This window comes from Protopterus annectens, chromosome 8.part1 (genome assembly GCF_019279795.1).
Source record: "Protopterus annectens isolate FY-2018-M chromosome 8.part1, PAN1.0, whole genome shotgun sequence".
Classification (NCBI taxonomy): Eukaryota; Metazoa; Chordata; order Ceratodontiformes; family Protopteridae; genus Protopterus; species Protopterus annectens.
In genome coordinates this window covers 158,282,993-158,355,081 of record NC_056742.1, presented here as the reverse complement: position 1 = coordinate 158,355,081, position 72,089 = coordinate 158,282,993, and positions in this window count along the sequence as shown.

Sequence of the window (72,089 nt, the reverse complement as noted above, 5' to 3'; positions counted from 1 at the left end):
ACCACAAGGCAATGACCATACTAGCAACTCAAGAGGTAGCCTCCGCAGTGTTAAAGATTAGCCTCATCAAGGAATTCACCAGAGAGGTTAGAATGACAAGCTTGGGAGACACCTGCTTGAGGTTCTCCACAGGTAATAACTCTGCAAGAGAGATGGAAAGCTCTTGAATCAAATCCCTTTGGAGGCGGATAAAATGTGCCAAATAGTTAGTCACCCTCAGCCCAAAGGTAGCTGAGGTGTACACCCGCTTCCCAAAATGGTCTATTACCCTGGACTCCCTGTTTGGGGGATGGACTGTGGAGCTCTGCTCTACTAGCTCCTTCATTGTGGCTGCAGCAACCACAATGGCATCAACTGGTATGCCCTTGCTCCAGAATAAACGGTTCATAGGGGGACTAAGAATTTATTGTCTCTCTTTGGAATAGGCTCCACTGTTTCTGGTTACTTCCAGGCCCTGCCGGCAATCAGATCCACTAACCTGTCAGCAGGGAGGACACCCAGGAGGTAGACGGACCCGCCCTGAAGGCCTTCAGAAATATGGACTCTTCTGAAGATGGGGGTAGGGGAGACCATCTGCTTTTTTGTTTTAAGAGCTCAAGGATATCTCCAAAGGAGACATCATTGGGTGGAGATCTAGAGTCCCATCTCCTTCCCAGACCTCCATATCCTCAGTGAGGGACTCAGCAGGGGAGTCCAAGTTCCTCCCCTTGTACTTTCTCTTACAATGAACCTCCTGTCTTGGGGATTCCGGGGAGGACTTGGAAGAGACAGGGACTTCCAGTGGGGAGGAAACTCCCCTGAAGGCTCAGTCGGGAGGGCTGACCTGGGACAGGATGAGAGGCCTCACCAGCTGAGGTAGAGAGAGGTGCAGCAGAGGAAACTTCAGACCTGCAGAAGGTCCTCCCTACCACTTGGAAGGCAGAGAGGCTGGAAGTGGGCCATCCCTCATGTCTGAGGGCAAAGTCCCCTGGAGGAGAGGAATGCATCTGGAAACTGCCCCCTGACCTTACAATGATACCAATCTGGAGCTATCAAAGGCCAAAGTGCCGAGAGGAACAGATCAGTCCAAAATGTTGGTAGCAACCCCACTGTGGAGCCAGTGTTGACCTCTCTGGCATGGGGCTCAACCTGTTAAATGGGTGGATGAACAGGATAAGCCAGGAACCCTGGCCGGTCAAGATAGGAGGAATACATGGCCTCGTCAGAATCTGGGCACAAACTTCCTGGTCCCTGGAATCCAAACCCAAATGTGTTGAATGAGGAGAATGAGAAGCTGGTGGGTAGGAGGTCTCCCTGGCCAAATGGGCAGGAGAAGCCAGGAGACCAAACTCTATCTGTGCCTTGAGAAAACTCCTCATGCAGGAGAAGCCAGGAGACCCAATTCTACTTGGGCATTGAGAAAACTCCTCATCATCCTGCCCATGTCTGAGAGCAGAAGGCTCCTAGACAGCCTAGAGGAGGAAGAGGTGTGGGTGGACTTGGAAGGAGACCTCCCCAACCTACTGCCAGGCTCTGGGGGAAAGGATATGATGCCTTGGGGCCGGCAGTGGTCTCTGCTTAATGGTGAAAGGGACTGCAGGCTCCTCCAAAATAATGATTGGATCCAGCAATCCTGTCAGATCTGAAGACCTACTTGGCTTAGAGGTCGGATCTGACAAGCCAGTCAGATCTGGGGCTGGCCTCACCTTGGTCGGATCTGAGGGCCTCTGATCAGGAGAGGGCCTGGATCTGACTGAAAGCTCTGAAGACCTCGGATCAAAGGTAGACCGGGTTGGGATCAGATCTGTAGACTTAGAATCTGATAGCCACTTTTTTTGGCAGGAACTGGCACAGAAAAGGGGTCTTCCTCTTTGGGTCAGAAGGGGAAGCCTTCAAGGGAGAAATAAAAGGACCCCTTACACCAGCCCCTTAAGGAGCAACTTGTTGCAGTGCTCCACTAAAGCCCTGGGGTTAAATGTGGCACAAAGGTTAAATTCAACCTCCAGGTGTGGAGTGCCCATGCAATAAACACACTCCTCGTGTGCATTGGAATAAAGCATTTTCCAACTGCATGAGGAGCACTTCTTAAATCCAGCAGTTCTATCAGACATTGAGGACTAACTAAAACTTTCCTAACACCATGAAACTACAAACCAAGCCCTAACAGCTAACAGAAGAAAAAGGGCTCCAAAGCCTACTCATAAACACACACACACAACTACACTAACTAACTAACTAACTAATGGTAGCGGAGGTTCTACTGTATAAAAATAGCAATCTAGTCTACTTTACACCAAACTATTACAAAACTATAAAAAAATTACAAAAAAAGTTGAAAGGTTTTACTTAACCAGCCAGAGCCAGAGGAATGCATATGCACCACGAACATGGCAAATGAGATCTAGGTATTAGACAGCAGCAGGGCATTATGGTAGAGGGAGAAGCCAGAGCCTTGGATCCATCTGTTGTATATTGCTGGCTCAGATCTGATGTCAGATCCAAGACCCTGTGGTGATGAATGAAGACATGGATAACATCAGATGTAATATTAAAATATCTGTGGTTTTACTGAGAAATATAAGTGAAATATTTAAATATATCAACTAGCGACATTGTTTCTGTGGGATGCTCCCTGATATACTCTACTGCACTAGTAAAATTTATTGGTTGGTTTATAGCTAATACTTAAGTCCGGTGTTTTCTTCTTAAGTGTTGTACAATAGAATGATTTCTACATAAAAGCAAATAAGATATAACATAATATCTGCTACACACAGAAGGCAAATAATATATGTATCTTATAATGGCAAAAGAAAAATGTATGTTTCTGTACTACAAATGTTGCTGCCTAAATATACCATACAGAAGCTGCATTACAATGGTGAAGCAATGATTAATACTTCTCCGGTAAAGCAGTAGTCCATAGATGTTGGATAACATTTACTTATGCCCAGTTTAGGCAGTATTTTTTTTTGCAAACTTGCACATTATAGCCTGGGTAACAAATTTTAAGTGTTCTAAATGGATGCATCTAATTGGACCTCTAAGCTCTGAAATGCCTAACCTTGAAAAACATTATGGGGTTGATAGGCAAAGACACTGGTTCTGTGTTATGCAATCTTACTTTACATACATAACTTTCTTAAGGTAATGTTTTACATTGTCTGTTGACTTGCATGTAATTGTATATACCAGCCTGTCATTATATTAAACATAAATGCATTTGTATGGAAATTTTTTACCTTACTTTTTTTCTTAACCTATAGTGATAAAAATGGTAAATTAGTTTCTATTCTGATTTCGGCACTGAATATTTAAAATTTACTAGTAAGATTATATTTCTTTAACAAGTTTATAGTTTTTCAAAACCTACAGAAATAATACTGCTGCTACTTCATATAATGCTGGCATTAAAGTCATCAGAGAGAGAGAGATGTGCGTTTGTTTCCAAGCCATCTTTTCTACCAGTATTAGCTAATCTTTTATTACTGGAGCTACTTGTTCTTTAAACAATGGCAATAAACAGTAATAAGCTTGATATGGACTTTGACACAGAACAGTGATAGCTCAAGTTAGTAGATAAAATATAATTTAATCTTCCAGTGAATGTAATTATAATTAATGACTGTTTAGTTTTGTAGCTGTTAGAATTTTTCAAGTATTCAATAGAACATGTTTGTATAATAAAGCTGAAGTAATCCTTTTCAGATATGTGCCTTTAGTATACAGGCAAATAAGTTGGAAAATCAAAGGTATTTCATATCCATGATTAAACTTCAACCCACTATAATTGATAAGGAATAGAGAAACAGAGAAATCCCATGGCAAGATTCCAAACAACGAAACTAGAAAATTACTGAAAGGAATCTAAATGGTACATGACTGCGCATTCAGATGTGGTCAAGAAACAAATCGCTTCAGCATTAAACAAGCATTAATTCAATATGCAAGTTTATAATGCTCTACAGCAGAACAAATCAGTGCTACATTGTCTTGCTATATGGAGTTACATAAAGTAGCTCATGTGAACAGAAAACAAATGTGGCCCATTTTATCTACTGTATTACCATGATTGAATCTCATCTTCAATTCTGCAAATGTAGAATAAAAGTAGCAAATATGCATATTTAGTTTTAATGCTGGAAGCCCATTTATTGAATTATGCTTTTCTGATCAAAAGTTTCTGACAGAACAGAAGCGCCAACAGGTTTCAAAATTCAATATCTAAAGCAAAGAATGGATCAGCTGAAAGCTCAGGAGAATTTAGAAGTCTGTGTTCATTATACATGAGTAGCTTTTTGAAAATGACTATACCGTTCTCTCAAGCCTAGACAAGTAGTATTTGAATAACAAGCATGCGGTAGATTAATTATCTTTACTACAAGTTTTGGATCTTAAAATGTTATTAGGCAATCCCACTTAATCTGTTTGTTACTTTAAATCTGGTATTTTGAACTTGACAAGTAAAACAAGGTAATGCTGTCACAGTATAGAACCACGTCCTTCGAAAAGGTTAGTTTATTATTATCTTGTGAAAACACCTTGCATAGCAAAAAGATAATGACAGTGACTCCAGCACACAATAGGTTACTGCACTAGAACTTCTATATACTGCAGATGCACACTCCTCTATGGGGTGGGGGGGGGGGGCATGGAAGCTGTCTAAGGAAGTATGATTCCAACACCCAGCTCCAGAAGAAATGACAGAATCACTATGCTAAATTCCAATGTAAATTAAAATTGTTCTACAGTTATAGGGGCATGTATGCCCATTTTGGATCTCCCAGTGCCACATGTACTTCTGGCCACCCACATTAATGAGTGTTCTTATACGGACTTGGTTCCTGAAATAGTGAAAACAGTTTCCTCATTCTGTGGTGTGATGGGGTAGAGTCCACCCTGTGGACTCCAATGAACAGTGGCACCTATTGATGTTTTTATTTTCTAACACCAGTTACTGTATATGTTCCCTATATCCAAAGATAGAGCTGCATCTGTTGCTCACAGTTATTCGTGTGTCAGATGCCACAGCAGCTCTCTGTATGTCCTGCTTGCCTTCAACAGGCAGAATGAGATTCTAGTAAAGTTATCATAGCCCTCATTACATATAATTTCTATACTAAATAATATAATTACTAAAATGAGAATGTCACAATCCCTTGTAACTGCCACTGAATCACCAATGAGTGTACGACCACCTTTGATTTCGTAAAATAATATATTTATTCCACAACAGCAATTAAAATCACGAGCTGTATACACACTGAAACATTAAGCGCTTTCACCCATACCACAGTGGGCTTCATCTGAACATAGTAATTACATTGAATATAACTTATATTTGAGAATTGGTGCCAAATTACAACTGATGTTTATCTAGCTCAAATCTGCCATATCCATGAAAGGCACCACACAAAGTAAAACAAAAAGCATATTAATATATGTTTCTCCGAAAATGTAACATTTCAAATGTGTAAAATCAAAAACATCAAAAACGTGTTAAGTGTTCCAAGACCCCGGATGAGTGTAAATACAAATACATATACGGTGATAGAGTCCTGTCCATAATACTTAAAAACGTGATAAGGATAATACAAATACATTGTGTAACATTCTGATAAAATGTATAGATGTATGTTGTGCACAAATGTAATAAGTGTATGTATAGGATGTTATGTACACAGTCCCATTAAATAATGTACGACTGAAATATGTAACATTGCTACTAAATTCACTTCCTATACTGCTGAAATTGTGCAATTTAATATATTGTGATATAATTTGATGTTAATTGAATATTGTATAATATCAATTTAATTTAATGTAGAATTAATTAATATAATGATAAAATTTCTGTCAGCATCTTTCTTTGTAACCAAATTATACAATGACATATACGATATAAAATATAAAATATGTAATATAATATGAAAGTGAACTATAATGTAAAATATAGAATATAAAACATACCTGAGATGTTATTTCATCAATGATCACATCCCATGTAAGCCCATTCTGGAGATGCAATAACATCTCAGGTATATTTTATATTGTATATTTTATATATTATATATATTGTTGTCTTTCGGCTTTTCCCAGTTAGGGGTCACCACAGCGGAACTCTGGTCCGCTAATGACTGGCAGTAGATTTTCACGAACGCCGAGGTGCCAGCTCGACATTCAACCTTCAACGAAGGCACGCTGTGAGGTAACAATTATATATAATATATTTTATATTTTACATTATATTTCACTTTCATATTATATTTCATATTTTATATTGTATATGTTATTGTATAATTTGGTTACATAGAAAGATGTTGATAGGAATTTTACATTACTTCTTGCACACCCTGCTGAGTAGGTAGCTTTAATGCACTAAGCATGAGCCAAATAAAGTCAAGCAATGGAAAGTCCTTAAAATATGTTTAAATCATGTGGACTTTTGTTCTTTACAAACTTCCACATCTCTGCACATGTTTTAAATAAAGGACTTGAACAGTGTACAGTGTACAAGGTTTTCATGTCATAGTGAATATTTCTACAGGTATGCCTGTTGTTTTCATAATGTTGCAAACTGCCTTGCCAGACTACACTGTGCATGCTTTATCTTTTAATGCACTGCTGTGTGTCTTCCATATTGTATGTATTGTATGTAATTAATGTGGAGCTTTTCTCCCCGGGCCTCCACTGAAAATGGGCTCTTTCTAGGCCCAGTAGACTTTCCCAGTTAACAAATCCAATAAATAAATAAATAAATATACTAGTATATGAACTATAATACCCATTTTTACATGTTTTACCTTCCTGGCCAGTGAGTTTGTGCATATCTGCTGAGACTGAATTACGATGCCTTCATGCAAAAATATTAGTCGCATCTTAGTTTTTTCTCAACGTAATGACACTGCATTGTGTTCTTAGACTGTGTACCATAACTTTCACCTAAATGCTCTAGTTCACCAAATTTGACCTTTACTCTTCTCCCTACCACCAAAACTATGTGCTTGCTATTCTGGTTTCTGCCATTCCTCTGCTGATACATGCTTGCCATGTACCACATATTTGTGTGAGCATATCTCATGGACTTGCTGCACATTAATGTTTAGCTAATACCATTTCTACATGCAGTATATGTATGGTGCTATGTGTCTTCCATATTGTTTTTAACTCTATTCCTACCTGACCCTAAGCAGAGAAATGCCTGTGTGTGTGTGTGTGTGTGTGTGTGTGTGTGTGTGTGTGTGTGTGTGTGTGTGTGTGTGTGTGTGAGTGTGTGTGTGTGTGTGTGTGTGTGTGTGTGTGTGTGTGTGTGTGTGTGTGTGTGTGTGTGTGTGTGTGCGCGCGCGTGTTTTGGTGAGTGGATGTACCTCTGTGTTGTGACTTGTGATGTCTCTGTCCTTATTTTCTGCACTGTCAGCATACTGCTATTTTGTGTATGTATTTATGTTATTTTTATTGATTTCCTTTTTTCTAACAGTGTACAAAAATGAGGGAGATGGTCTTCCACAGAGCTCTGCTATAAAACTGGATAGTATGCTGTATATACTCATTGTATCATGTTTATTATTAATCTGTCCCTACATGACTTACTGATGTTTGCATGTTGGCATTAAGTGGTGTACATATTCGAATGTTGAGAGTCTAAAACATAAACAAAAGCCATGCATCAATGTTGTCTTCATATAAGGCTAACACAAACCTCTCTTGCTTCTTTATTTCTTGTTTAAAGACTACTGTCACTTTTGTTACTTTTCAGGATAATCAAATGGGAAATAAATTAAGATTAAAGAAATGAAGAAAGAGGAAGGCATACTTTACAATGGTAATAAAAGAGCTGATTAGGTTGTGGGATAAATGGTAGACTAGGGGCAGTTGTTATGGATATAGGATAAGTGTACTCTGGCTAAGTGATACCCAAGCAAACCAGGTATACTAGTGCATTCCATCAATACACCCTGATTTGGCAGGCTTTGGTACATTTATGTCAAGCCTTGCATAAAGATACCCTGCTTAAGTACAATATAAAATAAAAACTGTTAAACAGAAGTACATTTATTAGGGTGCAACTAAAAAAATATAGTTTTGACACTGATACCACCAAGAATCCACAAACAAAAACTTGGGATTGAGTACAAAAGAACAGGCCTTATATAAAAATGCTGCAGAATGCATTTGTTCATTGAAGTTTCATAGTTTTCATTTTAAACAAACAGAATTATTATTTTAATATGCCAATATCTATTGTCTCATTCGTTTTCAATTCTAAATCATAAACGCTCAGTACTTGATACAACAAAGTTAATCATTAGAAGGTCAAGAAATTAAAATGCTTCTAACAAAACAAAATCCATTTTGTTGACAAAAAGAAAAATAAGCTTTTATATTAGGTTAAAGGACAAATTAATGATTGGAATACTGCTTTACAAGCCAAGTCTAGATTCTCTATTTATTCAAATATCTCTCAAAGTAACACAGTGTTAACTTTGGTTACTTCCCCAGGGACAAGAACATTCTGTAATGATAAGATTCATCTATTTTTTAGACAAACTTTCCACTGAATGAATGCCATCTTTTGTAAAATACATGTTATCAGCTTTCAAATCATTAAATATAGAAACTATACAAAATGTCAGTAAATGTGAAAGTCATTTAACTCTTGACAACATATTTCCATCCCCACCACAATGTGAGTATACCAGTTCATTCATAGTGTTCTCTGGCATCATATAAGATTCATTGTACTGAGACATGTTGTTAAATGGGATACTTGTATATGTGGGGTGCCATGTCAGGTGACTTGAAAGTAAATGGATAACCATACAGAGTATACAGTAAAAAAGATGGATAGTAGAATCCTGGGATGCAGAGGGGAAAGTGTTAGCAGTAGAAACTGCTATCCTGTTTACACAGACAGTTGGTAAGACATCTCTGAGGAATACTGTGTGAAGTTCTGTTGAACTCACCTAAATAACATGTTGGTAGGCTAGAGGTATTTCAGAGGGGAGTAACCAAAGTTGTACACAGCCTGCACCAGCAGTCTAGAAATACTTATAGGCCTGAAGAAATGAGACAGTAGTGGATGTGACAGGAATATAAGGAATTAGGAAAATGTAAATGGATAACATTTTTTAAAGGAGAGTCAGAGAGACAGAGCTGAGAATAAGATTATCAGTTCTGACATTAGAAATCTGACATATCAGGACAGCTATGGGAAGTGTTGATTCCCAAAGGACAATTGATGAACAGCTTTAATGATTAACTAATTGGAGCAAGCTTGGACACAATGACAGAAATGGCAGTGTCAGTGGCTCAACACGTAACATACTTAGCTTTGGTACTGGGGAGACCAGAAGGTTTGGGTTCTACTCCCACTCCAGGTGAATAGATTGCCGACACTGCTGTGGAGCATTGAGGGCTGCTGTACTTCTGAGTGTGTCATCCTTCAGATGACATGTTAAACCAAGATCCCACCTTCTTTAATTGGTGGTAGCTCATGGTGATCCCATGACACCTACTGAAAAGAGTAGGTGGATATGCCCCGAGCCAAATTTCCCCTAATATAAATACCACTATTGTCCTCCATGGAAAAGAGATCACCGGTCTAGCAGTGCAAAAGCAGATAGCAAAGGATAAGCAAATAAATATCTAACAATGGAGTTAAAGATGAAAATCTAATGAAAAAATAAGTTGCCAAATAGCAGCTGTAGTTTATTACATTGGTAGTAAAGTGGTCTCTATCTACCAGCATAATGTATATCTATTGCTGATTTCATGCACTATTATTACCAGGGAATGAATGAAGAATGCATGTGGTATTTCCTGATTCTACCGTGCACCAGGTTTTGTAAGTGACTTTCAATGCAACCAGTATGCATCAATCTTCACTAATAGCTGGTATGTGCTACTTGTTCCTTAGGAAAGTAGAGTATGGGCCATTCATTGGGCTGCATAATTAGCTGCTGGACTACTAATATGCACATCAGCTGGCTAGGATGCTCTGACGTCTGTATCTCCATCTACAAAAAATTGCTTGCATGTACTTGTCTGTAGTGTATTAATCACAAATATGTTTTTCTGATGCATACTCTGATGTTCAGGATACAAAGTGACAGTCCCAAGTATGATGTGTCTTGGTGTATTATCTGTTACCTCATGTAACATAGTTTGCAATCTAGGAAAGAAGGAAATAATTTAATAACAGCTTAAAATAGATGTAACTGCACATTTAGCATATATGTACTGTTTTGTCTTCAAACTAATAAGTAACACACAGATGCAATGCAAGTGAAGGTATCTATGTGAGATGATTTAAACAGTGAGCTATGTATTTACAAACAGCAACAGCATACATGACACTGTGATCAGGCAATGCACCTGAATGGGAATTATTCTGGAGAGTAACATGTTGTACACAACATATATAGCAAGAGCACACTGATGAACACTGACATTGTTTTTCTGATATGGTGTCCTGCTTCCCAGATACTGGTCTGACATTGCTTATATAACAAAATTAAGCTATAGCATTCAGCAAAGGTAAGAGCTGCATTTCTGAAACAAATAGGAGTCTCATGATTATTTACTGATATTTATTTGTTGGCCTGTACTGTGTAGCACCTGTATTTTGCATTCTCAAAATATCTTTACCACCACTGGGGTGGCATGCTGAATGCTGTAACCAGTTAACTGTTTTAAGAAGATTGTTGTTGCTGTTTGTCTTTCGGCTTTTTCCCAGTAAGGGGTCGCCACAGCAGAACTCCGGTTCACTAATGATTGGCAGTAGATTTTTACGAAATGCCAAGGTGCCAGCTCGATGCCCAACCTTCAACGAAGGCACGCCCATTTACGCACGCATGTCTTTCGAACGCTACCCAACCGCAGGGAGGACATGCAAGCTTGTAACTGTCTACAAATTTTGCTTTTCTTCTTGCTGTTACCATGTTACTGTCTACAAATTTGATGCAGTAGTCATTGCAGTTTACCTTTATAATGTCAATCGTATATTACCGAACGCCCACATCACCAAACCATTTCTGCGAAAACTTTCAAATGTCAAAAAAACTTAGAATTTTGACATTTCCGACCATGCCACACCTACAAACAACTGCTAACATGGATCAAAAAGGGGGCGAGCTTTTGCAGTTCGGAAAATCATTTTTTGAAGTTTTGTGAAGTTGCAGTTCGGTGTTCATGAAAGCGGGTTTGTCGTTCCGGACACCAGCATTATAAAGCTAAACCAGTTATTGCTGTTACCTTGCTACTGTTTACAGATTTGATTCTGTACTTCTTCTTGTTACCTTATTACTGTCTACAGATTTTATACTTTACTTCTTGCAGTTACTTTACTTTCTACAGATTTGATGCTGTAGTTCTTGCTTTGTTACTTTCTACAGATTTTATACTGTAGTTGTTGCTGTTACCGTCAATAAATGTTATGCTTTTCTTTTTGCACTTACCTTGTTACTGTTCACAGATTTGATTCTGTACTTCTTGCTGTTCATTTGTTACTATCTACAGATTTTTTGTTTTACTTCTTGCTGTTACCTTGTTATTGTCTACAGATTTGATGCTGTAGTTCTTGCTGTTACCTTGTTACTATCTATAGACTTTATGCTTTACTTTTTGTAGTTACCTTGTTACTGTCTACAGATTTTGTGTTTTACTTATTGCTGTTACCTTGTTACCATCTAAAGATTTTGTGTTTACTTCGTGCTGTTACCTTGTTACTGTCTACAGATCTGATGCTGTAGTTCTTGCTGTTGTTACCTTGTTATGTCTATAGATTTTATGCTTTACTTTTTGTAGTTACCACTCTTCAGCTGTCAGACAGATCAAGAGACCAAATCAAATTATGCATTTTCCTGCATTGCTGTGCCTTTGGTTTATCACACCTTGTTAATTCTGTTTGAAAAATGTCTTCCAGTTATACTTTTTGGCCTGTTTTGATAAGTACAAGCTTTTGATATCCTTTATTGACCAATATATAGACCTTGTCTATTAGAATTGAGAATTTAGGACATGCTTTTTCACTTGACACACCTTGTGGCTAAATTCCATGCAAATGTTTAGACGTGAAAGAAGATGTAAAGTAACTAAAAAACAAAGCATACAACTTTGTTAGCATACAAGGATAAAGCCCTGTAAATTGTCAGATGACCCAAGATGATCAACAACTTTGGTGCCTAAGCTGATGCAGGGAGAGAGATGGTTCATGTATGCCTGGGCATGCATTCAGTGTTAGAATTCCTAGTGGACAAGATTGCACTAATGGTGTAGTCATGAGGCTGGGGTAGGGTCTAGAACAGGAGATGTGGAGATACCGTGTAGGGTTCCACTGAATATACTTCCCCTCAGGCACTGCCAGCACACATGCGCTGTGAATGCAGGGCCTAAGCACAAACTCAGATCATTCAGCACAGATAATGACACCATGTTCCAGTACAAATGGCTCTCACCTTCAGGGAATAAATTAGTGTTTTAGGTGGAAGGAGGGAGGGCTCATTGGTCCAGGGGACCCATTAATAAAGAGTTTAAAAAAATGAAAGTCAATCAGGCTTCAAATACACAAAGAGAAATATGAGTTTGTGTTTAATGCAGAATGTGTTCAAAATCAGGCTGGAGTTACAGAGAACATAAATGTCAGATTTAAACATAGACACTTCCTGATCTGTAAAATTATCTGTAGTTTGCTTCATGCTGAATGAGCATAAAGCCATGACTGTGACTTCAATGATCTGAGATCAGTTATTGATCTAGGCACTAAAGAATCCAGTGAGAGAGGGAAGGAGTAAACAATAACACTGGCCCACTCACCCTGCCTTGTTCTTCACACAAGTGGGAGTATCAGCATGTAGAACAGCTGACAGACACAGTAGTGCCCATCAAGCTGTGTCAGGTACACCACCCATACATTCAGCAAGTTTAAATATACATATATGTGTCCCATCAAAGCGATATTGTGGGAAGGTCAGTGATGTCAGGTCACTGCTGGGACACATGTATAGAACAAAGAAACAAAAATATTACATTTTTATAGTAGCCAGTACATCCAGTGCTTAGTTACTGCTTCAGCAGTAAACATGAATAGGTGAGTAGTATGAAAAGGGGCCTAATGGCTGGCACACAAAGTAGCAAAAACAAATGCTAAAAAATTCATGTAGAAACAAGAAATCCATTATAAGGGAATGAAGAATGTTACCTGTAGAAGATGCTACACTTAAATTAAAGCTGTGATCTCCATTAAGATACAAAAGAAAGCAAGGAAAATAGAACTAGATTGAGGGCTAAACAAAAAGCAAGATATGGACCAGTCCAGCTCATCCTCATTCATCCAGGACAGAAGACTCAGAGGCTAGAAAAACAGCAATGTTTGTACCAGTCCAGCTCATTCGCATTCATCCAGGACAGAAGGCACAGAAGTAATCAGCTGTGAAGGTAGCTGGACCCACTTGGAGATGATCATGCAACAGAAAAACATGGAAAGAAAGGAGGTCCGTATTGGTTGACCATTACAGTGCACAAGTATTCTTTGAATACTTGTTGCACTTGGAAGACCATATAATAGGAATGACAAGGAAAATCTGGTAACTCAAAACTAAAAAACATCAAAACACCCAGTAATGAGCTCGAGAAAGGGATGTCAAACATCTGCCAGAACGGAATCTGCCTTAGTCTTAGTGACTTTTTTTAAATTGTGCTTTGTTAACTGTGTAAACCCAATAGACACAAATCTCTTTGGTAGACCATCAGAGGAATTCAGTAAGCCTTATATGATTTTTTTTATCTGTGTACTCATTGTGGCGCGATGGGTACACATGCCTGAATGGTTTTAGATTCAGTAAATGCTGCTTAGTGGTGTGCAAGCAACTGCAAACAAGGAAAGTTCTGTGTAATGCAAATTACCTCATAAACAGGTGAATCTTATGCAAATGACCCAGGTGGAGTGATCCAACAAGGAGAAAGGCATCTGTGTAGACACTGTGTCCGTAGTGTATGCAGAAATTTTCCATGTACAGGAGTGTACACGGAAAGAAAGGGATGAAAAGTCCGCAAATATGGACATAACTCCCCTGAAATTATTAGATCACATACAGTGACATTTGAGAAATGCATTGTTGATGTCTGAAAATACAAGGGAATATGTAAAAATATTTTTTTTTTAATGATTTCGGCATGTTTGCACTATGTGCCAAAGTACGCAAACATGCCTAACTGAAAAATAAAAAAAAATTTTTAAAAAGGAATAAAAAAGTATTTTCTAATATGTCAGAAATGTATTAATGTTGCATTTGGTATGTACAATGGTGCATTGGTGCTGCTGCCTATAACCATGTAGGTACCAGGCTGTCAGTATGGATATGTATGCAAACGAGGTGAATTTGTTGAATTGCTAAAAGGAGCAACTGTGTCATCAGATCCCTTTCATGTAGGCTCCTACACCATGTTGATATTCCCAATGGATGTGGATGTCAGCAATGGGGTGTATCCAGTTACTTTTAGGAATTTTTTAATTCCCGGTGCACTTGTTTGCACAATGCACCACATAGCTGAGTGTGTTGATGCAAAAAAGACCACCCATTTCACAGTGATGACGTAGACAGCAAGTAATGAAAAGCAGAAACATTCAATTATTGATTGTGACTTTTGTATAAACTATGCTGTGCGGAGTGGTGCATAGCTTAACATGTACATGCTGCACACTACTTGACAGTGATGATTATTTAGGAGTGAATAAGCTATGCTAAGAAGTGCACCACTCACCAAAGTAAGGCCATTAAATGATTTAATTACAATTTAGGCTGGTGAAATTCATAATAAGTAATCAATCACACATGGTGGACCTACAGCAGACTTGTATTAAGTATGCATACATCCTACAATCTGTTTTTCCCACAATACTCTGAAACATCGGAGTACTGACTTGGAAATTTTAACTGATAAGCTAATGCTAGGGACTACTGCAGCTATACTACATCTGCATGTACTAGAGGCTAAAGTCAATGCTGCTGGTGCTGCTGACAATAGGCCTAGGCTTAGAAGGAGAAGAGTGTTCAGATCAAGGGTAACCTTCCAGGAACTACATGAGCTGGAGATTGTACAGTGCTATAGGGTGGACAGGGACATATTACAAGAACTCACTGAGCTCTGCCCCCTTCAACTCAAAGCCAGAGCCAACAGAGGGGAACCCATCCCAGTGTAAACAAAGGTATGTATATTCTTAGGATACTAGCTAAAGGTAAAGTTCAAAGACCAACTGGGGGCATGATGGGGGTGTCACAGGCATCTGCATCTAGGATACTCGACCAGTACCACATGCCAGTGAGCAGATATCTTTTCCCCTCACCCCTGAGATGAGTGTCAACAATATGCAACAGTTCTACCATGTAGCACACTACTCTGAGATAGTGGGTGACATAGATTGCACCCATGTACACATCAAGGCTCCACCTGGTGAGTAGGGTAGAATCTCCATTAACCGCAAGGTGTACCACTCCATCAACTGCCAGGTCATGTGCAATGTCCAGGGGATTATCCTGAATATGTGTGCAGGCAGCATTGGCAGTTATCACGATTGCCATATCTAGCACACATCACAGCTGTACCACATGTTTGCTAGAGGAGGTATCCCACACAGCCATTTATTGGTTGATGCTGGCTATGCCATGGAGCCATGGATGATGATACCCATCAGAAATACACACACACACCCACAGAAGAGCGCCATAATGAGGCACATGCACAAACTAGAAACATCATAGAGCTTGTGCTTGGGCTGCTGAAGTCACGGTTCCAGTATCTAGATATATCTGGCGGATCCCTGCAGTATTCTCCAGCCAGATGTTCACATATATTCACAGTATGTGCTATGCTACACAATATGATCCTATGGAAACAGCTGCAACAGGAGCAGCAAAGGGAAAAGAAACACAGCCCCCCACCACCAGTGTCTTGGTCACCACAGACACAGTCACAGGAGGAATCAGAGGAGGAACCACCTGCTGATGATCCTGTAGGCAGAGGTAGGCATGCTCAATACACCCTGGCTTTGGCTAAGAGGCAACGTATAGCACATTCACTGACAACATAAGGCCCTAGGGACTGACACCTTACTCCTACTCACATACAGAAACTCAAAATGATGGCAAGAAACCCACACATCCTGTACCTACTCATGTATTGGCTGTGTACTGTTTGCACCAGACAGAGTCAGCCATGAACTACAGTTGTGTCAGCTGCTGCATTTGCAAGGGAAGTCCGTAAAGTCCACAGTACTCATAAGGATTATTATGATATGGCATTGTATGTATGTATGGATCTGGTACATTATGCAACTAAATATAGTGGCCTGCTTGCACAGAAACTACATCCCATTCCACTACCTTGTTTCCAGGAGTATCCACTAGGCCCCATGCATGGAATACTCATGCAGACCTTCTGCAACAGATTACTGGTACATCTATCAAGACAGATTTTAGTGGGCTGACATGATAGTCAGAATAGTGTGTATCCCAGCAGAACAAGTGGTGGTGTTCCAACACCCCCAATGCAGCGGTGTTCCTTGTAACTGCTGTAACACAAACTCAGCAGTGGTATAGCAGCATGTTAGGCAGTCTCAGGACAGTAACAAAGAAGTTGATAATACATTCTTCATCTTACTTAACAGAGGAATAACTATATATGTATATCTGCAGTTGAATGTGTGATGAATGCTTGCTGTCTGCCAAGCAGCTTGTGTGGTTCAAAGGACTAGGGCAATCAGCTTGTGTAGTGACATTCAGGGTTGTAATCTAGATGTAACCACTTATTTTGGATGTCAGGTAGTATTACATTTTGTTTTATAGATCGTCAGTCTTGTATGTGGTGCAATATTATTAACATTTGTGACATATTAATTACATCACACAACTGAAGAAAGTTGTAGCCAAGTTCATTTATGTGCAGTAGTGCAGACACAGGGACAGATGTCATATATTGTGTGTAACACACAAATACTGGACTGGAATACAGGTAGGTGTGGGCTGAAGTCAAGTTATAACTAGCAAAATCCCCACTAGGCATGCTCATACACGTAGGTAAGCAGAGTGAAAGTCTGTTGCTCCCCACTCAAAATGACTTGTTATATATAGATATGTCTACATATATAGATTTTATATATATATATATATATATCTATATGGGTTCACTACATAATCTCGAACTTTTGAAATACCGAATTTGAAAATTTCTAGACTATAAACCTGAAGCCCCTAAATACCGAAACTACACAAGTGCGAAATTTAAAATCCCAAACATCTAACACACATACAGCACACACATACACACAGCTTCCCCCCACAATCAAACTTATCACACTGCATTGCAGATAAGCAGGGAGGCAAGCCCCCCTGCAGCCCCCCACACCCCCCTACTTAAATATTCTAACTCCAAGATCACACAAACAGACACACAAGCCAAACTCACACCCACACGTTACAGTCCCTCACACACACACATCACAGTCACAGCATACACTTACACACACTAAATCCCCTTACAAACACACTTACACACACTAAATCCCCTCACAGTCACACTTACACACACATACTTACCTGAACCACAACACCAGAAGCTCTAATTCAATATCTCCGAACATGAATTTCAGTCTTCTGGTCTTTCTGTATTCTGGGGTTTCGGCTACATGGTCTCGAGCTTTTGAAATTCGGTATTTCAAAAGTTTGAAATTATGTAGTGAACCTATATATATATATATATATATATATATATATATATATATATATATATATATATATATATATATATATATATATATATATATTATCTATATATACATATATATATATATATATATATATATATATATATATATATATATATATATATATATATATATATATATATATATATATATATATATGGTTCTACTTCATAAGATCGACAGACCATTTGATCGACATTCATTTGGTTGACAGCTCCTTTGGTCAACAACCAGTATTCAAGGCAAAAACCTGGGATTTACCCTCCTACCCAATGTCGTGCTACCCTGGAGTTGATATATATAGTTGGGGGGGGCAAATTTTCTTCTGGTCAAGTCATTATTTTGTTGATTTGGATGTATGCTTGGGGTCATTGCTGTGTTGAAAGGTGAAATTCCTCTTAATCTTCAGCTTTCTAGCAGATGACTGAAGGTTTTGGGCCAAAAGTGACTGGTATTTGGAACTGTTCATAATTCCCTCCACCTTGACTAAAGCCCCAGTTCCAGCTGAAGAAAATCAACCCTAAAGCATGATACTGCCACCACCATGCTTCACCATGGGATGGTGTTCTTTTGGTGATGGGAAGCATTGTTTCTGTGCCAAACGTACCTTTTGGAATAGTGGCCAACAAGTTCAACTTTGGTCTCATCAGATTCTCATCAGACAATAACACATTTTTCCACATGCTTTTGGGAGACTTGATGTATTGTTTTGCATATTTTAGCTGTGCATGGATGTTTTTCTGTGTAAAAAAAGGCTTCTGTCTCACAACCCTACCTCATAGGCCAGACGTATGGAGATATGGAAGATTGTTGTCAAATGTAGTACACAACCAGTACTTGCCAGAAATTCCTGCAGCCCTTTCAGTGTTGCTGTAGGTCTCTTGGTAGCCCCCCTGACTCATTTTCGTTGTGTCTTTTCATCAATTTTTTGAGGGATGTCCAGTTCTTTGCAACGTCACTGTTGTCCCATATTTTCTCCATTTTTTGATGACTGTCTTCACTGTGTTCCATGGTATAGCCAATGCTGTGGAAACTTTTTTGTACCCTTCTCCTGACTGATACCTTTCAACAATAAAATCTCTTTGATGCTTTGTAAGTTTGCTGCAAACCATGGCTTTTGCTGTAGCAGGCAACTGAGTAAATGTGAGGAAAATCCTACTAGGACAGCTGAACTTTATTTGGGGTTAATTAGAGTCTCTTTAATTGATGGCAATTGTATACCCAAGAAGACTGAATGCTGTAATGAAAGCAAAAGGTGCTTCCGTTAAGTATTAGTTTAAGGGTGTGCACACTTATGCAACCAGCTTATTGTACGTTTTTATTTTTTTATATTTTTTCCCTAACAGATTTGTTTGTTTTCAATTGAGTTGTATGGGTTATAGGTTACATTAAAGGTGGGAAAAGTTTTGAAATGATTTATTGTGGTATCACAACAAAACTGGCATTTTAACAGGGGTGTGTACACCTTTTATATCCAATGTATATCATACACACACACTTCCAAGTATATTTACATTCCTGTTATCTACAGATATATGTTTATATGTCTGTGTATGTCTGTATTGTCCTACATACTCTGATACTGGTCATTAAAGTTGCAGTAGAACACATATATAATGGTGCTCAAAGGAACAAATGTAAGGGCACGACAGTACATAATGCACTTTCCTACAGCCCACTGTGCCTGCTGGATGTCACAACACATACACCAACAGGTGAACAGATGGTGTCATGAATCATGTTGTGTATGCACACATTGACAGAGCACATTGTTGTTTCCCACATGCTTGCCCATCCAAATGCAAACAGCCACATATGGCCAAAATGGCTACTGCATACACATATCTAGGATAAACAACAGTTACCTGACAACAAGGCTACTAGATGCAGAGAACAGTTGAGAAGCGATGTCACTCTGCAGCCCACACACGCTGTTTAACACAAGCCTGGTTTATGTACTCCACTAGTATTTGCCTGCAGTCACATAAAAAATAGACTCAAGCCATGGCGCATGTTGTAAATGTTGTGATCGGTAGTGTGTAACACAAGATAGCTAGGGGTTCTAATTTCACTCCAGCCCACTTGGTGTGTGTGTGTGTGTGTGTGTGTGTGTGTGTGTGTGTGTGTGTGTGTGTGTGTGTGTGTGTGTGTGTGTGTGTGTGTGCGTGAGTGTGTGTGCATCCCCCTGCAAAATAAATATAAACACCATATTGACTTAGAAGGAGATGGGGTTTTACAGTATTTTGGCTGTCATAGGTGATGTGTGCCTACAATGCCCTGACAAGAACAAGGCCTGCTGATGTCATCTACCATAACATTACCTAAAGAGATGTTAATAGCACACTTGAGGTATAGCACGTGTGTTAAGTACTGTGATCTGTAGTATGTACCATTAGATAGGTAGGTGTTCTCATCTAACTGCAGCCTACTTGAACTGTGTATGCTGTGCACTGTACTGTATACATCAATTGAAAGTGGTACTATTCTCACTGTAGCTAGGTGTATGTGTGTGGATGTTAGAGCATTTTACATCAGTGTATGGGATCATAGGATAATTGGACAGTAGTAGTCTAATGGGCTTAGGTCTCACAAAATTCTAGTCACATTCTAACCCTTATTTACGCAATCAGCACATATTGCCCCTGTCCACAAAAGACATACGCAGAAGCCCTGTGGTGACATGACAGTCATTCAGGCAATCATACAGATTGCATCTGAGGAGGGCCAATGAGTTGCACTGTTTGCCATTAGGTGGGGGTCTGTTTCAACAGTTTATGACAGTGTGGTGCACATATCTCCCCCACCAGCATGTATTATTAACATCACATACCAGATACTGGGACCTCATAACATCCCAGACTACATCTACATGAATACAGGCAGGGACTTGCAGCACCTTTAGGCACCGTATTCAATCTAACCTTGAGTACCGCCTTTGTCCCAGCCAAGTAGAAGACAGCCACTGTCAGCCCTTTGCACAAAGGTGGAGCATCCAGCAATCGAGGAAATTATAGAGCCATCAGAGTAACTAGGCTGATCTGCAAAGCCGTGGGACAGATTATCATGGAACTCATTAACAAGGACATTTGCAACCCCTAAACACTCAATCACACACAGTTTGATTTCATCAAGGGGAGGTCATGCCTGTAAAATTTGGTCAACTTCTTTGAGACAGTCTCCAAGGTCATGGACGAGGGGAAGACATGGCACACGCCTACCTTGACCTGGCCAAAGCCTTCGATACTATTCCTCACTCAGGTATAATAGATAAACTCTCTCAACTAGGCATCATTCTCTATGTTACCAAATGGGTAGCAAACTAATTCACTGATAGAACCCACATAGTCAAAACAGGGGAGGCCACCTCAAGCAGTAGACCCATAATGAATGGTGCACTCAAGGGATCCATCTTGGGTGCTCTATCATTTGGGATATACTTTACTGAGGTGCAGGCCAAAACAAGTGGGCTAAAGCTGTGGCTAACCAAGTTTGCAGATGATGCAAGCTGGGTGCTGTCGTCAATTCCCCTAGTAATGTGGACATCCTCCAAGAAGGTCTCAACCAAACAAATACCTGGTGCCAGAAACATGGCCTCAAACTGAATGCTAAAAAATGCTTCAGCATCCCCTTTGGGGAGAGTAATGTCCCCCAAATTATTACAATAATAACAAGCACCTAATCACCCAATCAGTCATGAGGAACTCGGGTGCCCAGGTTGATAGAAAACTGACTTTTGACCATAATATTGAATTTGTTGTACGGAAAGCTTTCTACATGGCCTACCTCATTAGGAAGGGTATCTCATCCAGGGACAAGGTCAAAACATCCCTGTAGTCTTGCCTTATAATACTCATTATTGAGTACAATGCCCCTTTCAGCATGTACCTCACAAAACACATGCAGCAGCCGGACAGACCACAGAGGATCCTCACCAGGAGAATCCAACATCTAACCTACACAGATAGGCTAAAAGTCCTGTCCCGCTACTCAGTCTCATACTGAATCCTCAGATGTGGCCTCCATCTGGCATACATAGCAATCTCAGATCTTGCCTTGATGGGACTGCTGCATATCTGCAAGTCAAGCTTCATTCGAGTAACCCACACATATGACCTCAACCTGGTCTATGACATAAGTAGGACTTGTTGGTAAGACAGATTTCTGTTCCAGAGACTCCCCCCTTCTGTGGAATAGACTCCCTCTCAACGTCAAGCCAAGTACCTCATTAACCCATTGTAAGCGCAACCTGAATAACTGGGTGGGGAACAGAAAATACACCCCTGGGATTCCACCTGTGTCCCTGCTGTACAGGGACATCAGGTGCTGATGTCTTGGAACACAGGCTAAATTCTTGGCCAGGCTTGTAAGGGCTTCATGATCAATAGCCTAGTAACTTCCTATGATTCCATGATCCTATGTCCTTACAGTGGGTAATATATGTACCATTCCACTCATAGAGTTGCAGCATGTCCAATACAGCAGGGTCACACATTTCCCTGTATGCAAGGAAGAGATCACTTCTGAGTGGTCTAGATGAATCAAGCTACAATGACAGTAATTGCACACAATCCCTTAAGGTCAGATACTGGAGACATGAAGTTCCCTTGTGAGGAAAGTTTGTGCTGTGTCCAATTGCCAGCAGTGTTTGCAAAGGTACATGAGAAAATTACCATTGCAGTGAAATATTGGCATGCTGAGGGAAGAGCACATGGGAGGTTATAAACACAGCATTATCAAGTGACAGTGCCCTCACTAATGACGTGAACATAATATACTACCCGTGTTACCCCTGTGGAGACATGGCGATCTATGGTAAAGTAGGTGTAAACCTATGTGGCCAAGCCTGTGTGCCCATGTCTATCACCCCTGAGTATGTACATCAGGTACGGCTAATGAAGTGCTACTTACCAAGAACATTACTGTTACTGATGGAAATATTACATACACATTTGCATGGAGTTGCAGCCATGTGTATGTGAACAAGACCCTCCTGTGGGAGAGTGACATAACTGGGAGATTGTATGACTGTACCCAGTTTGCTGTGCTATGAGGTGCTTCATGTCCTTCTGTCAGCTACTGGCAAGTTTATGCAGTTGTACAGGTGGCACACCTTGCAGTGAAGATGTGGCTGTCCGTGCATGCACAGAGAACTTGTTCAACTCTGTGGTCATTACTCTGGCCTTGCTAGTCTGCATTGGCTGTCAGGCAACCAGACAGCATACTGAATGTTATGTTGTGTGCCATGTTGTGGGAACACAGACATGTTTTTCGGTTACATAAATATACAGTATGACATACACAGGGCAAGTGTGGATGCACACACTTTGGCCAAAGGTGGCCACCCCTCTGCAGTACACCTCAGATCCATGGCATACAGGCATGCACCATGATGCTGATGATGGTCAGACTACATGAACTGCTGTGACTTTGTGATCTAACAGGGATCACTGCTACTCAGGTGCTTGTCTGAGCAACCCTGCATGTGTATGCTACTGGACATTGTACATCATACCGTGACACTGCAGCTGTGATCCAACTCACCATCTGCCCATTACCCTACTGAAATCCTAAGAACCCAGGAATACTAGGCATAATACATGCCACACTGTAATGATTGCTCTGATTGCTACTCAAGGCATCTACCTGGAAAAGGGTATGTCAAGGCTACACAGCCTTGTATGAAGTGGGACAACTATGTGAATGAACAAACAGGCTGTGGCTTGCTCTTCATGTGAAGTTTGGTAGTAATGTTTTGCTTTTAGTGGAAGACAAAGTGTAGGGGCATGTTATCCCAGGAGAGGGTGGTTCTGCTGAGGCCAGCAGTTGTAGTAGCCAGGTGCCAGTAATTCAGGGGACTCCCCTCAAGGTAATTGTGTCAGTGCAGTACACACTGCTTGAGTGGTGTGCAGCTGCAGGATAACTGTGTGAGCAGTGCCTCCTTACCTTCCCCCAGGGTATATGTATGAATCCTCCTCACTGGTTGCCTATGGTCTCTACAGACATCGACATTTTGGCAGACTACCTTCTTATAAACCATGCTGGAATTAAAGTCAATACATAGTTACACACAGGGCAAGTAGCATGCAGTGACAACTGGTGTCCACAGATGTCTCAGTAGTGTTACATTTACAGCTATGAAAAGACTTATCATGGAAATAATCAATGACAATGTAGTACACCTGCAGAACTGGCCCAAACTCAGTTTGAGTTGTACAAGGTCAGATCATTCCTACCCTAAGCTTTGGAATGAATTAATTGTTATAGACTGTGATGGATGAGGGGAAAATGACTCACCCACCTACCTTGGCCTGATAACCCATTCGTCAAGATTAGGGTATCACACATTGGGGACACATTGTAGAGGTGCTTTACAAACTTGTATGTCAGCCACTAGATAGCCAAGTGTCTGACCGTCATTATCTGAGAAGACAGGATTTTGTAGGCCAGCGCTACAATGAGCCCAGTCATCAGTGGACTACCCACACACACACATCATTCCTGGGACTACCCCTCCTAACCATTCCCTTCTCTGCAGTCATGGCCACTGTCAGTGAGCGCAGACTGGTTACATTTGCAGATGATTGCAAATAAGCAACTGTCAATGTTTCACACACAGAACTAACAGTTACCCATGATGGTCTGAAGCATGCATTCAGTTGCTGTCAGAGCAATTAACAAATACTATATGCCAAGGAATGCACAATACTATACTTTTGCCAGTCAGCCACCCCCCTGAACAATATCATATTGTCTGTACACCTCCAGCAGTTGACCCATTAGGCAGGGACTTATGGACACAGACAGTGATGTAGCCTCTGATTTTCACTGGTTAGTAAGATGTGGGACTTCATGCACTGTTGTTCAACCTATAGATAAAGGCATGGCATGTAAATCCCAGAATGTCATTGTTACTCACAATGACACTAATCACACCTATCACTGAATGCAATGACACTTGTGGCATGTATGTACACAGGCATATCTGACACCTGTAACAGCCCAGAGAGGTCCCACAGTAACCCAATACACAGTGCAGATAACCTGTCCAATGCAGACTGTGTCAAGGCTGAAACTGTGTATTCTGTCCCCTACATGCTTTGGAGGGTAGGTGTATGACTGTCATACAGGGAGCTGTCAGGTTCCACTGTGTGCCACCTGCACATCCAAGAAAGGACTAGTACAGGACATATCTGTTGTACACAGTTGCACTTTGAGTGTGGTATAAATAGGCCATGTGGGGGAGACAGGGATGTGACTGTGACACTACACTTACAAAGCTCCCCATCCGTGTGAACCACACTTCTACTGTAACATACATCATGTGCAAGTAACACAATGGGATGTGGAACAAGGCAATCATAACTTCATGAGAACAAATTTCTGTAGATGTGTCAGCTCCCAGAACCCTGCTTACGTTTATCAAGGGAAGCACATCATGTCAGAGATTATGGATGCAGGAGTAGGCTGCATGATGTCATTGTCCCTGTTAGCCTATGATACACATATGAAGCTAAGGAGCCATGCACAAAGACTGCTTTACCTTGGTAAAGACATTTTGCTTCTGTGCTGACATTCCTTCCTGTGCTCTGACAGTTACAGATTTATTGTCACACTGTAGCCATAGTTGCATCCCAGAAATTTCAGAATCTGAAACATAAACAGTTTTATGAAGCACCTTTCATTTTGTAATTATACAGCCATTGCAACATCATCCATCTTAATCTACACAACATAATATGGTTTACTCATTATAACTGCCAGCAGACAATATCTGTCAGTGACCAGTACAAGTAGCATGAAAAAGGCAACAAAGGACTTAAGGAATACATAGCAATTTAGGTAGTCACCCTCTGCATCAGACACACAGCTTCATTTCCTTGCAATGATGACAAGGATGACAGGGATATGGCACAGGGATCATCACTTGCACAGGGTGTTGTGTGGTGGTGCAGGTGGCCTAGGCTGACCCAATAGGTTGGCATGTGTGTGTGTGTGAGTTAGGAAGGGAAGCAGGCAAGATGGACCATGGAATGTGCCTTGTATGTCTACAGGTGACCTAATTGTGACAATGCTGTGTGAATGTCTGTGTGAATACAGTCAAGCTCAGCCCTATGTGGCTGTATGTTGGACAGCTTTGTGCCCTGCATGCCAGAGCTGACAGGTCACCATCTCTGCCCCCAAACATGGTAACTGCCTCTGCCAGGAGTTGCACTGGCACCTAGATGTACTGCCACTATGGGAGCGTGAGTGAGCATGGCCATGTGGATTCTCAGCTGATGTAGTTGCAGAACTGCATTCACAGGTCTGATGCTCAACTCCAACTAGACATTCCATCACAGACAATGACTATTCCAAGACAGATAATCTGCAATCTCTCTCAGACGACTGTCTTTCCACTGTATCAATCAACTGATCCAGGGTATCAGCAACACAGTGGCGGCAGTCATGGTTGTCAGACTGTGCTGCATTTTTCTGGAGTACCTTTCAGAATGTGCTTGTTCTGCCATGATGGCCCTAAACATATGCCAAATGACACATGACAGGACACCTGCAGCAGGTTGTGGAAGGATAGCAGGCCTCCTATGTACACCCCTATCATTCCACCTATGTGGAACCTCACCATCTCTTTGACTATGGCCAGTATCAACACTCACTGCAGCCATAGTACCCACACTTTCCTGTTCAATGTCCCCACCCTCCGACTGTCCAATATCTGCAGCCTCAGGGCACTTGGTATAAGTAGGCATACTGACTGTGCACGGTGATTAATGAGGGCAGAAGAGGGATGTTAACCTCTGTGACAGATCCCCTGCAACCCCCCTGTGTCTCACTTTGGCCACCATCATCATCAGAGTCTGAAGAGACACTGACATCAGGTTGTAAAGGGGACAGAAACCAACCCCCAGTCACCTGTAATAAAAAGGGAAAAGCGGTACATTAGTATATGCAGTACTATGCTCTGCAGTACTGTCTTGCAAAATACATCAAGCTGTATACAATGTTGTCAGCATTACAGACATTTTTAACCCCCAACCTTATATACCAGGACCTGAGGACATTACTTTATAAAAAAAACTTCTGCAGTTGCTTGTAAGTAATAAGGTCCTTATTCAAGAATCTCATGAGCAATAGTGATGTACACTGCTGACATTTGTCAACACTCTGCACTGTTGACACATAAAGCAATCTGAAGTGTCCTACAAATACTGCAAATACTGCAAATCTATCAGTGTGATCACAACTACAAGGCATAGGTATGACTGTAAACCTTGCTCCACTGGTAAAACTCTGTGAGGTTGGCAAGTATGCCAACTAGTCACGAGTGGAGTCCCAAAGGGTTTGGTTCTGGGTCCTCTCCTGTTTGGTATCTACTTCTCTGAAGTCCAGGCCAACACTAAGGGATGCTGGCTGACAAGGTTTGCAGACAATTGCAAGTTGGGAGCTATTATTAACTCCCCAAGTGAAGTTGACATCCTACAGAATGGCCTCACTGAGATCAACGACTGGTGTCAGAACCATGGCCTTAAGCTCAATGCCCAAAAATGTGTTGTCATCCCCTTTGGGAAAAACCCAGTTCCCATGAATTATCACATTGATGGTAGTCCACTGAACACAGAAGGTGTTATAAAAGATCTGGAAACCTCTCTTTTGATCACCACATAGCCACTGTGGTCAGAAAGTCCTTCTATGTGGCACATCTTATTACTAAGGGTTTTGCATCCAGGAAAAAAGAGGTCATTGTCTCCCTCTACTCTTCCCTTATTAGGCCAGTCATCGAGTACAATGCCCTATTTGGCATATGCCTCACTAGACACCTTCAACAACTGGAGAGGCCAGAAAAGTACTTCACAAAGAGGATCCTAGGCCTTAAACAGTTGTCCTATATGGACAGACTCAAAAAACTCCAACTATTCTCTGTCTCATATCACCTACTTAGAGGTGACCTGTGCTTGACTTACAAAGCCATGTCTGACCATGCTCTGTTAGAAATGCTGCATCTAAAGAAATCCCTCTGCACCACATGCTCCAAAGACCTCAACCTCATTACTACAATCAACAGAGCATACTGGAGGGACAGGCTCATAACCCAGAGACTGCCAATGCTATGGAATAGACTTCCCATACATGTTTAGCAGAGCATCCCGCTGACCCTCTTCACAAGAAATCTTGATGAGTAGATGGGAAATAGAAAATTCACCCCAGGGATAATTCCAGTGGCTCTACTTGACAGAGGCACTGGGAACTAAGGTTGGGTGGCATGATGCCAGGGTTATCCTATGGCTAGGCTTGTAAAGACCCCAGGGCCATTAGCCTAGTACACACCTATGAACCTATGAATCTATGCAGACAATACATCAATCCAGCCAGCATGGGCATACCTGGGATGATGCTTTATCAAGTACAATGCATTCAATCTACATCTGTATCACAACAGTGTTGTCCTTACCAAGAGCAGGATCATGGCCGGGTCTGATTCCTGATGGTCCTGTGAACATTTGAGGGAGAGGTAATGTAAACAGCAACCCATGTTGCACTATGACAGGTTAATACATCCGCAGATCTCACATTTACAGTACATGCTATGTTACTTGGTATGTAAGTCACAATCTGGGCATGAAATTTATGCTGGAACTAACTCCCCTCCAAAATAAAATATCTGACACCCACATAAAATTATGTACACTATGAAACACTGACTGCTACAGTATTCCAAATTTAACCAACTAAGCATACTTGGATGCTTCTCTTGTGTGGAAACCGTGGCACCCACATCCATGACATACTATGTGATGGATGCCTGAGAACTGTCCTGTGTTCCTAGGTTCACCAGGAATTCCTCTGTGGCTGACAGTGGTTGTTCCACTGCAGGCCCTCCACTGGTGAAACTATGATCCCTGGCTACATCTGCTGCTCTTCTGCAGGTGGAATTTATCATATCTGTGGTAAAGCGTCACATCTGCTCATATGTCCTGCTCTAGTGTCCAATGGCATTCACATTGCAAACCAGGTCATTCCACAATGCTGACCACTCTGCCCTGTTTGTCCTCCCCCTGGACAGCAGGAGTTGGTGATGCTGATGCAGGGTGTCCAGGATAGCTTTATTTTCTGCCTCTGTAAAAGGGTCCCAGCATCTGGGATACATATCTCCTGAAAGACAACAAAATGGGAACATATGGATAGTACAGTGAAGCAGTATATCTTCACATATACTACTATGATACCACTTTAGCATTGTAGAGAGAAGCTGCATGGGTTTGCACTTTCTACGCACTGCAGAACTACAACAATTAAAAACATCCTGTTTCTATTTTTAGATGCTGGACGTAGTTGCTAAGCATTGTGCAGCTCTGCACAAACAGGGAGAGATAGACAAAAAAATATTCAATTAAATACATCAGTTTTCTATTTTTAGATATATAGCAGATGTCAGGTGCATATGTATAAGTGGAGCTTGGCATCACCATGCATCAGGCTGCACCATGCAAACAGGACACAAAATTAAAAAAAAGTATTATTGTCCTGTGCTTAACACCTGCCCAGACATTTTCTGGACAGAATACAACTACAGAATAGCCTCTACACTGCTGCTTGCATGGATTCAATATCGATGTACTCTGATCTCCCTAAGCAGTGCACCACAATTAATATGTATGGCTTGCTGCCGGTAAGGAATCATGTGCATGCAGGTACATTCCATGTAGGCTTCACACTGAGCCTACACGGATTTTATTGAATCCTGGGGCATATGTTTTTATTGTTGTTTTTTTCACAGAACTGCCTAGAGGCATGAAACAGAAGACTGACAAAGAGACAACAATAGAGACAAAAATTCAGCTGGTCATAATGATAATCTGTAGCTCTACCTTTACAGATCTGAAACCAAATTATGAGGTCTGAACTCATTTTATTTTTTCTTTAATAACTGTTTTAGATCCTCTGAAGCAGGTCTTCAGGATACTAGTTTTGGGTTTCTTCAACAGGTATAGTAGGTGCTTCTAAATGGAAAGCACCAAGAGATCTAAAGTGGAGAAAACATTTAAATTGGTTGAAGAAACAAGCTTAAGACTTTTTTGCATTGATACCTTAGGTAGGATTTATTGATCCACTCGATGGAAAAACGTTCAAACTTACTAAGAATGAATTAACTTGGGGGAAACTTTTCTCTCCCGATACAGAAAGATTATTAACTCTTCCTGTAAACATTGTTTGACCATTTGCATTCGACTAACTTCTAACTTTTGCCTTAGCCAACCTACATTCTTACATATGACTTTGCAAATTTTGTAGATATTTCATAGCTGTGTTTAACTGTTGACTGCATTCTTTGTTTTACTGTTATGATACCCTTTCTCCTTTTAACCGTTGTTTGGTGACAAATATTGTAAAAACAAAAACTAAACTAAGACATGAGCAAATTCTGAAGAATTGTTTCACTCATCCTTTATGTAAAGATAGAACAAAGGCTGAACATAAGTACCATCATGAATGCATATGAGCATGATGTTTTGTACAGATCAGAAAGGAGTAGAAATTAAAAAGGGAACAAGAAAATGCACTAGCAGTGATGCTGAGACAAGGAAGAATACACAGAGCAACTGATGTCTTAAATTCTCTTATTAAACTAATGTGGCCCTACACAAAACTTGACCTTAAATGGTTAAAATGTTACACATGAAAACACTGGTCTGGATATGTGAAACCCCTGGACCTGGTATATGCCCTTTAACCTACAGAGAAACCATATTTAATTGCTGAAACACAGGATCATGCTTTATTTAAAGCACCCACCCTGTCACATCTCTACATGCCTGCTGCTGTGAAACTGAGGATATGCAAACCACACTTAAGTATATTCAGTTTACACAGCAGTATTTTACTGGTGGAGAGTTTGGTGGAACATTTATAAAAATCCAGCTATGGACCCTCTGCCAAAAGTAATATGTCTTAGCAGCCTGATGTGCCCAGATACACCTACCCCCCAAATGCATGTTGATAAAGGCCAACCTGCCCTCCTCAACTACTAAACAATACTAGGCAAGCAGTCACAGGAGCCATAAGATGTCCAGTCATGGGCACCTTTAAGTGGACACACTTAAAAGGGCTTTCCACTCTTTGCAAACACTTCATAGTGCTTACCTCCCAATTTAAGCAGGGCTGGCATACATAATAACCCTGGTGTACCTTTGTGTCCATCCATCCATCCAGTCATGGAGACCAGCCTTAAAGATAGATAAAGTAGTACTTCACCTGTAGTGATACCTTGTTCCACAGAATGGGAATACATTCATGTAGGAGTTTATCCCACCAGCACGTCTTGCAATAGTGCTTGACAGACTTACATTTCTGGTATGGATATTTGTAAAACCACTGGTTTTGCAAAGAAATACGAGAGTTAATAGGACCGGATATTTCATTGCTATAAAGGCAAGGCACAGGTTACTTTGAAGCAGCCAATAGGATAGTATAAGAAAAGTTGTGCTAACCTATCATGATAGTTGAAGGATTTAGTGCCATTAATTTTCTTGATTAAAATTTGTTGGGGGCCTTTCCAGTGGAGTGATATGCTTTGATTTGTATATAATAAAGGAGCACTATGCTCGAAGATGGGTCTAATAAGGGAAGAGTACAGTTAGTAAGATGACAGTTTGCATCTTGAAGATATCCCCCATATAAATTAACTGGGACAAATAAAATGTTTTTCTGACTTTAGTGGAAATATTAGTATCAAATGAGACAAAGCTATCGAAGTACCCACCCAGATATCTTACTTACACTAACTCTGAAACAACACACTTATGGGGAAAAAGATGCAGTTCTACTATAATGCAGTGTCACTCATTTCCTGTTCTGTTCTTCACTGAACTTACCATTTGACTAAAATATACAAGTTGTCCTTTAGTCAACATAAAAGACCTACAACCACATAACCTGACTGAACCTATTATGTGACAAAAAAACATAGGTTGTTCTTAAGGCAGCATAAATGACCTTGGATGACATGGCCAGTTGCTATATGTACATATGATTACTGGACACTTATAACAGTGAATGAAGAAAGAACAATCATGTTAGGTTAAATCTAAAATTATCAAAAACAAAAATTAAATCTTTTTTTTTTTTTTTTTGCAGTGGCAAGCCCCCCCCTGCACCACCACCCCCGCCCCCACAGCCCTTCAGATTATATATACCAACTCTGTGATTGCACAACAACAAGGTAAGGGCAAATTCCCTTACCTTGCTGCACCACAATCCCATACAAAAGGCTGCCATCAAAAACTCAATTGAAAACATTTGCTCATATGAATGTTCAATGTTATTCATAGCCTAAAAAATTATCTCACATATAACTGCTTGATGTTTTAACCTGCAACCAGATATATATCTCTCTTTCTCTCTCTATGTATGTGTGTATATGTATGTGTGTGTGTGTATATATATATATATATATATATATATATATATATATATATATATATATATATATACCACGGCGGTGGTGCTGCGGTAGCGTTGTCGCCTCACAGTAAGATGCTGTCTGGTTCGATTCTCAGCTAGAGCGTCTTCTACGTGGAGACATGCGTGAATAGGCGTACCTTCGTTGAAGGTTGTGCATCAGGGCTGGTAACTTGGCACGTAAAAATCAACTACCAATCATTAGCGGATCAGAGTTTCGCTGTGGTGACCCCTAACTGGGAAAAGCCGAAAGACGCAAACAAACAATATATATATACTGCGGTGGTGGTGCTGCAGTAGCGTTGTCGCCTCATAGCAAGACATTGTCCCATTCAATTCTCAGCTAGAGCGTCTTCTGTGTGGAGGCATACGTGAATGGGGCGTGCCTTCGTTGAAGGTTGTGTGTCAGGGCTGGTAACCCAGTACGTAAAAATCCACTACCAATCATTAGCAGACCAGAGTTCCGCAGTGGTGACCCCTAACCGGGAAAAGCCGAAAGAAACAAACAATATATATATATATATATATATATATATATATATATATATATATAAAATACACACACACAAATATATATGTATATGCACGTAGTACAGATAACATAAACAATGTATACTCCGCATCAGATTTTTCCATGCAATATGATAAGACAGAAAAATTCATACTTTATTAAATTTGATGTGATTGTATACATTTTACCTATTAATTTATGAGAGCAATTAATGAACTGCCACTAAATAATCATTTGCAGTCAATTTGCCTTATGTAAAAATGACCTAGCTATGAAAAAAGTACATTATGCAGACCTGGCTTCACCTACACAACTGCTTCTTGAATATGCAATGACTTGAGGCAATTCATTTAACAAGTAGAGAGTTACTGTGGTGGTCAGAGTGAAAAGCATCCTCAACTACATATTTTAAGTTAAGATAAACATCAGTTAGTAATAGCTATTGCAAAGCTTAAACCTGGAAATTCATTCAGATGAATAAAGAATATATTAAATCTTAGCATTATAGTATGCCTTTCAAGCATAGCTCATCTGCAAAATGAGGAGACTACACCTCATAATGTGGAATAAATGGGCAAAATGTGAAATACCTACTTAAAGCATACTAACAACTACAAGCAGGTAAACTACACTACATAACACTAACAATAAGCTCTTTTGATGAATTAACATAATTTAGTATTATTTATTGGAGATATCATGTAAAAGTCCCCTAACAACGAATGTGTCACAGGCCCTTTCAATGAGGAACTGTGAGGAATGTGGACTTTTAGAGAGTCAAAATGAGTAATGTTCCTCATAATGAGGTACACCTGAAATTAATTCTTTCAAATCACAAATCTTAAGTTGTTTACAGTCTTTATAGTGTAATGACTTCAGGTAGGCAAAGATGAGAACAATCATATGTATTCACATCCTGAGATATCCACAAAAGTTCCAGTAACAACTCAATTGAATTTGTCAGTTTAGGCAAATTATTTTAAAAGAGACAGTTTTTATTCTTTTCACTAAAAATGTAAAGGTAAAGAACTAAATACTAATCCAAAATTATTACAACAAAATACTGAATTACTCATCTGGAGAGGTCTGAATATTATGCCATGTGCACGAGAAGGTCTTAATTATGAAAAATTCTGTCCACGAAGCAAAGTAATCATGTACTGCTAACACTGGCCAGGAGCTGTATTTCTTGAAAAATTTCAAAAATGAAATGTTAGAAAAAAATAAGAAAATAAGAAAACTTAAATGTCATTTTAAAACAAACATAAGCTGTTTTATATGCTTAGACTACCAAATGTTGTCCTCGCGGATATATCTATACTGTCTGTCTCTCTCTCTCTCTCTCTCTTCAACAGAAACCTGAATTAAAACATGTCCTTTTTTCTCTCACCTACATGTCTTTATTCTGCCATTTTTCTTAAATTAAACCTAGGCAAAATTACTGAAGCATGAATGTGCTACATACAAGAGCTTTTTATGTACTACAGTATGTTTACTGTCATGCATAATACTGCCTGTTAAAACAATGTACATTGTAAAATAAAATGTGTATCACTCCAATTAAGTCTCATACATAATATAAGAACAGAATTAGCCTTCAAAGAAACTAAAGAATGGTCAGCCACAAGGATATTTGATATAAAAGTATAAGTAATATCTATTTCCAAAAGTTAAACAGATGGATACAGGAGAACTCAGAAATAGTAAATTGTTTGTTATAAAGTTAAGAGGAAGCAGGGCACTGCCCACGTTAAAAGTAAGAGATCCATTTTAAGAGTGCTAGCATACCAATGTAACACACTTATGTACTCAGTTTTGTCATGTAGATGATGTAAGAGATGCATTAACAGTTTAGAACCATGGCAGTTGTATTGCTCTTTTAAAAGTTACATGGGAATTCGGACTTGTTCTGTCAGTAACATAATTAGTTTTGAGCTGCATAATTCAAAACTGAGCATCCAGGTTGTTGCCCTTTACAAGAGTCAGTAGAATACGTTGTGCCATTCATTAAAAGACTTAGCATTACAATCATGCCCAAGTGCAGATGGAACAAAGGATGAGAGCCATGACGCAATACTAAGCATAAAACCTAGGCCTCAGCAGTGTTAAAAGGGTAAAACCATGCAGCAGCATTTCCCTAACAGTACTTCTCATATGTGCCTCTGCCTCTTCTCAAGTTCTACCTTCTGCTGCTCATGCTAAATATTTAGTACTACACCTTGACCTATTTTTCATTTTTTATATTTTGGAAGTTAAACAAAGGAAGTTTCCATATTCAGTATTAAACTTTTTTTAATATCTAGCTGAACACCATATTTCTTTCCCCATCTGTATCAAACAACCTTGACAAACATTCTCCCTTGCTGGTTCCTGGGAAAGGTACTTAATTATCTTTTAGACAAACTCTTAAATGTAGCAGTCAGTTCAGACTCCATGTCATAGTCTGAAAGCAGAAACCAGATTAATAGAAGAAAATACACTGACCACCAATCCAAATAAAAAATAAATTCACAGGCAAAAAGACCAGAAAGAATTCCTTTACAAGTATCTGCCAGCCTTGACTACTTTATAATACAGAAATCATTAACAGCATTTTCCCCAGCTAAACAGAACTCATCCAATCTACTAGGTCTTCTTTATGCAGTTTATAAAGGCTCTAATACTTTAGATGGATGGATGGCATGATGCCTATGACATAGTTCTAAACTGTGAAAGTTGCCTTCCATAATTTTTAAGTCTGCTTTTTTTTTCTTTTTATATAAAAGATCAGCAGAACAGTTGGTTTGAAATATATGCACTAATTTAGGACCTATTTTAACATTTTATGCTGTTTTTCATTCATGAAACAGAAATTTTTTACTTTCTGCTGATTGTACATATAAATCTTGCTGAATACTATTAAAAAAAAGCAAAAAAAAAATCAAAGTGGAGAACATCTGCTCTAAAACTGTTTTCTGGAAATTAACAATTTAGATGATTGATGAAAGAGTGAAATAAAAAAAAAACTCTGAAATGTTTCCACAATATATCAACATTTTCTTTCATGGTATGGCCTATAGTTCGAAGATGTAACTTATTTCTCCAAATGTCTGGGAAGCATGTATTATATTTTCCATACTGCATAGGTTTCCAGTAACATTGCAAACATGCTTTTAAATAAATGATTATCTTCATTAATCAGGCAAATTTACATTGTCATATATATATATATACTTAATTTGTTTGAAACTGTCTGACTGGACAAATAGGCAATCTAATCCTTGAACTTGAAACTCTCTGCAGAAAGACTAAAACAGTATTGCTCTTCACTGCATACTTTCTCAGATTACATAAGCTATTTTACTTTATTTATTTATTTTTTTTTATGAAAACACTGTTAAAGTAGTTAAGGCCCACTAAATATAAATGACAATTCCTAGGGCTGACTTAGTGATATGCATTGAGCAAACAGCATGCAAGAAAACATTGTGGGAACTGAACTCAGTTCTACAGGATACTGATAATTATCAATTGTTTGGTTTACTCTGGCATATTATATGTATAACCATTACTACCTAGAAAAAAACTTTTAACAGAACCACATTTAAATTATTATTCATGGCTGGTTATGCTGAATAAAGAAAAGGGAGTCTAGGATAAGAGCCGACTTGACTGCATTGCTTTGGTATAAAATTCTAGTAATGTCTATACAGTTAGAAACATATCAGGTTTATATGAATACTTCCATCTTTCACTTGAATTAAGGTTCAACTCTCCCACATACTTTTCTTGCTGACAACCTACATTTTCCTTCAGTGTCGCCTTAAGCATTGTTTGTATTTTCTCTTTTCTTCTTTGCCTTTGCATTTTTAGTTTCCATTGTATTCTTTTGTGCATCATTTATAAAGTCCATTATTGCATTACTTAGGTATCTGTTATTTCTGGTGCCTTTTTTTTTATTGTTTTATCACTACTGTTAACAGATGTTGTATATTTCCATTTCATCTCTTAGATTATGCTTATTCACAGATGTTTTGTTCAATTGCCTCTAAATATTTGAATGTGTAATTCTCTTACTTAGCAGGCATGCAGCTGTGTCCTACATCTGGCACAGTGCTTCACATATGTTTGTGTGATACCCTTTCTCACACATTCATTTGCATCAGTTTCGTTGTTGACATTACATTTCAACTGAATTCATTGATCCACAACACCACAAATGCCACAAACACACATATTTGGTGCTGTGCTTTCAGCTCTTGTTGAAAATGCTGTAGTTATACAAGTGCGCATGTCTCAGTTGTGACAAAAAATGGATGAAGGCAAAGAATTTCACAAATGGATACACAAGTGAGAACATGGGATTCTCTGGAATTGTCTCAGTAGATGTTTGCCAGATGATTTGCTTGAAATAATGTTGCCACTACACAATAAGTAGAAGGAATTCAGTGAAACACAACACAGTATGTCAGAGAAAAAGAATACAGGAGGCAACAAATTGGTTACTGTTCTGATAGTGTAACAGCTTATCTTTAGACCTGAGTGTTACATTCAGTATAGATCTCCGAGGACGACAATTTACAGTTGTTGGTGCATCATGATCTCTCCTGAAATGTTTTAGCAAAACAAATATGAAGGAATATTACTCATGGTTCTCCCTTTTGGCTTATTTTCATTTCTACACACTATTTGGGAACATTTAATGTCTTCAAATGCATTTCACAGTTTTGATAGCAGAATCTAAAATGTCATACAGTCTAAATATTGATAATTATTGGCAAAGGTAAAATAACCTACTGATCAGAGTGATTAATATGTCCTACTGTTTTGATTCTAGCATTCCGACAACCCCTTGACAGGTGTGATGGAATTATTGTTGATTCTTTTAACGCTTCAGCACTTCTAAATAAAAAATAAATATACCTGGATTCAAGCAAAAGTAAACACACACACCATACACACAGATGTATCTATCCTTCCAAAAGTGTTTATTTTTTGTCCCTATATCTTGAACATTTAACACAACAAAACTAAGAGCAGAACTGTATTAGCTGTGCTTCTGCTCCAGGGAACTTGGTCATAGATTATTCTTTGCATAGGAGATATTGATATGCACAATCTGCTCGATGCAAATGTTCCAAAATCAATTGAGCCAGGTGGATCTTAGAAGCTCAGTGCTTGGCCATATCCAATGAAAGTGCAATGTGACTTGCATGAGCTACAATACAAAGAAAATCTATTTCTTTGGCTATGCCTTGCAAATTATTTCATTTACAGCTGAACTTTTCCCTTATATGCAAAAGGACTTTCTTTTTACTGTGCTATGATGCACTGCACTGATATTACATCTTTTAGAAGATAAATATTTCTTAACATACACAAGGACTTTGCACTCGTTTGCAGAGGTAGTGTCATTATATGACCTGCTCAGCACAGTCTGACAATGATCCAGGACTAAAAAAAAAAAAAAATACATATTGCAAAGTAAATGCTGCCACCTCGTGGCTATCTTACACAACTCTCAATATCAGAACTATATTCTTTACTTTTTGTACCATGCATGAGGGAAGAATGCATTTTTAAACAATACAAATACAGACATTAGTCACATTTGGAGAATATAAATAATAGCAGTAATCAACAGTATTACTATCAGCAGCTACAAATACACAGACGTGTGCGTACAAACACACACACATACACACTTTCAAGTTGTGTGTGATTACTAATTTATTACACTAATGTAGAATATCACCATTACCAAAAATGTAATTGCAAGAAGGTAAAACTCTTTTATTTACTGAGTAAAAGAGGACGTGTCAAAATAACTTTGTATAAAGAAATGAAAATATTGCTTTCACTGCAATCAAGCAGTTGTATGTATTATTTCCAGGATGATAACTGAAGATTATGGCAGAAAATCCATTAACATTTAGCCAGGTGGCAGTGACGAAGTTCTATTTGATTTAAGTCAAACGACTGAAATTACCTTTGCCATAACTGAATTCCATGGTATATTTTGGAAACAGGAGTACATAATGTAGTTTTCTCCTCTGAATATGAATCACTAGGCAAACCAGTACCTACTACGTCACCTTGACAGGTTGATTTGCATTTTTATAAAACAGCCTAATTGTTATTATAGTGTGTAAAGTAACACTGTACAAAGCAAATTAATAGCTTGTTGTCTTATTAAGTGAACAGCACGTCTGTCATTGAAAAGTACTGTAATATGATTTCAACCTGTCAGTAATAAATATGAATAAGTACAAAAACCCGTGAGTTTCAACTACCGTGAACAAATATACTTCACATGTGGTGATCTGCCAGTAAAGTCTGAAATGTCCCACTGCAACCATCACTTTGAATATCTCATATTTTAAACTTTGCCATAAGAAACAGAAGAAAAAGTACTCATTAGATTACTCCCTTTAGCCAAGAGTACTCAATACCTTGGAATAACAATATGAAATGCTTGGTAAGTTTGCAAGACAGGATGGTGCAAATTACATTAACTGCATGTCTGCTTAGTTGCTGGTGTGTATCTCATTTATTTATTTTGGGTGTGGGTATTAATAGTTCTTAGAAGTTAAGCCTCAACAGTTTCATAATCTTGACAGTGACACAATGAAAGAAAGATTAATGTATCCCAAGAATCTTTAGTGCTAAAAAAGTTATGTTTTTTTTTTAATTTACATTTCAGAATTAAAGATGCAAATATCATATTACCCAAGCAGTACTAAAATACTACTTTTAAGATGATACCATAATGTATCTTTTTATTGTTTTGCTCAGCATCTGAATTTAAATTGAATGCCACTGATGTCAGCATTTGAAAAGGTATTTCTGTATGCTATTGTTATATTATAAAACAATGATTAAAAAGGTCACACAGAAAAAAACAATTGGTTAAAAAACACAAAAAGAAAAATCTAGCAAACCTAGACTTTCCACTGTGTGATACCTTAAACTTCTTGTATCAGAGGCAACATGGGATATATGCAAATTGCCCTTTAAGGATATCAGGTGTTTCAGCTAAATGGCAATTCTGAATGTCCATGACTTTTTCTTTTACTTTTAAGTCTATTTATGGACAATTTCAGGCCAATAAAGCCAAACCCCTCTAGCTGTAGACTTGCATGTTTCTGCCTTCTTATGGCATCATCAGCACAGCATAAGAGGAATGCTTGACTTTTGGAATCACAATGCACAATAATCGATTAACTACTTTTAAAATGAGAAAAAGACTTATAAAAATGTCTCTTCTGGTAAAGTACCATTACTAAAATAGCACTGTATAGTTCAAAATATTTAAGTTGATGGATTTGTGGGTGCATGTAAAATCACTTTGCTGCTTTATGAGGAATGTCCAACACTTGCATGCATGTACCATTTAATATGTGAAAAGACATTTTTCAACAAGGACTTTTCTGAAATTATATTATAATACCTAGTTTGAATACAGTGTATCCATTCAGGCAGCTTGAACATACTCTGTGGAACTCTGTATGCTGAGAAACTTTTTTAATCTGGCAATGCCAGGAGTTGTTTAACGCATTATAATATTATGTGCCCATATACAAAGACATGGTTGTGCTCAACTGGCAAATACCAGAATTTGTATTTGCATCCAGTACTGTGATTTTATTTCCATAATAATAGAGTTTTGCACTGACAAACTCAAATTCTTTCTCAGCCCCTCATTTAATATTCCAGGACATGGATGTTCTGATGAGACAGTTAGGAAAAGGGATTTCTCTCTTTAACCAGCCTTCATATTACACAGTTAGAAAGGATGCTTCCGCATCCAAACAAGCATGCACATAAACGTGCATATACATAGGAATCTCAACACATGCGAATATAAGTCTCTATAGATGAGTGTGCATTTAATAATAGCATAAAATAAATGAATAAAAACCATATGATAGCACTGACCAACATTTCATGTTTAATGTTATCAGCTCAATTTCATTCATTTAGATAGGATTAAATGCAGAAAAGTGACCTGAATAATACTACATCACTCAGAAAAAAAAACCACTAGATAACACATTAATTTATGTCTGCATGTTAGAATATATCCCTTTAATGTATATTTAATATAGCTTTAAATGAGACTTATTTTGTTCTTATATAACCTGCAAAATGCATACCAGTGATGATCTGTTAGTTTCAGTTCCTGTTCCAAGAACCGTATGTGATGATTTGCACCTTACACTTCTTGCCTAATTGAATTGGTTTATTAATGTTCAACATTCATCTGATAGCATGTGAAGTTTCCTGCCACAAAAATGAATTCTAACTCTACATGTAATTTATAACATGCAGTATGTACTCTCAAGTTCTTCAGCTGTTAGCTCGGAAGCACAGAACTATCTGTAATGAGGAACCAGCCACCGCAGAATAAGGTCATGCACAGCTTTGGTTCAAGGATTCTCATGTGCTTTTTTGTGTACCTAGGTAGATTTTTTTTTTCTGAATGTGAATTGCTGTTGAACTATACATTTCTAGAAAGTGTCACTCAAGATAGAAAGGTGCAGCAGATAGTGTATGCATGTGTGGAGAGGAAGGGATGGTTAATGACACATTTTATTCTAGTTCATTTTATCAGTAGCAATGTTTAGAGACATTTGCAATCAAAGCATACAATGCACTTTTAGACAATAACAATATATTTCTGCTCTCTCTGTCACATGATATTAAAGAAGAAAAGTTGTATCTACCACAGAAATCTTACTACACTCATAAAAAGTAACTATGTTAACTCTATATTTTTTAAGCCAGCAAGAAAGACAATGCCTGGACAGTATGATCCTCCACTGAAATCATGAAAACAAGCTTAAATCCAAACACAACACAGCTACCTATCCAGAAAAAAGGGGGAACACACAACACAGCTACTGATCCAGAAAAAAGGGAGAACACACAACCCAAACACAACACTGCTACCTATCCAGTAAAAAGGGGGAACACACAGCACAGCTACCTATCCAGAAAAAGGGGGCGCACACAACACAGCTGCCTATCCAGAAAAAGGGGGAACACACAACACACCTACCTATCCAGAAAAGGGGGGAACACACAACACACCTGCATATCCAGAAAAAAGGGGGAAGATCAAGGCAAGGTGTACTGAGTTTAAATGTCATTTTTCCTGTCATACTCACAATAAAGATCTACAAATACAAGCTGTGCTCTGTGGTCAAGTATTGCAATGGACAAATTCTCTGATCTATATTTAGTGCCTGCCATTTTCCTTGAGGGAGTTTTATGTGCATGGAAGCCTGCTAGGAGCTACTGTTTAACAAGATATACAATTATGGAAGGGGAAGTACCACCAGCAGCATGGTGGTTCATCGGTACACCCTGATCTGGGGTTCAATCACAATAGCTGGTCACTGTCTATGCCAAGTTTGAACATTCTCCCCACAACTGTGTTAGTTCTGTCTGAGTACTCTGGCTTCCTCCCACCTTCCAAAAACATACTGCTTAACTTGATATACTAACTTGTCCATATATATATATATATATATATATATATATATATATATATATATATATATATACATACACACACACACACACGTGTGTGTGTATGTATGTGTGTGTGTGTGTGTGTGTGTGTGTGTGTGTGTGTGTATGTTACTTAGTCAAAAAAGCAACATGTCAAATCTAATCCAACAGAGCACAAATGACCGCCGCAAGGATTTAAAAAAAATACTATTTAAACAATTTTTTTAGAGGGGCAAACCCTCCTGTACACCACCCCACACACCCTACTAGTCATATATACCAACTAGGAGATCACTAGACAATGGAGAAAGGACAAGTGCCTTGATCCATCCTGTACCACTATCTCACATATGCACAGATGCCATTGTGTATTATCAGCTTATTTTTTGATAACATGTACCATTCCATCCAACCAAAACTCAGATATATAGGTAGTAGAAAATCTGATAACATGACCCACATATGACTACGCAAAATGTCAGTGCCTAAGTATACAACATAGATATTAGTATGTAGTCCATCTACTATAGCACGTTCAGCCATTAGCCTTAACTTCACTAGTCAATATTTACTACATCAAGCCTCTGTTAGCCTTAAGTATTTTCTGGCTCATGTGCCAGTGTTTGCCCCATACCTCTCAGATGTTCAGATTTTTCCTCATATTTTTGATCTGTTCCTCATATAATTTGTGGTTTTCTGGCAAATCACTGAGGACTGAAATCACTAAATAATGACATACATTTGAGTTTCAGACTTCAAATCCTCCAGAAAATGCATGCTAACACAGATAATTTTATTCTGGTAATTTCTAAGTTTATATAGGTAATTTTTAAAATCTTTCCCTATGTTTGGTCCTTTGTTCAGCCACCACTCCACCCCTATTATTTTAGGCTTTGAGTCATATTATTTGGGCTCATATTAATGACTATTGTGTTACGCATGTACCGCTGATGCTCAAGTTTCAGCTTTTAAATTGTCACATTAAAAGCAAGATCCTGAAAGTATGCAGACATTATTTTACCAACAGTTTACAAGAAGCAGCATTACATTTACAAGAAATCTGAGTATTCAGAATTTCTGCATATGTGAACTCTCACAAATAAGTTACTACCCATATGTGAGGTTATTCTTGATTTACATGCCAGTCACGAAACAGATCTATAATAACACAGTTTAAGTATTTGAAGTAATTAATAGCCAATTGATCCCACTGTGACCTGTACTTGGCCTTGAGAGAACAGTGGAGCTCTTGAACAGCTGATCAGAACTAAGCAGCAGATCACATATCACAAAAGTGAAAGTGTCGAGAGTGCGTCTCGTACCAAAGGAATCAGGTGTAAGCAAAAGTGGAAAGCTACCACAGAAGCTGTATGATATATGTAAGGCTGACAAAGAAAACTGAGGAATGAACCCATTGTAAACATATTGCGAATTATGGGTTAGGATAAAGAACATGCCCACAGATTGATATATCTACACTTCCCAGAGCCTCACGTCCCTAACATTCAATTCACAGATAACTGTTTTTCATAGGACATCAGGGCAAGTGCAATTTATATTTGTGCACTAGTGTGACGTCCTTTACTTTCAAGAAATTTCTCCCTTCTTCATATTTGTGTGACTTGGAGTTGGTAGATATATATATATATATATATATATATATATATATATATATATATATATATATATATATATACTCATGGGGTATGGGGGATTGACACCCTCCACAAAAATGCTTACAGTTTAATTTGTTTATCAGGTTGAGTTTTTTTTTTTTTTTTTGGCCTTCTGTGCTCAGCAAGTTGATTCCGTGCTGGTTTGTAACTTGACCATGCATATCAGAACAATGCTTACCAAAGGTCACCATAAAGACATTGAAATTCCCTATTAAGAAATGTGAACCCTCTGACTCCCATCAAAAGCATGCAGCTTTTTATGATAATAATTTATACATCAGCTTCATCTATGTATTTGTATTTGATCTCTCTTTCTCTCTCCATGGTATTATAACATCTTGTCTATCAGCCTAAACCAATAACGTATTGTTGTGATGGCAAAAAGCATCTACTGTGATGGCATTTGCCATTAATAGGACTAGTATTCTACAGAGGGGATTTTTACACTAGTATTGGCATGGAAAGATGTTATTCATCATTAAATTTGCTGCGATGACTGATATAGCTATGGTATAGTGACATGTTGCAGCGAACAATGCAATAGCAAACAACAGATGCTAATAGGTAAGGTCTGTTCGATCAGTTCTTCTGGATGCATAGCAAAGGCTGTGCTTTGTTCAAGATACTTAAATTTATAACAGTAACATTTCTGTTGCCAAATGGTGCTGTAACTGATGTCAGTCACTATGCAGAGGTTTCACTGTATTATACTTTATGACTCCTGTGATTATTTACAAAATAAAACATAATTTAAATGTGCAGCAAATAGTAAGAAGGTGCTCCTAATGAAAACACTGATCACAGTGAAAGTCTTGATGATCAGCTATTTGAAAAAAAAAGACCGTTGTTCAGGAGGTTTTTTTTCTTGTCAGATTTCTTTTTAATAAATTTGTGCAACAAAGTAACAAAAACAAAACAAACTGAAAGACAAGCAAATGGTCCACGATGAAATACAGAACTGTAACAAGTGTAGGATGAAGGGGTGGCTGCCCAGAATAAGCTGTTAAGGGGTACAAATGTCAGATGCTGATGGGGTGTGAGTGCAGTACTGCCATTCATTTGTGGAGTGGTGAGGATACCAACGACTTCATAAATGTATGTTGCTATCGCATTCATGGTTGCAAGCTCAGCATGCCATAGTAAGTGTAGAAAGATACTTGTTAAGTTGCAACAAGCATCTTGCTACATTTACAAAAGAGCGTATTTATTTATTTATTTTTGGTCCTAAACTATGGAAAACCTTTTTTATTGTTTTTTTAGTACACAAGTTTGGATTGAAAAGAGGTCTACATGAACAAGGTACATTTCTGCTGAAAAGTATATATATAAGGAAAATTTACTTTTTTACCTCAGTTAATTAGACGAAGACATTTGTAGGGTATTTAATACACAAAGCAACACGTTTCTCAAGTACAATAATTACATGTAAGGAAAACTTACTTTTTTACCTCAGTTAATTAGACAAAGACATTTGTAGGGTATTTAATACACAAAGCAACACGTTTTTCAAGTACAATAATTGCATGTAACATGAAAATTCAGGTCCATTTTAGGACAGGACTATGATAATTTGCTTTATACTTCACCATGAGGCCATCTAGTATGCATTTTGTTTTCTTGAACTTGGAAGACAGTTTGCATGCATTGAAATGATTATATAGGAAGATAACCTTGTTGTTATACAAAACTTTACTAATGCAGATAGTGCCATAAACAGTAATGATTTATCTTTTCTTGTAAAGTCCAGCCTAAAATTTAGGATGCACAGATGCAAAGATAAATAGTATATTAATAGTACTATTTAGCATCAGTTATACAATAAGTGAAAAAGGGTTTCCTTTCATAAGGGATTTGAATACCTATGATTTTCAAAATCAAAATCTTGACCATGATCCAAAAAATGTAAACTGCAAATAAACGTGGCTAAACTACAACAGAAAGTATAATACACATGCAAGGAAAACACCTGTATAAATAAAACTGCATGGTGCAACATCTCTCTGATGGACCAGCAAAAAATAATGTCAGCCCCACTACAGCACCACTAAAGCTGGTCTGACCCAAACCTGTATTTCCTATTTCCTCCCACACTAAACCTAACCTATGTCTCCTATGTCCAAATGTGGTTCAAAACAGAATTATTACACCTATAACAGAGTACAAAATTGTGATTAAAACCAACCAACATAAGCAAGAGGAGTAGGGACACAATTCCTCAATGATACATACACAAATTATTCTCCATACAAGGCAACAAGCTGACTCAGAATATTGGATCTGGTCCCATAAACAAAATTAAAACACTGAAAATTTAAGGCATGATATCAGAATAGTGATACTAAAATTAGATATCGGAAAGGGATAATAAGGCTAAAGATCTAATGAATAGAATACTAATATTATAAGTAGGCCACACAGAGAGAGAGAAAATGTTTCATTTCCTCTTTACTATCATACGGTGAGGAATAACAAAATTGTCTTTTCAAGATAATTCATTAAGGAACAACAAATGGGATATTAAATGTGTGTAAAAATATAAACGTACAAAACATGTTTCAATATGTATACAACAACCTAGGGCATCATACAAGGCCATTACATGTCAATTTTCATGTGGACAATGTCCAGAAAACCCTATCCCTATACCAAATATATGCTTTTTAAACATATCATACTCTCCAATTATCTAATATTAGCAGACAGCATATTCAACCTAAACCCAACTTTTCACTGAAAAGTTCTTACCTATTTTTTCAGTATTGCTTCATGATTTACCAAAGCACAATTACTCCTAGTACCAATTTTGTTTCTTAAAAAAATATATATTTAATATGTACTCAGATGCCTAGGCAGTGAGACATTTCCCTGTTGTGCATTTGGTTGGGGACACATGGCTGAAGTGACATTCAGCTGCAGAGATATGGCTGTTGTGAATTCCCTGTGGGCAATCTGAAGCACACACTGCCATGCCCACAGCTTTAATAACCAAGTGCATGGGGGTAGAATAAGCAATGAGGGTTGTGCTCAGTGTACAGTACATGCTTATGTACCTGCAATATGTGCTCAGTGTACAGTACATGCTTATGTACCTGCAATATGTGCTCAGTGTACAGTACATGCTTATGTACCTGCAATATGTGCTCAGTGTACAGTACATGCTTATGTACCTGCAATATGTGCTCAGTGTACAGTACATGCTTATGTACCTGCAATATGTGCTCAGTGTACAGTACATGCTTATGTACCTGCAATATGTGCTCAGTGTACAGTACATGCTTATGTACCTGCAATATGTGCTCAGTGTACAGTACATGCTTATGTACCTGCAATATGTGCTCAGTGTACAGTACATGCTTATGTACCTGCAATATGTGCTCAGTGTACAGTACATGCTTATGTACCTGCAATATGTGCTCAGTGTACAGTACATGCTTATGTACCTGCAATATGTGCTCAGTGTACAGTACATGCTTATGTACCTGCAATATGTGCTCAGTGTACAGTACATGCTTATGTACCTGCAATATGTGCTCAGTGTACAGTACATGCTTATGTACCTGCAACATCTAGAAGTGTGCTACAGCATGAATGAAATCTTGAATGCTGCTGTACTCACATTTATGTACCCATTTCAAACAGGATGGCTAGAGAAGTTGTAGGGAAGTGCTGGCCCATTAAACTGATAGGAATGACTCTGGAGACAGGGGTAATTATAGCTTCTTGAAGTTCGGTTTTAAAATAATATTTGGGTGGACTTGCTACCAAGTATTTCAAATTCAGTACAAAACAACCAGCCTGGAAAACTTCTTCTGCCACCAGCAAGATCCAGTAAACAAATTACAGAAAAAAAAGACTTAGTAATTTGACACTAAAATCAGTGCAAGCAGTATCGATACCAGCACCAGATCATTGTCAGATGGGGCCCTAGGCATGGTAATGGATCAGACCTCCTCCCCCCTGGCAGCACCCCCCAACCTTTCCAGTGTCCCATTACTTGGTTATTTCTCCCCAGTTGCAATAAACACCATTCAAACCTGTCAGTGTGCATATTATTTTCATCTCTACTTCTACAATGAGTACAGCTATTTAAAACATTTATTTCAAATTTTAAGCATAAACACTGATAACCATTTGCTAAACAAAACCATAAAGTCTCACAGTGAAAACTGACTTAGCATGAACAGTAAGCTTCTCTGCCCTTGAAACTTACATTAACTGAAACAGCATTGAAAGCGACATTCAAAGAAAATGCATTTGACCAGTGACAGATCAAGTTTACCTTCGGCCTGTTTTCAAACCATAGGCCCCTTGTACATATTTTTAGGACCATGCATACATGCATGTGTTCTTTGATGCACCATCCTGATTGCATTAAATTATTTTCCTTGTATAACACAGCACCATTTGTTAGAGTATGTTTTACATTTGTAGGTTTGAACATTTTTCCAGTACACTGAAACAAACATATGGCCAATAATGACAAAATTACCCATTACAGAATATTTCAACCACAAAAGGCCACTCAAACGTTTGTCATTACAACCCACCAATATCAGTCAGTATACATAATTTCTGCAGAAGTAAAAGTCATCTGAATAATTTCACATTAATGAGATCTATAACTAATGAAGAAGTTGCTGCTGGCAAACAACTTTACATTTTGGTGTTTCATGTACAAATTCAGTGCCTGCTGCCCATGAAGAATAAATTGTTCTTGTTACATTTAAAAACAAATCTAGTAAGCTGGTAATATTGCAATAAGGAATGGCTGCCAAATCAGCAACAGATTCATAGTTACTAGCCATCTCATCCAAAGAAGGACACACTCAGGAGTGCAGCACTCCCATCCCTCTTAAAGGGCACTGCAATATCAGCACTATATCTACATGGTGTGGGTGTAGAACCCACAGCCTCCTGCGGTAAAAGCAAGTATACTACCTGGTGTGCTACTAATACTGCTTTCAAATTTGATAGCACAAACACTGATTATGGCCATTTGCTAAACAAAACAGTTACACATTGAAAGCAGACAACATTAGCAACAGTAAACTTCTCTTCCCTTAAAACTCAGCATTCTTTGAAAAATGTACAGAAAGTTAACATTCTTTGAAAATGCACTGAAACTCATCAGTCCATGAAAATACACTTGTTGATAAAAGTTTGGTAGTAGGTGCAGAGGATTAATGTTCTAGTATCCTGTAATTTAGGTACAGGATTTGAGCCTGAATAAGTTAATCAAACTGCCTTCCCTAACAGGGGTACTTTAACATACATACACACCTCTACCTGTTCCATGTTTATTTGTTATTGTCCAGAAAAATCCTCCACTTATTCATCTCTTTTGAATGGAGCAGCAACTCTCAATGACTGCACTGTAATGTTTAAATGTGCGTGTGTGTGTGTGTGTGTGTGTGTGTGTGTGTGTGTGTGTGTGTGTGTGTGTGTATGTGTGTGCTAGATGCACACACAGATGCTACTAAGGACATCCTCTGTGTGTGTCCTTTAAGAAGAAATGTAACACTCTCAGAGTGCATTCTTAAAAAATCAATATAGGTTTTTATGGCAGCACCTTGGCCAGTGGGCCCTTCAAGCCAGCTAGCCCTAGCCTAGTGCTTGATCCAGCTCTGATCAATACACTCAATATTAAGCAATTTTATCAAAGTCTTTTAGCCTGGTGAGTAGTTTAACAGTAGAGACTCTGCAAAATAATACTTATGTGCTTATGGTCAATAGTCAATAAATGGGGTGAGGGAGGGAATTATGTTGAGAAATTGTCATATGGGGCAGGCAACAACAGATACACTGGCTTTAAGAACACAAATATTACAGGGCTGGTGGGAGGGAAAACAATTATTTTATTTATTTATTTATTGACATTTGTTAACCGGGTTAGTCCAACTGGGTTATTGTCCCATTTTCAGTGGAGACCCGGGGAGAAAAGCTCCAGTAAATACAATATATGATCACAGAACAAGAAAAAAAAGTATTACAAACAATAATAGCAAGCAATAGAAATAAACATCTACATGTGTAGAAATAAACAACTACATTTTTGTTTCTTTGAAAAAATTTAATTCTTAGTTGCTGAAGATGGGGAAAGTCAAGAGTGATAGTAGGATGTAATGAGAAAGATATGAGTGTGGGAGGAGTGGAGAGCTAAGTAGGGTCATAGCAGGGACAGGTTCTGGAATTGAGTAAATGTGTGTTCAGTTCTTTTTTAAATAGTGGAGTATGAGAGATAGACCGTATATCAAGGGGAAGTTTATTCCAAGCTTGGGCCACAGAATGCTTGTAGAGTTGCTTACCAACAGACTTGTTAGGGTGGTAGACATCAAGCAATTGCTGATTTGAGGTGCAGAGAGATCGAGAAGGGGTATAGATGGAAACAAGGAGAGATAGGGAAGGACAGCAGGAGGGTTTAAACAGCATAGAGTGCAGCATGTGAAATTGGTAGAGATTAAGTAATTGTGGGAGTTCCAGCCATTATAGAGACTTTAAGGCAATAAAGTGGTATGTGTTGTTTGGGCAGTTTGTAATGAATCTGGCTATTTTGTGGTAGGTTTGTTGAAGTTTGTTCACGATAGTAGTTTGAATGTTTGTGAGAACTGGGGCAGCATAGAGGAGAGAGGGGAGGAGAAGTGCTTGTCCAAGGGTGAGTCTAGCCTCAGGAGTGAGGTATTTTCTGTTCCGATATAGGAGACCAAGTTTTTGATGGGTTTTCTTTATGCATTGCTGTATATGCTGATTGAATTTTAGTTCATCGTCAATGATAACCCCTAAGAGTTTAGTGTGGGTGTCAGGATGGATGGCTGTATTATTACAAGATTTAAATCTTAACGACAAAGGAAGATCTGTTTTGAGCAAGAGAATGGGGGAGGAAGAGCAAGAGTTTGTTTTTTTTGGGATTTAGGATTAGTAAGTTTTTTGAAAGCCATTGTTCGGTGGAGAGTAGAGCTTTTTGGGTTAGAGTGTATAGGTCAGAGATGTTGTCAGCTATAGAAATAATAGTGGAGTCATCAGCGTATTGAATGAGAGATGAATTATTGCAAGAGGTGAAGATGTCATTAGTGAATATATTGAATAAAAGGGGGCCTAAGATGGAACCTTGTGGAACCCCAGTAGAGATAGGCAGGAAAGGAGAATATGAGGAGAGCCATTTGACAGATTGTTGGCATCCAGATAGATAGCTAGCGAACCAGCTGAGGGTGGAGGAGGATAAGTGAAAGTTTGCAAGTTTAGATAGAAGTAAAGGATGGGATACAGTATCAAAAGCTTTGGAGAGGTCTAGAAAGAGACAGGAAGTAGGTTTATTATTGTCCAGAGATTCTGCAATGGTGTGGGTGAAGGAGAGTAGAGCAGTAGTAGTGCTATGATAGGGGCAGAAACCATGTTGAGTAGGGGTGAGTAAGTTGTGATTGAGAAGGTGGTTTAGAAGCTGAGTATGGATACATTTTTCTAGGATCTTAGATGGGGGGATAGAATGGCAATAGGTCAGTAGTTGGTAGGATCAGTAGAGTTGCCTCCCTTATGGAGAGGGGTGGTGTAGAAAGATTTCCAAAGAGTAGGAACAGTAGATTCTAGCATGGATCTATTAATTAATATAGTCACAGGGTAGGTAATAGAGTCAGCTACAAGTTTGAGGAAGGTGGGAGGTAATTTATCAGTAGAGAGAGAGCAGGGTTCGAGTTTGAGCAGTTGAGATTTGATGTAAGAAGTGGGAAGTGGCTGGAAGGAGAAAAAAGTGTTATTGTGGCTGGGTGTTGGATCAGGTAAGGAGTAGGAGTTAGTTTAAGAGGGTAGGAGGTTTTGGATGGAGGAGATGAAGTGGGAATTTAGTAGGGTAGCTGTTTCCTCCAGAGTCGAGTTTGGGTAGGGGGAAGGGTTAGAGGGATTGCCTGGGTAAAGGATGCTATTTAGTGTAGACCAGAATTTACGGGGGTTAGATCTATGTTTATGCTGGCCTGAGCTAAAAAATGATTTTTTTGTCTTTAATTGTCTGTTTTTTGGCAAGATTACATAGTTCCTCTGTATTTGAGAAGATGAGGTGTTTGTTTAGTTTTGATCCAGGCTTTCCAGGCACTGTCTCTTTGCTTCATGATGGTTTTAGTTTCTTTTAAAAGCCATGGGGCATGATTACATTTCACTCTGATCATTCTAGAGGGAGCAAGGGAGTCCAGGGTATTAAGGAAGATGCTATTAAAAGTGTCAACGGCATCATTCAGGGGAAGTTGTTTAAGGATGGACCAGTCAATGTTTTGCAGTAGTGAGATAAATTGAGAAGAGTTAAATGAGGATAGTTTCCGACAATCTCTAAAGAGGTGGTGTTTAGGAGTGTGAGGGTCATATCTTAGGATACAGGTAGGGAGATGGTCACTGAGGGAGTCTGGTAGGGTTTTGGGCTGGTGGTAATGTTGAGGGGAGTTAGTAAGAATTCAGTCTATAGTGGAGCTAGAGGTAGAGTTTTTGTGGAAACGAGTGGGGGTAGAAATTAGTTGGTGGAAACCATGAAGGTGAATACTGAGTGAGGGAGAGTCAGTAGAAAGTTTAGACCAGTCTATATTGACATCCCCAAGGATGAGTGTTTCATAAGGTATATTGAGATAGAACCAGGATAGTATGTTTTTGAGAATGGGTATATTGTTGCCAGGAGGAATATAGATGGAAGCTATAGAATGTTTTTGTGAGGATTTAGATGGAGGTTAAGAATGAGGAGTTCAGCAGGATGGAAGCTAGGAATAGGTGTGGGGTAAGGTGAAAGGTTAAGGCTGTTAGAGTAGAGGATGGCTACACCACCTCCTTTCTTTAATGTTCTATCAGAGCAGTAGATGTTGTAACCAGGGGGGAGTATTTCACTGTTTGAGATATGAGGCTTGAGCCATGTTCCTGATAGGGATAGTATGTGAGGGGTGTGTAAGCTATCCAAGAGTGTAGATCAGTAATTTTATTTGCTAGGCTTTGAATGTTTAGTGAATAAAAGGTTAGGTGTTTGCGAGGTTTTGGGTATTGGGACTGCGGTTGTATATCTGGTTGGTTGTTGGAAGAGGGTTGAGAGTAGGAGGTAGTTAAGGTGGATGAAGGGGGGTAGAGGTAGGTGCAAGGTGAAGAGGGGCCAGGGTTGGGATGGATGTCTCCAGAGGAAAGTAAATGTTTATAGAGAAAAGCGCCTGATGTAAAAGGTAGATAGTATTTGGGAGGTCTGTATTTAATCCTATTGGATGGTTTGAGAATTTGAAGTATGTGTCTTTTGTACAGAGTTATGGTGGTAGAGTTAAATAGGTCTGGAGAGATGGAAAAAGAAAGTGAAGTTGGAAAGTTGTAGTGTGAGTGCGAGGTAGGGGAACAAAAGAATGGATTTGTGAGGTAAGAGTGATAGGAGGTAGTAATAGAGAGTATAGTGAGTAATGTTGCAGATATAGGTAGATGCAGCATGATGAGAGGTTTGGTAAAGGAGGGAAGGGGGTAATTGTAAGAAATAATATAAAGTAGGTGAGTATGCTAAGGTTGATTGGGTGTTGGATTGTGGGAGTGGTAATAGGGTGTGGATTCGCAGTGGATGGCTGGGCAGGAGAGGGAAGGGAAGAATAGGTGATTATGTCAAGTGTGACTGGGTGTTGGATTGTGGGAGTGGTGCTAGACAGGAAGTGAATTGGTAGTGGATGGCTGGGCAGGAAGGGGAGGGATGGTTAAGTATAAAGGAAATTGTACTGGGGTGTGTGGGAATGGGGGTAGGGTAGGAGATCGAAGTGAGCCCGAGCGTAGCGAGGGCGAATGGAGCAGGGCTACACCCAAAAGGAAAGTCTGAAGAAAAAACAAAGGGAGAGGAAAGTGTGTAGGGTTCTAGCAAAAGCAGAGATAGTGGGCCTGAGATTAGGACAGCAGGAGGTAGGAAGCAAGGCACAAGTCTAGAGATGTAAGGAAGAGCATGGTAGGACAGGTATAGGGAGTTATTAGAATATCTTACTGTGGTAGATAGGAGAATAAGCAGGTTAAAGGAGGAGTGGGTAAAGAGCAAAAGAGTAGTTCAGAAAGGAGGTATGAGTTACAGTGGAGAGTGAGTAGGCAGATAAGAAGAGAAATGGGTATGGAGAAATGAATAGTTCAGAAAGGAGGTAAGGATTAACAGTGGAGAGGAGTAGGGCGGAGAAGGGGGTAGGAAGACTGAGGGATGTTAAGGCAAGAGTTGAAGGAAGAGGTAGATGAGAGGGGAGCGGTCAGTGGTTGTACTGCAGCCAACACAGGGGTAGGCCAGAGATTATAGGCAGCAAATATAATCTTCAGGTGAGCAGTACGTACTTAGGTAAAATTCCACTAAAGAAGGAACAAACAGCAGATGTTTGGCAGAAGGTGGTTTTCCAGTGAGTTTGGTCCTGAAGTAGAGTCAGGGAAACACAGGTAGCAATTAGGTAAACCTGAAAAACATAAAAGATAAGACAAGTGAATTGCTAGGGGCAATGGGAATAGGAATTAGAAGAGTAACTGTGTAGTGGGAAAGTAGAAGTGAGTGTAAGGTAGGATAGGGTGAGTGTAGATATGAGTGGTGGTAGGGGGTAGAGGTGTGAAATTAGTGGGGAGGGGGCATTGAGGACACAAAGGTAGTGAGACAAAATATACAGCTAACAGAATAGGTTAAAACATTGCAGGAGATGGACCAAGTCAAAAAGATTCAGTTATTCCTCATTTAAAACAACAGATGGTTTGCCATGAGTAACAGTAATACATTTAGGGTAGCAGGTAGTCAAAGCACAGACAGCAGATATTAAGTCAAGGTAATGCAACAGAGCATCAGGTATTATATCTCTAAAATGACCTTTATATTGAAGAACAGAAATATTGTGCATATGTATATGTTTAAATATATTCTAGTAAACAAATGAGCATGCAGCTCAGATTGGACAGATAAAGCAGTAATTAAAGATAGGATTTGTGGTTAAAATTAAAGAAAATGGTGGTAGCTAAAGGAATAGCAGGAACTGGTCAATGTGAGAGAAACATTACGAGGGAGGGACAGGGGGAGGCAGACCAGCGTGTGGTAAAAAGACGCGCCGAAGAGGTCTACAAGGGAGTCCTTAAACTCCTAGAATAAAAAACAAGGGTCGATAACCAACTACTTGAAGGTATGAATACAGGGACCAGGCCATGGTCTGATAACACTTGGCTAAGCATTAGCGACAGGGAGTTAGGGCTTAAAAATAAGCAAATACATGATATCCAGCCAGTAGAGAAAACTAATTAAAGTAACTAAAAGATTAGACAGACTAAAATGGTTGGCGACAGTGGCAAAATGTTAGATGTAGGGGAAAAAAACATATACAGCAGAGGAGAAAAATAGTACATTTAGTGTAATTAAGTTGTAAATAATGAATGTACAGCTTGCTTAAGTCAGAAAAAATTGGGTATTCAGCTAGCAGTAGTAAATACCTTTCCTGCTTAGCATAAGCATTTCAGTGTATGCAACAAGGTATGGCAGGGACAAGGTATAGCAGGCCAACGGTCCCAAAGGGGGTCAAATGAAAGTAAATAAAAATGCAAAAAAGGGGCAGATAAGATGTAGAAGAGAAGGACAGTTGCAAATCATAAGCCGCGTGCTGTAATTTTCATGTAGGGCAGTAGCGACTATGTTTCGGTAAACAATGCATGGCAGATACAAAAGACACAGCCTGGAAAATGGTGCTAAACCTTTAGTTAGTACATTGAGTAGACTACAATTAGCGACAGTGGCGAAATGCTTTCAAACAGGGCAGTCACAGAGACAACAATTGAGAAAAAAAAACATTCACAGTGCATTAACAACAAATAAGACAGCACAATGTCACTTGTCTATACAAGCTTAGCCTTTAGTTAGCACAGTCTGCTGAAAAAGGTTAACGACAGTGGTGAAATGCTTACAAACAGAGCATTAGACCCTTAGCTTTGAGGTGACTGGCATTGAACTGCCTTAATTCAAAGACAAGTCCAGAACTAGGCTGACATATACTCAGTACATAAGAATGAAACTAGGGTTTAATACCAGCAGTTAGACCACTTAAACAGCAAAATGGAGTATAACTATAAACTAGAATTGCTAATACAGGCGTAAAGACCTTAGCTAACACAGATAAAATCTGTTAAAATGAATTTAAATCAGATCAAGAAATGAAAACATTTATCTTTGTTTTGTTTATGTAATGGAACTATTACAATGCCATTCATAAATGAGTGGGCTACATTATTGAAGGGCATGGTGTTAAACATCATGATGGGAGACAGAAAAAATCATCATTACTGTTCAAGAATAATACAGTATACAGGCAATATTGTTAGCTGTTTGCTAGTAATTATGATGATATGCAGTATTTCCATACATACTGCTTCCGAACCTAATTGATTTAGAAACAATTGTACTGTATGAGTTAAAACTTTAGATGATGAGGAACATTGACTAATATTTGCACTTAACATTGTGCATCAATAGAATTTTTATGGTTAATTTGTTTGTGAAATGTTTTGCATTTCACCCGGGCTGAACTTGAAATTGTTCAATATTGACCCCAGTAAACAAAAATAAATAAACTGTAGAAATAAGCATACATTTTCATATCTCTGTAAATATCTCAGTAAACTATCACACGGGAAGGAATTTGTTACTGTCACATGAAAGCTCAAGTCTGGCTGAGCAAAAATGATCTGATATTATGTCTAAGCTGTACAGTCTTCAAGATATGAAAAGTTGTTTATAAAAATTTAGAGAAACTATAATTCTTGATTAATCCACATTAGAACATATTATAATATTGATGCGTAGAATGGGCAGCCACGGTGGTGCAGCGGTTAGCGTTGTCGCCTCACAGCAAGAGGTTCTCTGGTTCGATCCTTGGCTGGGGTGCCTTCTGTGCGGAGTCTGCATGTCCTCTCTGTGGTCGCGTGGGTTTCCTCTGGGTGCTCCGGTTTCCTCCCACATCCCAAAGACATGCTGTAGGTGGATTGGACCCTCTAAATTGGCCGTAGGTGTGAGTGCGTGCATGTGTGTTCCTTCTGTGGAAGGTTGGGCGCCGGGCTGGCAACTCAACACTGTAAAACTCCACTGCCAATCATGAGTGGGCAGGTGATCTGCTGTGGCGACCCCTAACTGGGAAAAAGCCGAAAGAAGAAGAAGAAAAAGAAGATAATATTGATGTGTAGACTGTGAAAGTGCTGAGTTGTGTTATTGTAAAGATGATTCTTTTGCTGAATACATCATTGTTTTCACCTTTTTACCAGCACTTGCTATTCATAGGATATTTATGTTTGCTTGGCTTATGTTTATTAATCTGATTTTAAAGAAAATGCTCTGGAATGTAAAGATGAGTGTAGGCTGCTAGCAGTATAACATTCTACAGGTGTTACTGACAGAATCAATGCAACACTGAGAAGTAACACATGCTCACAATGACTGAGTACTCAAGGTCCAGTAAGGCTGATCCCTCATCTACTGATAACCATTGTGGCAAATAAACCCTTTACTTTTTGTGAGGAAGGAAGTGAAGCTAAAGATTTAAGGCACTGTGCAAAAATATTGTGTACACCACTGGGGAAGATTCACACCTCATCCTTTCCATTGAGATGTATGCAAGTCTGCTATAAGAGAAGATACTGAAAACATTGTAGGCAGAAAAAAAATATGTTCAAGAAGACAAAACATTATAATTCAAGTTGTCCTAACTGTAGATCATCTCTGTATATGGGTCTAGTGGCAAAGCTAGAGTCCTCACTATTAAACACTTCAGTCACATGAATCTTACAGAGTACACTGTCAGTTAGCTGTGATTGGTTCTGCTGCTCAACCCTCACTGAAAAAAAGAAGGGTGGGGGACAGAGACACAGAGACATTAACATGTACACTAAGTGTACACAATCTGTATTCAAGGGCATCCCTGCTACATTTTTGTTCTTTCTAGTCACTCAGAAAGATTATACTAAGTGCACATGTAGTCTACACTTTGTGGTAACCTTTATGAATTCCCCATAATATTTAAAGCTGCAAGAAAATCAGTAGGGAAAACTAAAATTAGAAGGAAGAAAGTGTGAATTATACCTGTATTGTCTATTCACTCAGAATGGTGTAAGTATTAATGAATCCCAGGGATCATCTTTAACTGATGACTAGTGGTTCTAAATGAGGAACCGTTCCTTATTCAAGTGGTTCTCTCAGAATTATTAGGAGAGCCTGCTGAGGTAAAAATCTGTTTTGAAGAAGTCAACCAAATGAATAAAGGCTACTGAACAGAAACTATCCTTCTTGGATGACTTAAGGAATACACTGCCTTAATTCTTCCTGGAAAAAATTATTGGCTTGGAATATTGAAATGGAGGAATAATATAATTAACATGGGCTTGTCTTGTACCATATTACACCATTCTCAATTAATGAAGTGTTCAATGCTTTGCTAACAAGAGCATTTCTAAAGGACACTATAAGAACTTAAAAGAATTTACCATGTGTCAAGATGTTCTTGCAACCTTCAGAAGCTGTGCTTTTAAGTTTTAAAGCTGCAAAAGTGCAATCCACTTTATTTTGTAAAAACTTTTAGATGATTTCTCAGTTGATTTACAGACAGAAGTAAGGTAAGAAAGAGATCATTTTAAAAGTATATTCATGTACTGATAATTACTCATATTTGGTTTTGAATGCACTTTACAATAATTCTGTAATTTCATAATGTGTTTTACTTGCCATAACATGACATACTCTAGCCACTCATCATTTGTAACTATAGTTGTTTTCTAGACTCTATTACTCTTCTGGACTACTTTCTAGATCCACTTTATTTAAGAAATTCATTCATTGTGTTGCACAACGTTGTATTAAGAGTTTCTTTCGGCTATAGGTTGAAAGTGTTATCACTGACTGTAACTTTACAAATGCGGACATTAATGCAGGATAAATGCAAGATTACTGAAAATATTTGGATGCAATAAAGATGCATACTAAAAAAGCTTTTTTCTTGTTAATTAAATTATTGTCTACTTTAAAAACTGGACTAACTATAGAGTGTTAAAATTTGCTTTCATTTACAGTGCTAAAAATGTATTTTAATACAGCAGAAATAATAAATGTTATGGTTTTATTGATATATATCCAGTAGAATTGTACACTATTCTTTAGTTGAGAGTTTTCTTGCTCAGTCTGTAAAATAACTTTATTTCAGGCATACTGAAATAGCACAAACCCTCTGTGTAGAAGTCCTGTCTTCTACAATTATAACTAAGTAATTCATTTGGTATTTTATCACATTCATGAATGGAGAAGATTAATATCAGAGCATTTGCTATAATAATATATTTTCTGTAGTCAGCATTTTACTAGTTGTTATAGCCTATGCATTCACTTTGCCTTCAGCTAGATCTATATAAAACAGATTATTTAATAATTAGATTATAGTGAGTCAAGGTTGATTCACGATTTTGGCCATGTCCTGTTGCTGAAATATGAGCTCCAGGCAGGTTTTTCATCGGTTCATAGGCACGCACTAGGCTAACTGTCCTTGAGAGACATTTTAATCCTAACCAGTTTCCATTTTTGTGATTGAATTAACCTATCCCTGTTGATTACAGATTGGCCTTAACCATTCCATGGTCGATGATTTCATATTACCCCTAATGAGAATAGTTGGCATCATCCCATAGATAATTTGAGGGTACATTTGCATGGGATAAAACATTTAGGAGCTAAGTCCATTAGTAATACAGTGGGGAGTCCTGGGGTAAATTTTCTGTTTCCCATCCACAGATCGAAGTTGCACTTGAATATGGTCAGGGCTGAATTTTGTTTTATATGGATGGGGAGTCTGTTCCTGAGCGGCAGTATCCTCTGTGAGATATACTGGTCTCTCCAAATCATCCTGCTGATGTTGCAAAAGTTCATATCCATAGGCTGATGTTATTTAAATTGCTGATGTAATGTAAATCCATCAATATTGGGTCTGTATTGGTATGTTTTTATTAACTGACTCACTATTTTATCTTTTAAATGTGCCATATTTATGAACTAGCGCTACATGAATATATTACTGAGAATTTGCCTACCTGATACATTCCTAGTTAATTAAGCATTTGTTCTACACTTCAATAATATAACAGCCAGCTTGTGCAGTTATTGGAAGAAGCTCTGCCCTGGGTCCAAGGATGGCCATGCCCTCCAACCCACTCACTTTTTCAACCAGACATCTGCTCTTTCCCTGGTCTCTACCACACAGAACAAGTGCCATGCCTCAATCTGGACATCATTCTCTTGTCACTCCCCTAGTGGGAAAGGTGAGCAGGAATAGCCTTATTAATCCTTCTGTGCCCCCTGCCAACTCCTGAAAGCACCAGATCCACTAACAGAATGCAGGTTGCCTGGATCAGAGATGGTTCAAGTAACCATACCTGAAGGCTTTCCTCCATCTAAAGTGAAAACTCTAGTACACAGGTTAAAGCCTAAATCCTTCAGAATTCCTTAAGCTATAAAGTACAGTTTTGTACCTACCATAAATGTAGATGTCCGAGGATTCCATTGCTGCAGTCCTGACTATTGGGTATAGTCCGCGTCCCAGTCGGCCCGAATACCAGAGTATAAGGCTGACGTCGGTCATGGCGCCTTAGACTGACGTCAGTACGTCAGGGTACTAATGCGCATGACCGAAGTCATTTCCTCAGTCTTTTATTGCCCCAGATGTCAGAAGACCCAAAAAGACAATTCCCAAAAACAACCTGCACCAAAAAACATGTACAATATATACAGCAATATATATACAAAAAATATAAGCATATAAACTCACCTACACAACCACCCCTAAACACAGAGGGGAAGGAGGGAGGGTAAATTGGACTGCAGCAATGGAATCCTCGAACATCTACATTTATGGTAGGTACAAAACTGTACTATGTTCTTCGTCTTCCATTGCTGCAGTCCTGACTATTGGGTAGAATCCCAAAGCAGAGGAAAGGGAGGCTGGCAAATTATAAGGAAGTAGGAGCTGATAACATGCCTTGCAAAACAGCAGTGGCAAAACCAGCCCTAGACTTAGAGTAGATAGGAAGATGATAATGCTTAGAGAAAGTATGCACTGAACTCCAAGTAGCTGCTTCCAAAATATCCTTAGTTGCCACCCCCCTTAGAAATGCTGTAGAAGTGGCAGTAGCCCTAGTGGAATGAGGCCTAATCCCAACTGGAATCTCCTTGCCATGATGGGAATAACAAAATGCAATGCAAAAGCCAATCCACCGGGAAATAGTTTGTTTTGACACAGGCTTGCCCTGTGAACTCAAGGCAAAAGAAACAAACAACTGCTGAGACTGCCTAAAATCCTTAGTCCTGCTTAAATAATATCTCAATTGCCTGTGTACATCTAAAGTGTGCAAAATCTTTTCCCCTTTATTTTGGGGATCTGCATAAAAAGTAGGCAAATGAATAGTTTGGTTTAAAGCCACACTAGAAACCACTTTAGGCATAAAGGAAGGATTAGTACGTAATGATACCCTATCCTTATGGAAAATCAAAAAAGGCTCTACTGCCATAAGGGCCTGCAACTCAGACACCCTTCTTGCAGAAGTAATGGCCAACAGAAAAGCAGTCTTCCATGACAAGTATTTCAACTCAGCAGTAGCCGCAGGCTCAAAAGGTTGTAGAGTAAGTTTTTCCAACACAAAATTGAGATCCCAAGCAGGAGTAGGAGCTCTACGTGGGGTCTTATATTCTTTGCCCCTCTAAGAAACTGCTTGAACAAAGGATGCGAAAACAAAGGTGGGTCACAATCATAATGAGCTGAAATTGCTGCAGCATGAATCTTAATGGAAGAGAAGGACAAACCTTTGTCCAATAACTCAGTAAGATATTGAAGAGCCACACTCAAATTAGGCTCAGAAATCTCCAAATTCTTTGCTGTACTCCAAAATAAAAATCTCTTCCATTTGTCTGCGTACACCTTCCTTGTACTAGGTCTTCTAGCTTCCATAATCACATTTAAAACTTGCTGAGGAAGTTGAGACCTGCTGTGCTTCAAGAGAGAATATGCCAGGCTGTTAGATGAAGAGAGTGAAGCTTGACATTGAGCAGATGACCATCCTTCTGAGATAACAGATGAGGAATCAGAGGTAAAGGCCATGGAGGCTTCCTTACCAGACTCCGTAGTAGTGGATACCAGTGTTGCCGAGGCCAATCTGGAGCTATCAAAATCATCCTTGGCCTGTCTTGTCTGACCTTTAATAATACCTTTGGAAGAAGAGGCAGAGGTGGAAAGGCATAGACATGAAGGTTTTTCCAACTGAAAGACAGAGCATCCACTTTCCAAGCCGTGTGATGAAACCCCTTTGTGCAATACTTTGGCAGCTGGTGGTTTAGTGGAGAAGCGAACAGATCTATGTCTGGAGTTCCCATGACACTGTCAATTTCTGAAATACATGAAGATCCAGTTTCCACTCGTGGGGATCCATGATTTGTCTGCTTAACACATCTGCTAGGGAGTTCTGTGCTCCTGGCAGAAACCTTGCCTGAAGAGTTAGTTGCAGGCTTAACGCAGTCTCCCATAAAATCATTGCTTGCCTGCATAGAGGATAAGAATGTGTTCCCCCTTGCTTGTTGATGTACCACATGACAGTTGTGTTGTCTGTTAGAATCAACACCTGCCCTGGAAGAAGTAACTCCTTGAAAGCCATCAATGCAAACTGGACTGCTAACATCTCCTTCATGTTGATATGTAGATGCTGTAGTCTGGCAGGCCACTTGTCTTGTATCCACTTTCCATTTAGATGAGCTCCCCAAGCAGTGTCCGAGGCATCTGTCATTAAAATCTGACTCGCCTCTGGCCGGGTCACAGAGAGTCCCTTGTTTAGGTGACATTCCTGAGCCCACCACAAGAATTCCTTTTGAAGGCAAGGTATTATTTGAATGACAGTGTCCAAATCCTGGCAGTGCTGTGTCCATACATTTTTGAGATACCATTGCAGCTTCCTCATATGCAGTTTGGCATTGGGAAGCACCAGAATACAAGATGCCATGAACCCTAATGCTTGAAGGACTGTCCTTGCAGTCAGCACGGACTGATGAGATAGTTGATGGAAGTAAAGTGACAGACTCATTTGTTTGTCCGGGGTTAAAAAGGCCATCTGAGCTGCTGTATTCAGTCTCACACCCAGAAAGCACATGTCTTGAGAGGGTACTAGACTGGACTTTATTTCGTTCACAGAATACCCCAGGCATCTTAGCACTGCTATGACATATTCCAGATGCTGTAGAAGGTCTTCCTTTTCTTGAGCCAGAATCAGGCAGTCGTCCAAGTAAGGATAGATTTGAATGCCTTGAAGCCTGAAGTAAGCTATCACTGGAGCCAGAACCTTTGTGAATACTCTGGGCGCAGTAGATAAGCCAAAGGGCAATGCAGAGAACTGATAATGAAAATCTCCAGTTCGAAACCGCAGATACTTTCTGCAACCTAGCCTTATAGGCACATGAAGGTAAGCTTCCTTGAGATCCAAAGTTACCATCCAGTGATCTTTGCCCAGCAGAGGTAACAGTTGTTGTAACGTCAACATCTTGAACTTGGGAATGTCCAGTTAAGTGTTGAGGATAGATAAATCCAAAATTGGTCTCCACGTGTTCCCCTTCTTTGGTACTAGGAACAGGCGAGAATAAAATCCGAAGCCCCTTTCTGATACAGGGACTGGTTGAATGGCCCCTATCTGGAGTAACTGAGAAACTTGCTTGTGAGCCTCTTTTCTTTGTGGAGGAGGAACATCTGGCATGCCTTTGAAAGGGGGCATTGTGTGGAAATAAAATCTGTAACCGTGATGAATGATATCCAGCACCCATCTGTCTTGAGTGACTAAATCCCAATTTTCTTTGAAAAGAGACAGTCTTCCTCCCAAAGGAGCTGCCAGACGAGAATCCACTGGCAGCTGAAAAGGCAGGTCATTGGGTCTGCTTATGAAAGGACTGACCCCTGCCCTCACCAGAAGTCTGAGCAGGTGAACTGTCTGATCTAGGCCTAAACGAACCTTGAGCCCTGCCCCTACCACGTCTAGACCTACCCCTAGACTGGGAACCATAAGCAGGATATGTCCACCCCTTAGCAGGCCAATTTCTACTAAACTTGGAGGCTGCACCTGCAAAAATCTTTAACAGTCTGCATAGACTTAGCTTTGTCCTCCATTTTCTTTAAAACTGCTTCCACAGGCGGTCCAAACAACACATCAGACTGTAAAGGAGCATCCAAAATCCTGGTCTTAACATGCTCAGCTAAATTCTGATCCTTCAACCAGGCATGTCTGCGAAGAACAGAACTAGTAGCAGCCACCCTCGAGGAGGCCTGAACAGCATCAAAACCACACTGCAAAGAATGCTTACCCACTTGTTCAGACACATGAACCAAATCCAGCAATTCTTTACACTCAATACCTTCCGCCAAAGCATCCACCTTAGATTTCAATTGTGAAAGGAGATAATTCTGATATTTTAGCATATGAAACTGACAATTCAACGCCCTCATGGCTAGAGTGGAAGAAGTATATACTTTCTTACCCCACCTATCCAAAGCCCTTGCCTCTTTATCAGAGGGTACAGGATTTTTAACCACAGAAGCTTTAACACCTTTAGGCCCCTGAGAAACAGTTTCTGGGTCCGCCCTAGGACTCTTAAACAAATACTTATGAGCTTGGGCACCCTATAATACCTATCAGGCTTAACAGGAGCAGGAGGCAAGGAGTCAGGGTTCAGGGAAGCCTCTGCAAAACATCCTCCACCACATTCAACACAGGAGGAATAGCTAAGGGCCTATGCTGGGGTAAAACAAGAATTCCCTAAGCCTTTTCCTGGAATCAGAGTAATCCTGGCCTTCCCATTTAAAGTGCTCCCTCATGGAGTGAAGAGTCTCTGAAAATGAAAAATCCTCAGGAGGAGAAGCTGTAGGAGTGGAATCATCCACATCAGAATCAGAATAAGTAGGAAACTCTTGTAAGTCTTCCACAGAAGACTCTGAAGCCTGTGAACACTGTTCAAAACTATCAAACTCCTGTTCCACCCTAGGCCTCTTATCAGGCGGGGCATAGAACCTCTAATCAGAGTAATCAAATCTTCTGCCATTTTAAGCATATGTTTCTTAGGCACAGAGCCCGAAATGCTAGGAGAAGCCCCACAGAAGCTGAACTTGGCCTACCTCTAAAAGAAGCTTTGGCAACAGAAGGAGAGGCCCTAACTACCTTGGGAAGAGAGGGAAGAACAGTTACCTGAGAAGCCCCTCAGCCTGGCCTACCTCCTGAGAGGGCACATCCTGTAACAGTAAAGTATCTGCCTGAGACTCCATAGAGACTCCTGGCAAAACCTCTGGCTCCCTGAGCCTTCTAAAGAACCGACGTCCGGGACTGCCGGTTCCTCACCCCTAGGCTTCACTGTTTTGTCCTTGCGCTTCTTGATGAAGCGGCGCCGGAGCATCCGACGGCATATTATAATTGCAACGCTTCCCAAACACTAACCTAGCACAATCTAGCCTCCTCTTAATAGTGCGCTTGTTAAATCTAGCACAAGAGCGGCAACCAACAACGTCGTGCTCAGGCCCTAAACAAGGTATACACAATGTATGATAATCCCTATGCGGTATCTGCTTCCCACAAGAAATACAGTTATTCACTTTTTCTGACATCCGGTTAAATACTGAGGCAAGAAAAACCAAAATGTTCCAACGGGTTACTTAGCCAACTCTGTTTCGGTCTGAAACTCCGGTTTCGGAAAATCTCAGAACGCCAACCTGCACTCGCAAAATTGCTTCTGCATCGGACCATGCGGCAAAAAAGACAGAGGAAATGACGTCGGTCATGCGCATTAGTACCCTGACGTACTGACGTCAGTCTAAGGCGCCATGACCGACGTCAGCCTTATACTCTGGTATTCGGGCCGACTGGGACGCGGACTATACCCAATAGTCAGGACTGCAGCAATGGAAGACGAAGAACATCTGCTTTATCCTTCTACACTAGAAGGCATTGCCACTTTTAAGAAATTTATGTGATAAAGAAATTAATTTAACACCTGATGCATGTGTTCTCACTAAAGCCAGGATCAGTGCTCTCTACACACACAGCAAATAAACCTTCACCTTTAAAGTTACTAATGTTATCCAACCAATAAACACTTAAAAATACTCAATGTCCATTAGGTTCAGACAGACAGTTCCCTTCTTAGTACACTATTCATGACTTGCAGTTAAGGTCACTTAATACTCACTTGTTCCCTGATGTCCAGATATATTTCTACTCTCAGCATTGCAAGGGTCTTATTAATAGATTTTGAAAAGGCATTTAATAGGTTACAGCAGAATTATGTAAGTACTATTTGGCAGACCTTTGGGTCCAGCAATTGTGGATTTTCTTTTAGAAAATACTTCCAAAAGCACACAGCATGCTCATTATATCCTGAAGTCTGTTAGTTACATTCAGGCTGCACAAATGCAGTATGTGAAAGTATACCCTTCTATTATATAAGTCATTATTTTTGTAGGATCATTGCTCATTAGGTCATAATACACATCACAATTCTAAAGATCTTTCAGTTGTACACTACTGCTTGGTAGTCACTGCTAAGGTACACAGACCCACACTCATCACCCTCTTTGCCCTCATAGTGCCACACTTATCACCCTCTTTGCCCTCACAGTGCTACACTTATCATCCTCTTTCCCCTCATAGTGCTATGCACGTGCACTGATATCATCTTCAACGTTGACAAACAAGAAAAATGAAATCTGGAGAATGAATTGCTTTCCACTGCTGTTCTACCTCCATTTTCCTTATCAAACACTATGTGTAAATAAATCAAATGTTTTCAAAGCTAACCTCTGACCATTGATGTATGTGAAACAAAATACTTATGCATCACAAAAATGTGTGTCACAGTGACACAGTGGTGCAGTGCATAGCAGTGTTGTTTGACAACAACGGTTTGCAGGTTCAATACTTGCAGGTGGGAGGTTGGAATAATGGTTAAGGTGTTTACCTTATAGACAAAATGTGCAGGGTTTGATTCCCACATGGGGTAATTGGCTAGGCTTAAAATGGCTCACAAGGGCAGTTAGCCTAGTACTAATCAATGAACCTATGAACCTGTATTGCCTTTTGACTGGAGTCTGCTTACCCTCCCTGCATTCATATGGATCTTCCTCTAGGCACTGCAGTTTCCTCCTACTTCCCAAAACCATGTGATAGATAGAATGGTAAATCCAGCTTATCCCTAGTATGCATGTTGTATGTATGCAATGTAGACAAAAAGCCTGGCATCTACTTCCATTCCCTCCTTACCTGGTAAACTGCATGAATGGCATAACCTGTCAGTGGTTTCACTATAAGAGTCTGATGTGAATCATAAGAAAGGATGGGTCATAAACATAATTTCAGCAGCCTTAAAGCTTTTTATTTTTTTCCCAGGAAGAATTGCTGCTCTCCATATGGTTTCCATTCTCAAAAGCAGTACTGCAATAGCAGATGTATCAAGATACATGCATCAAAATGCAAAAAACACTCTTAAGATTTAATATGCCAAGGCAAGCTCCCCAACGATCTTCTTGATAGATTCTAAAAAGGCAATTGATAGAGTACGACAGAATTATAAGTCAAGTGTTCTTTAGACCTTGGGTCTTATATATCACAAAAATGCTTTACTATATGTGAAAAACACTACCCCCACCCAATTCACATGGGTTTGGGTGTTTTTAATGTGAATGACATATTCAGAGTCATTACATTTTGTAAAAAGTAATCTTGATTGATAGGTTGAGAGATATTAAAACTCTTCTCTTTCAGGGATGATTAAGTGGTTTTACATACGTCAGTAAGTGATGTATACAGCCCCAGACATACCTCTCAACTTTTCCTGAGTTTGCATAATGTACCCAATTTTACCTCATATTTTTGCCTTGTCTCATAAAAATATTGATTTTCTGGTAAATTAGACAGGATTAGAGCTAGTCAATCATGCCAGATAGTTTCATATTTATTATTATTTGTAAAATAAAAGCATCTTTAAATTTCTAGTCTCCCACCAGAACACAAGTGCTCTTCAGCAATTGCATTCTGCTTGCTGAGCACACTCAAGCAAATCTGTAGTCTGTGGCTACCACTCCACCCATACAGTATAAGAAGGAATCAGTACTGCAAAACTAAACAAGGATATACATTTTGAACCTCAAGAGCAGGAGCACACTCAAGCAAATCTGCAGTCTGCGGCTACTACTCCACCCGTACAGTATAAGAAGGAATCAGTACTGCAAAACTGAACAAGGATATACATTTTGAGCCTCAAGAGCAGGGTAAGTCCACCCAGGCAATCTACTTGTATGTTTTATGAGAGTGAAGCTATTACATTAGCAGTATTTCTTAGTAGTTCTCAGCTTGCTAATAAAACTGACTGTTGTAGCCTTGTGTCCCCCCCTGATAGTACAGTAATCCTAACTGTCCAATAGACAGTATACATTTAATTCAGATCCCTGTGACTAAATTAACCATCAAGCAGCCTTCTCAGTGCTTTCTGCCTTAGTTTGTATCACTTGGAGGCCCACCTGTTTATTTGCATCTCTATACATTCCCCTTCATTGCTAATGTATCTCTCTACTTTAATCTGTGCAAAAACTGGTTACTAATCACAAGTCAATATGAAGACACACTCTCAACCTTAATAAACTTTGCTGTCTCTTCTCTCCTTCACTTTACAGGTAGTTTGAATTATTTCTTTCCCCCTCTAAGGCCTTCACTGATTTACACTGATTACCTCTCTGGTTTCTTTGCATTCCACCTGGTTTACAACCCTTGTGCTATCTCCCTCTCCCAATACTAAGTCTATATTAGAATCCTGCTTAGCATGGAGCCATCTTTAAATTTCTAGTCTCCCACCAGAACACAAGTGCTCTTCAGCAACTGCATTCTGCTTGCTGGTAAGCCATTACACCTCAGGAATTTGTTTAAAGTGTTCATATTTGTAAAGTAATATTTACTTTTTACTCTGGTCTTGGTGGGATCTGCCACTTTCGTTCGCCCTCGCTAATGCTCGGGCTCTCTCCACTCCCCTGCCCTGCCTCCTATTCCCTCCCGCTCCCACTACCTCTACATTTATACTAATCACAGCCACACCCACAGCTCACCCTCACATCACCTCCAACAATCATAGCTCCTCAAGTCAGATCACATTATACCACACCAACTTGCTCCACACAAAATATTCCCAATCACTCTCATTCCCACTAGGCATTTTTTACATCACCCACACTACTTACCCATCCACATATAGTGCAACCCTATAATTCCTATTCAGACCCCCACCTAGAACCAACTTAAACTTTATCACACAACTAAGTATATTCTGTCTTCTTATAATTCTTTATAACACCACAAGTTATCACTCTAGCAATATCCCTAAACTTAGTAGCACAACACTACATTATGCACTCTCATATACAGACACCACACATTATAATAATATCTGCCCACAATTGTTCAAGAACTACATAACGGACCAATTCAGAACTAAACACATATGCTCTCATTCCTACTCCAAAAAACACAGTACTTTCTCACACTCCTCACCAAACTCCAACATTTGTATCACCATTTTAACACCAGGCTCAACAGAAGTGGGGTTATCCTCCCCAACCCAGGCCCAAATCCATCCTATCCAACACAAACTGCTCCAACACAAATGTCAGAACATAACACCCCCACTATCTTCATCCCTGGGCAAATCAACAACAGCAGCAAAACCAACCATCTTTTAATGCTAAATATTAATATTAGAAGTATCAAAAATAAAATACCTGAACTCCAGGCCACAGTAGCACACAACTCCCCAGACACAGTTGCTTTAACAGAAACCTGGCTAAATAAAAACATAGCTAACTCAGAAGTTCTCCCTACCGGCTACAATATCATTAGACAAGACAGACCACTGTCTTATCTTACAACTTCAACTTCACCCTAAAAAGATCATCACCACAATTGTGATCTAAATTCCACCTGGTAATATACATGCTAGCCTTGAAGACTTCTTATCCTGGTGTTCTTCCACATAATCACAAGAAACCCTTATTCTGGGAGATTTCAACCTAGATTGGTTCACCTGCATATCAGAACCACCAAGTAATCTAATAAATATCCATGGCTACCAGCAGCTAGTCCAAATGCCAACTAGATGTGATAAAAAATCTAAAAGGAAATTCATCCTTGACTGGGTCCTAACTAGCAACCCCACATTGTACCCCCACGCAGGCAGTCTCCCAGACACCCTAAGTGACCACAACATAATATACTTTATATGTAGTAACACAAGCATATACAAAACCACTAACTATATATCCACTAGAAACACAAAAAAATTATCTCCTAAGGTCCTCAACACTTTACTCTGTAACTGTGACTGGACCCCCCTAAAAACCCTCCCACTTGACCAGGCTATAGCATATTTCAACAAAACATTTCTACAACACCTAGACACTGTTGCTCCATTGCGCAAAATCAAGATTAGAACCTCTGCACACCCCTGGCTCAGTAATGAAACCAAACAAATCCTCAAGTCCAGAGACACTGTTTGGCTTTACTCTCAAAAAATAAAGAAACACAAAGCCTAACTAAGTACCAAGAACTGCGCAACCATGCAAAAAAATGCATTAGGCTGGACAAAAAATCCTACTACATGACATTACAAACTAAATACCAATACAACTACCCAAAATTTTGGAAAAATGTAAACCAGCTACTAAAGTCCACCCAAAAGGCTACCCCCAAACCAACCACCCCTGACACGAAAGTTCCCATCGAAACACAATTCAGCTCCCACTTTGTGAACTCAATTCTATCCTTAGTATCACAGGACAGTTCCTACCTCACTATCCCCCCAACACAAATAACACTAATACAAGCTTTACCCTCAAAACAGTTTCCACCACGTCAATCAAAAGCATGCTCTCCAAACTAAAAATCTCCTCAACAGCAACCGACCTACTGCCTAGCTATTTCTTGAAACTCACAGCAGATGCTATTGCTATCCCAATCTCTACTCTTATAAACAGATCAGTTGTTGAAAACTATGTGCCCAAACTCTGGAAAATATCCTATGTTACACCCATACATAAAGGCGGGACCTCCACAGAACTTAATAACTACAGACCCATTGCTTTACTCTCCCCCCCCTGGCCAAAATCCTAGAAAAGTGCATCCATACCCAGATGCTAAAATATCTCCTAGACAGCAACATCCTGTCACCTACTCAGCATGGCTTCAGACATGCCCATAGTACCACTACAGCCCTCCTCTGCTTCACGGAGACAGCAAACCATCTCAGAAATGAAGGCCTGCAGGTGTCAACTCTTTTTTTTGGATATGTCCAAAGCATTTGACACAGTCTCACACCAAATCCTGCTAAACAAACTAAACTAATATCACCTATCAAATTCCACTCTTACCTGGTTCCAAAACTACTTAACTGACAGGTATCAAGCTGTGAAATGGGAAAATTCTCTCGTTCCTCAGCTGCCCATAACTATAGGAGTCCCACAGGGTTCTATTTTAGGACCACTACTATTCACAATCTTCACAAATGACCTCCATACCTCCACACAGTATGCATCTATTATTCAGTATGCAGATGACACTACCTTAATTTGCGCTGCACAAAACATACCCACCCTCCTGCAAACAACTCAATTAGCATTCATTGACGTTAAAAACTACCTTACCAAAGCCCAACTTATCCTCAATCCAAAGAAAACTCGGCTTATGATTATAACCAGTTCTAACAAAAACACTGATACTATCTACTCCACAAATGCTACTCCAATCGCTCGAGTGGCACAGGCTAAGCTATTGGGAATAACCATAGAATCCCACCTAAAATTTGATAGTCATCTCAACTTAACTATTAAAAAGGTACATGCCAAACTGGGATCACTCTGCCGTATCAAACCATTTCTTACCAAAAACACAAGATTAGCCATTGCTCGCTCCCAACTTCTATCCACCCTACTCTATGCATCTCCCATTCTAACTAATCTCAACAAAACTGAACTAAGCAAAATGGAAGCCTGCTATAACAGAATTGCCCGCTTTGCTGCAAATTGCTCATATAGAACTCATCACTGTACTGCTTTGAGACAGCTTCACTGGCTTGAACTTCCCAACCTCCTAACCAACAATCAGCTCTGCCTCTGTCATTCGATCTATTACCTCCCCAATAAGTGTCCTGCCCTCAAAA